This window comes from Garra rufa, chromosome 16, assembly GCF_049309525.1.
Source record: "Garra rufa chromosome 16, GarRuf1.0, whole genome shotgun sequence".
NCBI lineage: Eukaryota > Metazoa > Chordata > Actinopteri > Cypriniformes > Cyprinidae > Garra > Garra rufa.
In genome coordinates, this window is record NC_133376.1 from 39,583,921 (window position 1) to 39,656,009 (window position 72,089).

The 72,089-nt window shown below is 36.8% G+C and overlaps 1 protein-coding gene across 1 annotated transcript; it reads right to left on the bottom strand.

Annotated features, from left to right (window-relative positions):
- Positions 1-16,344: 16,344 nt before the first annotated feature.
- On the bottom strand, positions 16,345-22,417 carry stc2a (stanniocalcin 2a). Its single transcript, XM_073820899.1, has 4 exons — positions 22,170-22,417; positions 20,111-20,253; positions 19,644-19,855; positions 16,345-18,019 (listed from the first exon to the last, which is right to left on the bottom strand). Exons 1-4 carry the CDS (start codon positions 22,306-22,308, stop codon positions 17,662-17,664), a joined length of 852 nt encoding a protein of 283 aa, XP_073677000.1. The 5' UTR covers positions 22,309-22,417; the 3' UTR covers positions 16,345-17,661.
- Between the last annotated feature and the right edge of the window lie 49,672 nt (positions 22,418-72,089).

The following is a 72,089-nucleotide window of genomic DNA, read 5'->3' on the forward strand; positions in this document are numbered from 1 at the left end:
CTTTGGAGATTTAAAATATGAAATTTAATCGTAAGCTTGGTGAACAGTTTTGGAGAATTTGATGTTTCCTCATTCAAACAGATAGGAGCTGCACTTGTATGCCCGAGAGGCGTTTCAAAGATGGCCGCCGAGTGACATGACTTGGGGACTTTGGTGTTTTTCCTGAGTAAACGATGAGCGCTGCCATTACGAATTCTAACGTCAGATTGAATGCTTTTCTGTTCCGGTTTCCATAGGAACCCATTCAAATAGCGTCCATCTGTTTTTAATGTAGCTAATGTCCGCTGCTTCCTGTCGTCTACACACTCATTAAAGTGAGGCACTGACAAATGACGATCATTGCGACATTGCCAAGTGATGGCGCTATGGAGCCATGTGATTTTCAAAAACATTTTAATAGGTTTAACATTAGTTTATTAGCTCGGAATATACCCTAATTTGACTAGAAACAATGCAGACCGGAAATGCAAAGCATTCTTTCAGTTAAGAGTCGGACTTACTTCCGTGTTCAGGAAAAACGTGATCGGATTGCCCTGAACTTCCGGGTGGGGTCGTCACGTGAGGGTCTTTCTATTTACAGCTAAAACATTATTAATTAATTTTACTAACAGTTCGATTGTGCAGGCTGTCGCGAATTCGTTGTTTTTTTTTATACATTTTTTATTTTTATATTATTACAAAAAAAAATCTTAACAAAAGGGCACTTTGATCACTAGTAGGGATGGGTATCATTAAGGTTTTAACGGTATTACTACTTCTATCGATACCACTTATCGATTCGGTACTTTAACGGTACTCTTATCGGTACTTTTTGTTGTGTTTTTAATTAAAAAACTGAAACAAATTGAGAACAGAAATAACAACACTTTATTTTTTAAATGTAAAATAATTAGGCCAAACACCAATGTTTGAGCAAATATCTGTTACACAAACAAAACCAATGATTGTAAAACAAATAAATAAACACAATTTTCTTGTAAATGAATATACAATGATTTAACTACAAATTAATTTTTAGGTAAGCTCTGCTCTATAATTTCTTAGCACAGTTTATTATTATTTATCTATTTGTAAAAGCAGTACTATAAAGGCATTTTAATGTTTAATATTTATTTAGGCTACTGCATAAAAAAATCTAAATATTTATCCTATATGTAGGCTATATGTATCTGAATGTGTGTTTATTAAATTATTAACATTATAATACTGATTTAGAGAGACCTTATGTGATGTTTATGTCGTTATTTTAACATAGCATGCATACCTGAGGAGACGGATGATGAAGTAGAAGCTAGACAGTCGAAAACTTTGCATTTCTGCACATAATGCACTTTGGCATTAGATGTTTTGATAAATTGCTTGTGTTTCCGCCTTTACAAGCAAAAATCTTGTTGCACTTGTTGCTCTGTGTACTGCGGTGTTCCTGACTATTATATAGTGTTGTGACTATTTCGTGCGTGAGATAGCAAATAACGGCAGTGCAGGCGAATAACGAATATTATCGCAAATTACAAAAGGCTGGTCAGGTAAAATATACTAGGTAATATTTATTTAGCAATAATAAATAGAACTTTTTTTTATTTATTTCTCCAGTACCGACAGCAGAACCGTTAACGTCAGAGCTTATCGATACTTCGGTCTTTTATAATTTGGCACCGGGACCGATAAAGTACCGGGTTTCGGTACCCATCCCTAATCATAGTGGCCAAAGGGGCAGGTGCTCAAGCACCCTCCGCCCCCCCTGCACGTGCCTGTCGGTTAAATTATTATTACGACTGGACACAAATTTTAACTTGAAGGAAAGAAAAGGTAAATAACATTTCATATTAAGTGATTATGGTCATTCTTTATTATTAGAACGACTATTATTACAATGATTTAAATGTTTAACTAAAGCAAATACTGTCATTTCATGCCTAAAATTTAAGTGCACATTATTAATTCATGCACTGAAACTAAAATGACAAAGCTAAAGTCGCTAAACAAAACAAAACGCGAGGATTGTAAAATCAGAGGTAGATAATCTGTAATGCTGCATGTAGAACAGTAGAAGAAAATGATTATACGGCGATGTGGAGCTGTGCGTTTTGTCATCACGTCATTTGTCTTGCATGTCTCTGGGAATAACAATTTTCTTTATAAACTCATGTTCACAGCTTTGGCAGTGGATTAGTCGGGCAGACAGTAACATGATTGCTCCCGATGGGAGTCCGATGACCTCCTCTGCTTTGGATGGCTCAGCATAGTTTTGACTACTCGCTCACACTGAACCATGTTCATATGCTCATATTTCAAAAAGGCTTTGTCACCATATTAATCATAATTAAAGAGGGCTTTTGCAGCTGGTTCCTCCCGTATGATTTCACACACCATCCGGCAGCTGAGTTCATGAATGCCACTCGATGTCTTTTGGACAAGTGACTGTCTTCCAAACAAAATTCCCTGCTTAGAAGATGGACTCCGTACATTTTTCCCATAACACTTTATTTTACAATATGACTAATGCATAACACTTACTATAATTTTTGTGTGTGAAATTAAACTAGAGTGTTGCACATTTGCTAATCTAAACTCCTTTCTGTTTTAAGTTTTTGTGTATGCGCCTCCTGGTGGCGGATTTTAACATAGCAGTGATATCGCTGTCACTGTTTTATTCATTGCGTTGGGGAAAGTTACTTTTAAAAGTAATGCATTACTATATTGAGTTACTCGCTAAAAAAAGTAACTACTTACGTTACGTTTATGGAACGTAATGCGTTACGTTACTTTTGCGTTACTTTTTAAATCTGGGCAGGGCTTGCTTGTTTGTTTTTAATATAAAAAGTTTTTTTTTGGCAAATGTAAACACTTTTTTACACCAAAAGCCACAAAAAGGAAAGTAAATTCACATCTATACAGTAGACCGCAGAAGAAAAAATGGTAACTCTTCAGCAATAAAAAAAGGAATGCAAATGTTAGATTATCTTGAGTAATTTTTGCTTATTAGTATGGATGAATTTGATCATTGAAGGTTGGCAGCAAATACATTGATTAATAAAATGGGATTACATACATAAAGGATATTTGTATTATTTAACATATTTCATAATTTTTCAAAAAAGTTTTCATTCATTTTGAGGAATACTGTATCTGTTTTTCAGCCAAGTCCTAATCCCAGATGAACACCTCTGGTGTGATTCTAAATGCAGACCTTGAGCCAAAAACCCATCACCAAACACCAACAACTTGAACATAGGGGTACAGTCATTTTAAACACTTCCAAAACTGCTGCAATAGAGATGAACATACAATTTTTAAATACATGAATTGTTTCCATCTTAGTTGCCACAGTTTTGGAAGTGCCCTTTTCTGTTCTAAAGAAGGGGGTTTCGCAATTTTCTTGTCCATACACTGTAAAATCCAATATTTTACCTTACTTAGATATAGTTAGTTATCTTTACTTAGTTACTATACTTACTAGGTTTTATTACGTTACAGCTACTTTCAAGGCAAGTGAAACTATTTACTTTGAGTAAGGCTTACTTAAAATATTCAAGTAGCCACAGAGGAACCAACAACATTAATAAACCAATGAGAGGCAGCAGTGCACTAATATGTTGGTTGTTGTGCAAAATAACAGAAGAAGAAAATAAACATTTTTTAAGGTGGGGCAATTCTTAATAGACCATTCACTCATTTCCTCCATGTCTGAAGTTATCTAGCTTCCCAAAGTCATCTTGAATGTTGAACTTTCATTACAACTGAAATAGTACCATTAATATTATAGTGATTAGTGCTCCTTTTGGTTGGGCACTTGGAACTTTCTTCCTATTGATGCAGCAATGCATCATGAAATCAGAGTTATTTGATTTCAAGGGAAGAAAAGTAATAGGTAGGTTGGTTTTAGAAAGTGATCTATTTTCTAATTCAATCATTATATATATATATATATATATATATATATATATATATATATATATATATATATATATAGGCTATATATATATCTGTCACCAACGCGGTCTCTGTGGCTCCCTCTGACCGCCGCCAGCGGGAACCCTCCCCGGAATATTAAACTACATTTCCCATGACCCCGTACCTGAGACTCACGCCTGTGTTTCCGGTTCACCGGTTCACTTCCTTTTGGCGGCCATTTATAGACTCGCTTCGCGGGGTGTTCCTCGCGAAGTTTTGCTAGTCTCACTACAATCCTAGCGTTATTCCATTGCATTGATTCTTGTTGCCGACTGGACTGTTTATTCTCCCTGTGATTGCTTGCTTGTTTCCCTCGACCCCCCGCCTGGATTTGACTACGCTATTGGATTATCTGCATTGCTCTGTTTACTGGTGATAGACCTTGCTTGTTTGACTACGCTAATAAAGTTGTTTGCACATGGATCCTCTGCCTCCGACTCAGTCCATGGTGGGCTTACAGAAAACTTCGCCGCCTCTGGATCCAGCAACAACTTCGGCTCTCGATGGCGCTACAGCCGAGGCGGCCACGAGGCAACAGCTCACCACTGAGTTATCAGCTCAAGCCACGGCTCTCCGTAACCAGCAGCAACAACTGGATCGCCTAACGGAGGTCACCAGCCAGCTGGTAAGAGCTCTTCAAGGGCTTCAATTGACGGCGCCGCCCGCCACACCTCCACATGTTCAACCACCGCCTGTTGTACCACCTGTCTCAGCCAGCCCGCGACTGGCATTTCCTGAGAAGTTTGATGGCAACCCGTCTAAATGCAAGGGCTTCCTTCTACAATGCTCGTTGTTTACCAGCCAACAACCGCATCTGTATCCCACTGATGAAGGAAGGATCGCATTTGTTTGTTCACTACTCTCAGGAAGGGCCTTGGACTGGGCCACGGCGGTATGGCGGTTGGATCGACCTACCTTTCCCTCTTTCACCAACTTTTTGCAGAGGTTTAAGGAAGTGTTTCAGCCCAGTCAGGAGAGTGGCGATGCTGGAGAACAGATCATGGTGCTTCGTCAGGGAAAGAGAACCGCGGCGGATTATGCTTTGACTTTCCGCACTCTTGCAGCTCAGAGCGGATGGGATGAAGGACCGCTTAAACTCCACTACCGTCGAGGTCTTCAGTCTGATCTTCAAGTGGAACTAGCCTGTCGGGATGAGAATATCAACTTGGAACAGTACATTGAACTCTCCATCCGGGTGGACAACATCATGAGAGCACGTAAGCCAGCCCGTTCATTCACCTCCACACCTCTTACGACGCACCCCACTGAGGCCGCCCCCGAACCCATGCAACTTGGGGCCACCAAACTGACTTTGGAGGAAAGGGAGAGACGATTCAGGGGGAATCTTTGTCTATACTGTGGACTGTCTGGACACATTCGGGCTAACTGTCCCACTCGTCCACCACGCCAATTCACCTCGGTGAGTAACTCAGCTACCTCTACCAGTTGCTGTCACATTCCCGTTAGACTGAGTTATTTGAACTGTGTCCTTGAAACTACTGCTTTGATTGACTCTGGTGCAGCTGGTAACTTCATAGACTCTGAATTTGTTACCGCTAATCACCTACCCACTCTTTCTTGTGCTTCACATGTATCAGTGGCCGCCGTCGACGGGCGACCATTAGGATCTGGAAAGATACTGCACACCACCAAGGACATCACTCTATCCATTGAACCAGGACACCAGGAGACTATCCGCTTCTTCCTCATTGCATCACCTCAGTCACCCGTCATTCTCGGATATCCCTGGCTGAACCAACACGGGCCTACCGTCGCCTGGGCCGAACGCACCATCACAAGCTGGTCACCTCACTGCCAGCGTCGCTGTCTCCAAGTCCCAACCCAGCCAGCTACCAACCAGGATAATCAACCAAGACTCTCATCCATCCCATCCGAATATCAGGACCTGCTGAAGGCCTTCAGTCACATCCAGGCTACCCAGTTACCTCCCCATCGCCCAGGAGACTGTGCTGTCGACCTCATTCCTGGAGCTTCTCCTCCTCGGGGTCGAGTCTTCCCCCTGTCACAAGCTGAGTCTCAGGCCATGAACATCTACATCCAGGAGGAGTTGGCCAAAGGCTTCATTGTACCATCCACGTCACCAGCTTCAGCAGGCTTCTTCTTCGTCAAAAAGAAGGATGGGGGCTTGCGTCCCTGTATCGATTATCGTGGACTCAATGAGGTGACCATTAAATTCCGCTACCCACTCCCACTTGTCCCATCCGCTCTAGAACAACTACGCTCTGCTAAGGTTTTCACAAAACTGGACTTACGTTCGGCCTACAACCTCATCAGAATCAGAGCGGGTGACGAGTGGAAGACGGCCTTCTCCACGACATCGGGGCACTATGAATACCGGGTTATGCCCTTCGGCCTGGCCAACAGTCCCTCGTGTTTCCAAGCCTTCATCAACGAGGTCTTCAGGGATATGTTAAACCGGTGGGTCATCGTCTACATTGACGATATACTCATTTATTCAGATTCCCTCACTCAACATGTTCAACACGTTCGGGCAGTACTGCAACGGCTCATCTCACATCAGCTGTACGCCAAGGAGGAGAAATGTGAATTCCACGTGAGCAAGATCTCCTTCCTTGGGTACATCATCAGCTCGGAGGGAGTTGCTATGGATGAGAGGAAGGTGAGCGCAGTACTTGAATGGCCACGCCCCAACACTTTGAAGGAACTCCAACGTTTCCTCGGATTTGCAAACTTCTACCGCCGATTCATTCGGCTCTTCAGCACCGTGGCAGGTCCCCTCACTGCCATGGTAAAGAAAGGGACCACACGTCTCTCCTGGTCCAGCTCTGCTCTACAGGCTTTTGAAGATCTCCGTCAGAGATTCACCACGGCTCCTATTCTTCACCACCCAGATCCTGACAAGCCCTTCATAGTAGAGGTGGATGCCTCTAGCTCGGGGGTCGGAGCAGTGCTATCCCAACGGCAGGGAGAACCACCCAAAATGTTCCCCTGCGCCTACTACTCACACAAACTCACACCCCCCGAGAGGAACTACGACGTGGGTAACCGTGAACTGTTAGCCATCAAACTAGCTTTGGAGGAATGGCGCCACTGGCTGGAGGGCGCTAAACATCCATTCACAGTGCTCACGGACCACAAGAACCTAGAATACCTACGTACAGCCAAGGTTCTAAATCATCGTCAGGCTCGATGGGCCTTATTCTTCACCCGCTTCCAATTCCAAGTTTCATATCGCCCAGGCACCCAGAACACAAAGGCAGATGCTCTATCACGAATTCACGAACAATTTCAACATCATACTGCCACTGAACCCATTCTACCCACCATGGTTATGGTGGCACCAGTATCATGGGACATCATGACTGAGATCTCGGAAGCCCAGTCCCAGGACCCTGCACCCCCTGACTGCCCAGCCAACCTTACGTACGTTCCTCTCACCCTTCGATCTCGTGTCCTTGCCCAGGTCCACTCCACTCCCAGCTCAGGTCACCCAGGCATCGAGGGTACTCTAAACCTTCTCAACAATAAGTTTTGGTGGTCAACCATACGTCAGGACACCATTCAATTCATCCAGAAATGTACCACTTGCAATATCACCAAGGTACCACGCCGCTTGCCAGCTGGCTTGCTTCAACCTCTGCCCATTCCCCAACGTCCATGGTCTCACATAGCCATGGACTTCATCACAGACTTACCTCCCTCCAAGGGCTTCACAACCATTCTGACCATCATCGACCGCTTCTCCAAGGGATGTCGCTTTATTCCCCTTCAGAAACTCCCTTCGGCCATGGAAACTGCTGACCTCCTCTGCAACTGGGTATTCAGGATCTACGGTCTTCCAGAGGACATAGTCACCGATCGTGGTCCCCAATTCACCTCACGTCTCTGGGCCAGCTTCTGTCGTCTCCTCAACATCAACGTGAGTCTCACCTCAGGCTACCACCCAGAATCCAACGGGCAGGCCGAACGTTTGAATCAGGAACTGATTCGCTTCCTCCGCTCATACTGTCACAACCATCAGGAGAACTGGAGCAACTATCTATTCTGGGCCGAATATGCCCAGAACTCCCTCCGCAAACCTACCACCAACCTCACCCCCTTCCAATGCACCCTAGGACACCAACCTCCCTTGTTCCCCTGGACCGGAGAACCCTCTGATCTCCCAGCAATCAATTCCTGGTTTCAGCAGAGCGAGGAGACATGGAATCAGGCTCACGTACATCTTCAGGGGGCTGTTCGTCGTACACAGATCCAGGCCAATAGGAGACGTCGTCCAAACCCGCCGTATGAGCCAGGCCAGTGGGTCTGGCTTTCCACCCGGGACATACGACTCCGTCTACCTAGCAAGAAACTCAGTCCCAGGTACGTGGGTCCATTCAAAATCATTAGACAAATCACACCAGTTTCATTTCGTCTAGACTTACCTGCTCAATATCGTATCTCACCCACCTTTCATGTCTCTCTGTTAAAGCCCGCTGGCGCTCCGGAAGGAGTGGAGAACCTAGACGAGACCGCAAACCAGGGACCCCCTCCCATCATCGAGGGCGAGGAGGTGTATCGGGTTAACACCATCTTGGACTCCCGACGCCGGAGGGGTCAACTCCAATATCTGGTCGACTGGGAAGGCTATGGTCCCGAGGAGAGATCCTGGGTCTCCGCAGGAGATATCCTGGATCCATCACTTACCACCGACTTCCACAACAGCCACCCAGATCGACCAGCACCCCGCAGAAGAGGTAGACCCCGGCGTCGGCCGCCTCCTCGCTCCAGGAGTAGCTCGCAGGGAGGGGGCTCTGTCACCAACGCGGTCTCTGTGGCTCCCTCTGACCGCCGCCAGCGGGAACCCTCCCCGGAATATTAAACTACATTTCCCATGACCCCGTACCTGAGACTCACGCCTGTGTTTCCGGTTCACCGGTTCACTTCCTTTTGGCGGCCATTTATAGACTCGCTTCGCGGGGTGTTCCTCGCGAAGTTTTGCTAGTCTCACTACAATCCTAGCGTTATTCCATTGCATTGATTCTTGTTGCCGACTGGACTGTTTATTCTCCCTGTGATTGCTTGCTTGTTTCCCTCGACCCCCCGCCTGGATTTGACTACGCTATTGGATTATCTGCATTGCTCTGTTTACTGGTGATAGACCTTGCTTGTTTGACTACGCTAATAAAGTTGTTTGCACATGGATCCTCTGCCTCCGACTCAGTCCATGGAGGGCTTACAATATCAGATGTACTTCACATGTTTATTAATGATCCTTTACTATTTTATTGTTCTTTATAAACACCTTGAGAAGCGTTTAATACAATCCTTTAATATTTGCATTAATACGCTTGATTCACACAGACTTTAACATTCAGCACCTGAATCACAACAATGGTAACAATTCAATTTAGTTTATTTTTATAAATTGTAACAATAACCATTTTATTTGCGCGTTTTGTTGTGCTGCTACTACTGACACAAAACCACAACAGTAAAACAAAGCAACTGCATAATTTATTCATGCCGCAATGTACTCTGGGTCAAGGGCAAACCTAAAGTAAAGAATCAAGTACCCCCTACAGTTCTTTTTTAGTTACTAGAGCTCTTGCGCAAGTAATTCTAGCAAAGCATTTGTCAGTACAACATACTATTCATATTACTTTACTTCGTTTTTTCAGTGCAATCGGTTTCCTCACTTTTTCTAATTTTCTATTTAAAGTCAACTTCTTACATTTTATAGCAGTGTATGCATAAGTCATTGGTGTTTGGGGATGAGATTTTGGCTCAAGGTCTGCATTTAAAGTCACAATAGAGGAGTTTATTTTAGATTAGGACTTTGCTTACTGCAGATCAGTCAAGTTCTTCCACACTGACTGAATCAATCATTTCTATTTGAACCGTTGCCTTATACATAGATGCACTGTCATGTTAGAATAATCCAAACTGTTACTATGAAATTAGAAGCACATAATTCCATAGAATATCTTTGTATGCTTAAACACTAAGTTTTGTACTCATGGAAATGACTAAAGTAGTCATACCTGCTCATTAGAAGGGGTGTCCCAATACTTTTGGCACTATAGTGTATTACCACAATCAACAGAGCTGGCAAGGTAAAACTTTTCCTTTCTTCTTCTTCTTCTTCACACAAACACAAGTCTGTCTGGTAGTTATACTGGCAGAAATGTTTATTAAAGATCACATACTATAGCTTTAAACAGAGAGAAGCTAAATAATCATAGCTTAAAATGATAGTTCACCCAAAAAATTCTTTCATCATTTACTCGACCTTGTGTCATTCCAAACCTGTACTATTTTTTTATGCAGAACAAAAATGAAGAAAATTTAAAGAATATATGTAACCAAACAGTTTTGATTACCACTGCCTTCTTATAGAGAATATACATTTTTCTGGGTTCAGTAAAAGTGAATATCTACATAGATTTTGCCAGAATACTAAAAACATAGTGTGTTAAGGTATTTTACAACACAAATTTTATATTTTAGGCTTCCTTCTACATTATAGAATAAAATCGTCTTCTAGTAACTTTTTAAATGCTATATTTTTTTGGGGGGGAAATTCATTATATATATGATACACACACACACACACACACACACACACACACACACACACACACACACACACACACACACACACACACACACACACACACACACACACACAGCATTGATATGTTTGTAGAAATATATTGTATGGGACAAAATTATCAATTTTTCTTTTATGCCAAAAATCATTAGGATATTAAGTAAGATCATGAAAATATTATGTAAGTTTCCCACTGTAAATATATAAAAAAAATAATTATTGATAAGTAATATACATTGCCAAGAACTTTATTTGGACAACTTTAAAGGCGATTTTCTCAATATCTCAGATTTTATCTCGGCCAAATATTGTCCTATCCTAACAAACCATACATCAATGGAAAGTTTGTTTATTCAGCTTTAATTGTGGCCATTAGGACTGATCCTCTGTATGTGTTCATACTTATCTTTTTCCCCTTTTATATGTATATTTTTTTCTTTCATTTTGTTAACAAAACTTTACATGCAGATTTGATGTAATTTTATACAGTACTTGCAGAGTTTTTATCTGTTCTGTCTTTGTGTATATTTATTATTTGCTGCATAAAAAAGTGCAAACACATTTAAGCAATCAATGCAAATGGAAATATGAATGTTTTAAAATTCAGTTTAGGCTTAGTCACAAGGGTCACTGTTTTGAAATTGAGATTTATACATAATCTAAATGAACAAATAAACTTTCTATGTATGGTTTGTTAGGACAATATTTGGCCAAGATACAACTATTTGAAAATCAGGAATCTGAGGGTGATCAAAATATTGAGAAAATCACTTTTAAAGTTGTCCAAATGAAGTCCTTAGCAATGCATATTACTAATCAAAAATTAAGTTGTGTTACATTTACGGTAGGAAATTCACAAAATATCTTCATGGAACATAATTTTGGCATAAAAGAAAATTTGATAATTTTGACCCATACAATGTATTGTTGGCTATTGCTAGAAATGCCCTGCCTGTGCTACTTATGACTGGTTCTGTGGTCCAAGGTCACAAATATGCATAAAAAATATCCAAAAAACCCCAAAGTATTATATTTTCCTCACATTACATTACTCAAAGTGAAACGTTTTCAATTCAACCTCCAAATCTGTTGAGTTTCTCAGGCATCGTCTTTAAATGACCGCTAGAGGGCAATAACGCAGTGCTTTACATCAAAGGTTACCCCAAAACACTGACAAAATTATATTTTAATACATGTGACACACTCAATTTTTTTTTTACTGAGGAAACATACAAAATATCCCCAATACAATAACACCTGCAATAACAACTGAGCAGTACAGTACATCTTAATTCACAAATAAGTCCTGGTGCATAGTTTTTATTATTGATTGATTGACTTTTAAAGGCACAAGTTGGTTATGCAAGATGTCTCAGCATTGATGCACCCATTCCAACCGTCTCTAAAAACGTGGTTCTTTGAAAGCCTGACGACGCGTTTCTGACCGCATGAGCAGATCACCCACACCTCCAGCTCAGTAAATTCATCAGCATTCAGAATGGCCACTTTGTTGTGGTGTTGGCCTGTCATATATTAGGCGCAGCGGCCCAGCCTGAGAACCGGTTCGCCTGCTGCTCGACCACAGCCACCAGAGCCTCATAAAGCCTGTTTATAGATCTTCATCCATATGACAGGAGAGCCCGAGCCAAAACGTAGGGGAGCTTGTTTGCGGTGCGGTGGTCTCATTCTACTCAGACGAGGGAGAAAGAGCGTTTTTCCCACTGCTGCGATGAGCTGAGCGTTTCTGCAGGAGGCTGATGGAGATGCCCGCTGCAGCTCAGCCTGGCGCCAACCCCATGCCACACGCCCTGACAGCTTTATGTGCCAGTCAAGAGGAACGCTCTTCACATCATCGGCTAGCTTTTTTCTTTTAAAGAAAGCAGATTCTTAGACATTCAGGCCTGTTTGAATTGAGTTTTACTATGATTAGGTCTGTGGGGACTGAAGTTTACTATCATCGTTTGCACTTACATCATGATTTGGTCAGTTACCTGGGGGGTGTTCCATAAAACAAATTTACCAAATAAGCCAGGCTTATTTTAGTTAGTCTGACTTATTGTCACTTGATTTGGCTCAAAATAAGTCAGACTAACTGAAATAAGCCTGACTTATTTGGTAAACTTGTTTTATGGAACATCCCCCAAGATGCACTGCAATATTGGCGATACTCGCATGAAAACAAAAGCATGGATTGCATGGTTAATGTACTACTGAATACGTTGTTCTGCTAATTTATGCTGTCTAAACCATGGAAAAAATGTGGTGATTCAACTCTTCTTGTTGATTTGTTATAATTTTTGGCAGTCAATAGCAGTGTTGGGGCTAACGCATTACAGGTAATGCAAGTTATGTAATATTACTTTTTCCAAGTAACTAGTTAAGTAACGCATTACTTTTTAATTGACAAGAAAATATCTGAGTTACACTCCCCCCCCCCATTTATTGATTAAAAGCTCTCCTGTCCCCATGTTGAGAGAAATTGTGAGTAAGATGTTACTTTAGTTCTAGAATGAATGTAAACGTGCATTAATTCATCTCACTCACTAAAAAACAGATACAGCATTCCTCAAAATGAATAAAAACAGTGAAATTCAACGCAAACCTGCAATAATTAAATGTTAAATAATACAAATATACTTTATGTATTCAATCCCATTTTATTAACCAATGTCTTTGCTGCAGATCTTCAATGATCCAATTCATCCATACTAATAAGCAAAAATTACTCAAGATAATCTAACATTTCTTTTCCTTTTTTTTTTTTTTATTGCTGAAGAGTTGACATTTTTTCTTCTGCGGTCTACTGTACAGATGTGAATTTACTTTTCCCTAAGCCTAAGGCTCTTGGGGTAAAAACACTTTTACATTTGCCAAAAATAGCACTTTTTATATTAAAAACAAAAGCCCTGCCCAGATTTAAAAAGTAACGCAAAAGTAACATAATGCATTACTTTCCATAAAAAGTAACTAAGTAACGTAATTAGTTACTTTTTTTAGGGAGTAACTCAATATTGTAATGCATTACTTTTAAAAGTAACTTTCCCCTACACTGGTCTATAGGTCTCCAATCCCAGGTTTCACAGACATGGCTTAAGCCTAGTCCTAGACTAAAATGTAAGTCTGAGCTGTTTCAACTGAAAGAAACTTGCACTGACTGGTTTTAAAAATATATCGGTGCCCTTTTTTGTCTCAAGATGCACTCCAGTAATGTTTTTACTTATATGTCTTAATTAAACTATGACCTAATCCTGGTTTAGGCTAAAACCTGCCTATAAAACCAGGCCCAAATGTTTTGTCCAGTCTGACCGATTAGTACAGCCCAAGACATGACAATAATTGAACATTTTTACCAGAAGTAATCAGCAAAATATGTAAGTTTTGTGGCATTGTTTATACTCAGTGCCGCCAATATGGCCGATTGATGATACATTATGAAAGCACTTGATTGCTTATACAACGCAAGTGTGTAAATATATTAGAAACAACAACTGAGTGTCTTAAAAAAAAAACTTACATGTGTGGAACTATTTCCTTCTTCCAAAATACACATCTCAAGTTAACAGTTCGAAAACAAAAACGTCTGAAAACATCACTTAAGAACTAAGAACAAATGAACATTGAGTTACTTCACTAAAAGCTTACAGAGGGTATGCACTTACGTCATTGTTTGTTTAGGTACCCAGATGTGGTGCCAGAAGATACTTGGATGTAATGCTAATTTCTGCTGAAAAAAACATGTGGAAGCTGCTAAATCATATAGAGAAGGACTTGCAAAGGGTGCAATATTTTGACAAACTAAAGTTAATATGTGGTGAAGATACACACCAGCAGTATCAATTAAAATATTAGCCTAACATTTCACCTACCTGACTGGAAATGATGAGTACAAACACAAATTGTCAAGATTCCTGCCCTGGAAATCCTGGTTCAGTTTGGCCAACCGCAAATGCCTTTTGTTCCTCAAGACAGTTTGTTTGCACTCTTCTACTTGATTTGTTATAGCTTTTGTCAGTCTATAGTACTCCAACCCCTGGTTTTACAGACAGGGCTTAAGCCTAGTCCTAGACTAAAATATAAATCTGAGCTGTTCCAACTGAAAGAAACTTGCACTGATTGATTTTAAAATATATAAGTGCCTTTGTTTTGTCTCAAGATGCACACCAGTAATGTTTTGTCTAAGGCACGTTTATAAAAATGACTTATAGCCTATGTCTTAGTTGAACTATGGCCTAATCCTGGTTTAGGCTAAGCCCCGTCTATAAAGCCAGGCCCAAATGTTTTTCCCGGTCTGACCGATTAGTACAGCCCAAAACAATAATTGATCATTTTCAGCAGCAATAATTACCAAAATATGTGAGTTTCCTTTGGTTCAGTGGCATTCTTTAGGTCCAGTGTAGCCAATATGGCCAATTGATGATGCGTCGTCAAAAACTTTGTTGTTATACAAGACAAGTGTGTAAATATATAAGAAGAAACCAGAGAGAGTCTTAAAAAAACTTGTGTAAGGATCTACTTTTTTCCACCAAAATTCACATCTCGAGTTAACAGTTCGAAAACAAAAACGTCGAAAACATCACTTAAGAACTAGTAACGAATGAACATTGAGTTACTTCACTAACTTACTTTTGACATACTTTTATGCTGTCTAAACCATGGAAAAAAAAAACATGTGGAAGCTGCTAAATCATATAGAGGACTTAGTAAGCAGGAAAGGGTGCAATATTTTGACAAACTAAAGTTAATAGGTGGTAAAGATACACACCAGCAGTATTAATTAAAATATTAGCCTAATATTTCACCTACCTGACTGGAAACGAAAAGAACAAACACAAATGTTGTCAAGATTCCTGCCCTGAAAATCCTGGTTCAGTTTGGCCGACCACAAACGCATTTTGTTTTTCAAGACAGTTTTTTGCACTCTTTGCCTTGATTTGTTATAACTTTTGACAGTCTATAGTAGTCTAAATGTTTTCCCCAGTCCAACCAATTAGTACAGCCCAAAACATGACAATAAGTGACCGTTTTCAGCAGCAACGATCAGCAAAATACTCGAGTTTCCTTCAGATCAGTGGCATTGTTTACATTCACTGCCGCCAAAAAATGGCCGACTGATGACGCTTCGTGAAAACACTCCATTACGAGAGAGATGGACTGATTACCTGCATCTGAAAAAGCATTCAATCTTCAACTCAATCCCATCTTCAGAATACATCACTTGTTTGAATGTATGATATCTTCGTCGTATATTTTGCTGGTTTCATCATTACAAGGTGTTGTTTAAAATAACGCCTTTATTTCCGTCTCTTTTAAAATAAAGGTCTTTACTGCCGATTCACTTATAACGTCTTTTGTTGCCATCTAATGGTGGAACAATATAACTAAAATCACCATCACTAAAAGTTTTTCAATACCAAATCCTACTATTAAATAACACTGTTTAATGTCATAATGGTCAATTTATGGTCAATGGTTATTGAATGGTTGGTTTGAATAGGGCAAAATTTGGCTGAGATACAACTATTTGAAAATCTGGAACCTGAGGGTGCAAAAAAACATATTGAGAAAATCACCTTTAAAGTTGTCCAAATTTAGTTCTTAGCAATGCATATTACTAATCAAAAATAAGTTTTGATATATTTACGGTAGAAACATGATCTTCACTTAATATCCAAATGATATTTGGCATAAATGAACAATCAATGTATTGTTGGCTATTTCTACAAATATGCTACTGTCCACGGATAGATGTTTCCAATTCATGACTATTCTTGTGTGATAAAATGTGTGAAAAAATGATCCACAAAGACACATTCGAGTAAGAAATGAGCTTTAGTATTTATTTCTCTAAAACAATTGGAACACATGCTATCTGTACCGATATGGAATCTATCATTCAATGTAATAGTTGTACACAGATTTTCTCATTCCTCGTAACAATCTGAAAATGTTTTCCAGGTTTGAACCCAAAGTTGATCACATTTTGCCCACGTTCATTGGAATACCTGAGAGAATTAAGATTATGATTGGTCAAAGTAACTACTGTTGCCTTTAGGCTGATGAATAGCAGAACTGTACAGGCCGTCGCTTATTCCTAAACCAACAATCAGCTCCGAACATTTTATTAACCAATCACGTGGCAAGGACCCAAAACAATTATTTTCGCAGCTATAGTAAACAATAATTCACCCATTTCAATATTATTGTCAGTGATACCCTGAGCGTCTTATGTAGACTTAACCCAGTTCCTGGGTCTAAGGCCAGCCGACTACAATTCCAGCTTTTGGCTCTGGGAGAAAACTGCTATTTTTTACTTGGAAACACCAGTGGCTGGCTGTGGACTTGGCTGGAGCACAGGCAGGCCTGCTTTCCATGAGACACCGAGCGCTGAAGTTGTTCTCAAATGCAGCATTAGAATTAAGCGATACTATCAGGGCGCTTTATAATATAACGTGGTACTGTAATACATCTGCTCGGGTTCCACAGTTCTTTTGGGGGCAAAGCCTCTACGTAATATTCTCAAGGCACAATAAGCTTGTTTCTGGACGTTTTGTTTTCCTTCTAAGAAGCACAGAGCGTCGTATATGCTAGACCTGGACTTCAATCCTGTACAGCTTGTACTTAATCAAGTATTTCGACTAACAATTACACACACAAACAAACATATCTTACATATCTACAGTCAGATGCGTAACCGGTGCAATAATTGAACTAATACGACAGCTTTGCACTATATTACATGTAGTATTACTGAGTACGGAGGCTATATTTCAGACGTGTTTATATAAATATAGATATACATAGATTTATATGTACATGTTTTATATTCAAATGTTGCATCAAGCATAAAATAATAAATAAACAAGGTGAGTGAATCTCAAGGAGGATATGATTCGCAAAATAGAGCTGCTGTATTAGAACTAAAAGAAAAGCACACTGGTCTTAATTCTACAAAATTAACAATCTGTCCTATAATCTGGAGGAGTATCAAAAAAGCTGCACCACATTTACCCTGCAAAATGTACAGTTTGGGAGTGCTGGAATGACTGTGTGGAGATGTGAGGGTGGATGGGTGAAAAGAGGAGGTCTGCTGAGTCTGTTGGGGTGTCATGGTCAATTGAGGCGCTTTTGCCGTTTCACCTCCGAATGTCGCCGATCTTCGAGTCTTCCTGCTCCGCAGGGCCTGCGTCTAAACTGGCGCGGCGCGGCCCTTGGCTCCGACTTCTCGAGTGGGAACTGAACCCGCCCTTGCCGGGCTTGTCCTTGTCTCCTTGCCGAGCGCCCTTGTGGTGCTCTCCGTCCGAATGCGAGGAAAGTGGCGGACGTCGCTCGAGGCCGCCTGGCGCTGGAGCGACGGTGATGGAGGCGCAGAAGCTCAGGCTGTCGCACAGAGCGCCCCAGTTCTGCTCACACTGCAGACGCACGCTCCGCGTAATGGCTTCCTTCACCTCCTCTCCACAGCTGAGCAAGATGTTCACCAGCTCAACGTACGGCCTAAGAAAGCGGGATGATAGCGGTCAGTCACAGAGCAAAAGCTTGCCAGCGCTGCTGCTCTACTTCAAAAAGCTGACTGAAAGGTCTCGTGTTTGTAACGCTGGTCCCCACATACGTTCATAATAGAGCAGTGCTGGAAAAGACACTGGAAGGACAGTTTATGTCACTGCACTGTGACACACGGACCTTTCATGAGACGCAGCTGCTCCTCAGACTCGACACTGTGCGCGAATAAATAAATTAACTTACTCGAATTAGCTTTACGTAGCTCCACATGTATTTTAAAATGGAAAAAAAACATCAGTTGCATGGAAACATGCAGCTAACAGGAAATAACACACTTTATTCATTCAATTTGAATGAATATTCATTATGTCATCACATTGCATTTATTTCATAAACAACCTTACTTGAAAACAGGCTTGACGTGACTACTGATTAATTGTCTGTTTGTGTTTTTTTGATCTAACCACAATTATATGAGATAATTGATCATTATTAGAAGTGATTTTTCCAAACTGTTTTGGTTCTCACTGACTTAAGTCAATGGGAATCGAAACTGTTTTGATGATTTATCTGTTCTTTAAGTGCTTAAAGAAATGCCATCAAATGCACAATATTGTGTCCTCTTTTCTGAGAAGTAAATAAAGATAGTCGAAGGTCTGCCTATAAATGAAATGAGTTCTTGTGGGTTTGGTCAGAATGCATTATATTATGTGTGACCCTGGACCACAAAAGCTCGAGTAGCACGGATTTATTTATAGCAATAGCCAAAAATACATTGTATGGGTCAAAATTAGGGATGCACGATATGTATCGGTCGATAACTTGCGCGTTTTGTCAGTAAAGCCGGTTCTGTAATCAGCGGTAAATGCCATCAGGTGCGTGATTTCACGTTGAGCCGTATATACTACACACAGCCGTTGTTTACAGACGAGCTGCGCACATTCACACTGATAATGAACATTGCTATGCTCAGCTCGTCGGTAAACAACGGCTGTGTGTAGTATATACGGCTGAACGTGAAATCACGCACCTGATGGCATTTACCGCTGATTACAGAACCGGCTTTACTGACAAAACGCGCAAGCTTTATCGACCGATTGGTATCGGTGCATCCCTAGTCAAAATTATTGATTTTTCTTCAAAAAATCATTAGGATATTAAGTTCATGTTTCTTTAAAATATATTTTGTACATTTCCTGCTGCAAATAAATCAAAACTTAAGTTGATTAGTGATATGCATTGCCAAGAACTTCATTTGGACAACTTTAAAGTTGATTTTCTCAATATTTCATTTTTTTGCACCCTCAGATTCTAGATTTTCAAATAGTTGTATTTATAATATAACATCATACATTAATGCAAAGCTCATTTATTCAGCTTTCAGATGCTGTATAAATCTCAATTTCAAAAATTTTACCCTTATGACTGGTTTTGTGGTCCAGGGTCTCATTATTAAATTTATTCCATAAATACACAGTCATGCAAGTAAAACGTAGGCATTATATTTACATTAAAATGGTTTATCTCCATTATTTGCTCAAAATTCGTGATCAGTCTATATCACAAAAACACAAGCAATACTGAAGCACACAAAACAGGAGCAGGGAAGGAAACCTACCCTTTAGGAAACAAGTCTTGGAAATGAATCATCTCCACCATGACATTGACGTTGTCTTTAGCAGCTGAGCAGAGGTTGTGTTTCATGTAGCATTCCCGCTGAAGCTGGAAGACCATCTCCTTTATGGCCAGGCATTTTCGGCTGATGCAGCTGAACTTGTGCCGTAAGCCGTGAGCCATGCACTTCAGTGCATCCTTGATGAAGGACTTGCCCTGCGAGGGTTAAAAACAGTCTCGTCAGAGTCATAAACAGCCTTTCTTTCTCTGCTGGGACTAATAGTACAACTGTTTTTGCTACAGAAGACTAGTTACAAGCTTGAAAGCCTCTGCTTCAAATCCACCTGCACCTTGTGAAACATGAGCCAGCTCAGAGGCAGTGCCAGCTGGCCGTGCCGGTTGCAGGGTCATCCTCTGGACGCGACTGAGGGACATGAACCCCGTGAGAGAATGGGGCAACCATGTGCTTACCTGCGAGTCGAACTTGCCAGCATTGTGCAGGAAGGTCATGCAGATCTCCTGAAGGCCCCGGATTTCACAGGAGTTGTTCTCGAAACACTCGAAGACACCGCAGCCCACGTCTCCTGCGCTCACGAGACAGTGCTGGATCTCCGCTGTAGAGCATAGAAAGATAAATAAGAGTTTGCAACAGATTACAACCTGATTTGGGCTGACGTCTTCCAAAACAATCTCTACAACAAGTCTGTTTTTCTATAAGAAATAAAGCCGCTTTAGAAATATACTTGGCGCATCCTTTTACACATGAATGCGGAGGCCTATTTTCCAGCTTTGTTTCTCCTGTGAAAATTGAAGAACTGTATTTAGGGGACAAATTTAGCAGAGAGCGCGCTGTGGTAATTAAGGTATGCTATTAAAGTCCATCAAACTGGGAGGCATCTTGCAGTAACTTCCTGAGATGTGGAAAAGCAAGGTTAACTGTATATAGGACAGGACGAGATTGCTTTTACCTTGCTGTGGAGATTAACAATGACTACTGAGTTTTAGAAAATAATCAGGGACATAAAGACTAGAAAACAGCATATGGAAACAAGAATATGAATCTTTCTGACTTTTATTTGGGAAACAAAAGCAATTCTGATTGATTAAACATACTAATGCACAAAGAATATTCACTTATTCAGAGAGTGAATCAATGATAAAGATATAGACATTAAGTTGTATTTTCATGACCACATTGGCCTTATATAGTTTGTTAGTTGTATCCTACATTAAATATTTTACCTAAAGGGGAAATGCACACATTTAAGGACTTTTATTTTAAAATGAACAAATCCCATGCTGTAAAAAAAATGATTAATTTATCATGGCATTTACTCTAATGCAATACAGACATTTAATACAATTTACAGTGATATTTAAACCCCATTGTGACAATAAAAAGCCAAAGCAAAGCATAAAACAGTTCATGGAAAGTATTTAGCTCTGCTACTATCACATTACAAACTGCACCACATTTTTAAAAGTTATTTCTAGGGATCTCACAACATCGACTTCAATCCTCATGCTTCTGTAAAGAGATTAAATCAAAATACAGACTTATAGTGACATTATGTGAGGCAACATGACGGTCAAACACATTAACACAGGGTCTGTCTTCACAAAAAGGAGACAGAAGATGATTTAATGAAAACAAACATACTACTTTGTTAATGCATCTGCCTGAGATGAGTGGTTATTCTAAGTAAAATAGTATATAACGGAGCAATCCTAAACATTCCAATTTAGGAATTCCAAAAATGTTAGTTTTCCTAAAGCATTTCAGCTTAACAGAAAACACTAGACAAGAGGTTTCTAAGCTCTTGCATATGAATGCCATCAAATATGAGTGTAAATGCATTGCAATAGACCTCAGCTGATGGAGGTGCCCAGGTAAAGTCAGCTGTGTGAGCGTGAATGGACGTGTGGATCGTGCGTGGAATCACACAGCACTGACACCCACTGAGCTATTCTGCTACTCTGGGCCAGTCCCGTGCAAAAGTTGTCCAATACACGGCACATACCTGATATTTCATTGTCGCAATGCACGGGATTAAACTGCCTTTCTGTCGTGAGAAAGGTTAAGTTTGATCCACCTAGTGCAACATGTAGAGCCATTGCATCACTCCACATTACAGGTTTAACTTGCTCGCCCGCACAATGCAACAAAAGTTGCGTTCGTTTATATTTGATGCTCTTTGTAATGATCACATTTGCATGGCAGTTATCTGCACTTCATAGGGAAGTGGATGTCGCACGTAAACACAAACCCACTCTGCGCTCGAAAATAAGACAGCAATGTCACCGTATACCTTTGCCTACCTTGTGCCACGCTATTAATAGTTTACGAAGATATTGGGTTTCTCTACGTGTGCTCCGTATTTACGAGATATCGTCTTCCTGCGTATTCGGAAAACGCGTGATAAGATGGTTTTGCGCTGAATCGCGTTGTGACCGCGCGGCTCACACGTGCCCGCACGCACAAGTCTCCGCTCGGGCTCCAGTCTCGAGCGCGATCCTAGCATTCTCTTACCTGTGTTCTGTAAGGAGAGACGTCCCTTCTGACTGGCCGGTTTCTCGGGGTGACCCTCGTGAACGTCCACGTTATCCGTTCCCACCACCTTCCCCAAGACGGAGAGTAGCAGCAAGGCTAGTGCGCATTTGATCAACATTTCTACACTCAGCTTGCGCGATAAATAATGGCAGGCTGTCAGCCCCGGGATCTGATCGAGATGACACAGAGAGCGTGTGAGAGTGGAGACGGGATGGATGCTGGATATATTTCCCAGAGTCCGGGTGTCAATTTGGATGAAGGAGTTAAGCAGGTGTTGTCAGTCGGGCTTCCCGACCAATCAGAAACGCAGACCACCACGTCCAAGTTTTAGGGGTGTGTCTGGCGAAAGTTGTCTCTACTTGACATAAACTAAGCTTGTAAAATGTGTAAGGGTGGGTGGGTATTTATTTACTCTACAAATGCTTATGAGGCATCAGGACAAGAGCATGCGAGTCTTCAGCCTGTGATTAGGTGTTGCTCTTAATACTGTAATTGATGCATTTTTACAGGAGCGGATATGACTCAAGTTTAAAAGGAAATGTTTATGAAATGCTGCATTTGCAATACATGAATCCTAGAAATCAAGTCATAAAGAATTTTGGAATAGGTAATACTAATGCTATTCTTTCTCTATAAACACTGCTGGATCTGTTTACAACTTTATTTTTAATATTCAATATGTGACCCTGGACCACAAAACCAGTCATAAGGGTAAGCTGAGAAGAAACTGAGATTTATGTGTCATCTGAAAGCTGAACAATATTTGGCCGAGATACAACTATGAAAATCTGGAATCTGAGTGTGCAAACAAATCAAAATACTGAGAAAATTTGCATTTAAAGTTGTCCAAATTAAGCAAGGCATATTACATGAATACTAAAAAGTAAGTTTTGATATATTTATGAGAGGAAATGTCTTAATGGAACATGATCTTTACTTAACATCCTTATGATTTTTGATATAAAAGAAAACTTGATCATTTTGACCCATACAGTGTGTTTTTGGCTATTGCTACAAATATACCCGTTATACTTAAGAGTTTTGTGGTCCTGTTTTTTTGGTTTTATGGTATTTCTAGTCAAAAATTAAGTTTTGATATACTACGGTAGGAAATTTACAAAATATCTTCATGGATCATAATCTTTACTTAACATCCTCATAATTTTTGATATAAAAGAAAAATCAATCATTTTGATCCATTTTTGGCTATTGCTACAAATATACCCGTGCTATTTACGATATGAGCATTAAAGAGATCATCTTTAATCTTTATAAAAACATACCATGTAAAGCATAAACATAAGACAAACGCTCAGGGATCTGAAGTATGAAGAAGAAGTATAAAGGCTTTCATGATTCCCAAAACTCGTCTAAATATAAAAATATGACAGAACATTGACGGGGAATAGCACATTCTGTTCTGCTCACTGCTGGTGTATTGGTGACCCAGCAGATGCACATGAAAAAAGCATAATGATAATGTGAGTTTTAACTTTGCAGTTTTTGAAAACTCACCAGAGCTAATTATACAGTCCCGCTGTCAAAATGTGCTCCGCACAGTGCAGAAAACGGGACAAATTTGCTAATGGATGGCAGGGATTGCATCATTCAAACCACCCCCTCTAGGCAGCTGCTATATACAGACAAAGCAACACAAAAGGCATATAGACATGCGTGTACATCTGACTCTGACACACACATCTATTGGCACATTAGGGCGTTGTTGTTATTAAACTTCATTTTACATTGATGGCAATGAATTCGTACAAGAGGTCCGTGCACCAAATCAATCCCATAACTGCGGTTCAATCACCCATTTTCTAATTATGAAATTTTGAGAATTGCACAGAACACATCTATCTTGATTTACTCTTTGGTGACTTTGGTTTATGACAATACTCTAATGGGATCCAATTCAAGCATGCAAGTCTATTGCAAATGAGAGATATGCCTCAAATGGGTTGCAGGCCATCATCATGGATGTGGGACTACTAAGAAACTGTCAGTATGGCAAGCCATGTTAACACTCACAGAATCACACTCAAGATTTTATTTTACTAATATGTTATTTTTAAATAGTTGTACGTAATTCAGTAGTGACTTAAATATATTTCAATTTCACTATAACTATTTATTAGATACAACAGTTAAGCTTAAGCACTTAATTTTTCAGCGATCTCGTCAATTTGATACTATTTGAACTGAATTGAGCTGGACGATGGCATAAATGAATCAATGATGAACAAACTTTAACTGAAAATTGATATATATTCCAGATATTCAAATAGTTGTCCTATCCTAACAAACCGTACATCAATGGAAAGCTTATTTATTCAGCTTATTTATTCAGATGTATAAATCTCAATTTTAAAAAATGTACCCTTATGACTGGTTTTGTGGTCCAGGGTCATATTTTAAACAGGTTTATTTCACTTTATATGTTATGTTATGATGTGTTGATTTGATTGTTATTTATTGGTAATACTAATAGCATACTAACATTTTTCTAGAAATGATCCCCTTAATAGGAAATCATATTTTTATGACGCTAGTAAGTAACATTTCTTATCTCAAAAGTTACACTTGCTTTTCGCTTATTATATGTAATTACTAGTGGAACAGCTACACAATATTTCACTTCCAATTAATTACTATTGTAATTTAAATTTTAATACCAACAACTGAAATGCACACTAGTTTTTATAAATAGGTGCATTAATTACTACTATCAGGATAGTGACTAGTAGCAACACTTAAAAAAAAGGGCACACAAATAGAGCACAATGTTAATATTATTTATTTTTTTACAGGTGTTTATGTAAGGAATAATGCGTTGCTATTGCAGAAAAAATCCTGACAAGCTTATCAGCTGTTGTATAAGACTGAAGGACTTTATTTTGCGATAACAAACCGCTGCATATACAGTCGTGGCCAAAAGTTTTGAGAATTACATAAATATTGGAAATTGGAAAAGTTGCTGCTTAAGTGTTTATAATAGCAATTTGCATATACTCCAGAATGTTATGAAGAGTGATCAGATGAATTGCATAGTCCTCCTTTGCCATGAAAATTAACTTTATCCCGAAAAAAACTTTCCACTGCATTGTTAAGAAGGCTTCAGGGCGGCCAAGAAAGTCCAGCAAGTGCCAGGATCATCTCCTAAAGAGGATTCAGCTGCGGGATCCACCAGTGCCACCAGTGCAGAGCTTGGTGGACTCAGGAATGGCAGCAGGCAGGTGTGAGTGCATCTGAACACACAGTGAGGCCAAGACTTTTGGAAGATGGCCTGGTGTCAAGAAGGGCAGTAAAGAAACCACTTCTCTCCAAAAAAAAAAAACATCAGGGACAGATTGATCTTCTGCAAAAAGTATGGCGAATGGACTGCTGAGGACTGGGGCGAAGTCATATTCTCCGATGAAGCCTCTTTCCGATTGTTTGGGGCATCTGGAAAAAGGCTTGTCCAGAGAAGAAAAGATGAGCGCTACCATCAGTCCTGTGTCATGCCAACAGTAAAGCATCCTGAGACCATTCATGTGTGGGGTTGCTTCTCATCCAAGGGAGTGGGCTCACTCACAATTTTGCCCAAAAACACAGCCATGAATAAAGAATGGTACCAAAACACCCTCCAACAGCAACTTCTTCCAACAATCCAACAACAGTTTGGTGAAAAACAATGCATTTTCCAGCACGATGGAGCACCGTGCCATAAGGCAAAAGTGATAACTAAGTGGCTTGGGACCAAAACGTTGACATTTTGGGTCCATGGCCTGGAAACTCCCCAGATCTTAAAACTTGTGGTCAATCCTCAAGAGGCGGGTGGACAAACAAAAACCCACTAATTCTGACAAACTCCAAGAAGTGATTATGAAAGAATGGGTTGCTATCAGTCAGGATTTGGCCCAGAAGTTGATTGAGAGCATGCCCAGTCGAATTGCAGAGGTCCTGAAAAAGAAGGGCCAACACTGCAAATACTGACTCTTTGCATAAATGTCATGTAATTGTTGATAAAAGCCTTTGAAATGTATAAAGTGCTTGTAATTATATTTCAGTACATCACAGAAACAACTGAAACAAAGATCTTAAAGCAGTTTAGCAGCAAACTTTGTGAAAACTAATGTGTCATTCTCAAAACTTTTGGCCACGACTGTACATTATCCCATTGATTATACGGCTGCTTTCCACAAAAGTAAATAATTAGACATAAACCATTAATCTGAGTTAAAATATTTAAACACAATGCATCTGTGAAGAAAGCAGTTGCTAGTAGTTCAAACTAGACAGACATTTAAGGGATACGGTGCACAACATTTCACCACTTAATTATGGTGATAAAAGATATTGATTTAAAATGAAAATGTTTCAAAATTTTACCAGTTTGTTAGTTATCTTATAATCAATTACAGTGTTCAAAACAGTCATAGTGATACCAGCATTGAATAATTAAACAATTGTACTTGAATTGAGTTTTAATATTTTATTAGCCAACCATACGCAAAGCTTCCACAAGAAAAAAAAGTTCTTTGAATCGTGTAATAAACTGGAGTTAATCTCCATAAAAATACTGGATTATTTTTTTTTTTTTACATTTAAAGGGATAATTCATCCAAAAATGAAAATTTGATGTTTATCTGTTTACCCCCAGGGCATCCAAAATGTAGGTGACTTGCGCAGGTCTCCTGAGCACGAGCTCAGCATCCGGCACGTTACATGGGTACGCGCTCTGGCAGTACCGCCGCTCCCTATACACAGAGTACGCAGTCTGCGTAGGGCACCAACTCCCGGGGGGCACCATCCCAGCTGCTCAAAAAAAAAATCGTTTTTATATATTATAATAATAAATTAATATTAATAATATACATACACAAATAAACCAAAATATAAAAATATAAATGTATATATTGCATTTTACGGTGAACGCAGACTAGGCTAGTAAGCACACGTGATGACGCGCAGCATCTGTGCCACGACGCGCCCCCTCACCTCTGTTTACGGCTGCCTATTTGGCCAAAAATGATAATAATAATTGATGAAAATATGCCTGGTCCTGGAAAGAGACATCAACAGTCCGGCGTCGAGAAACGAAAGAAAAAAAAAAAAGCTCAAGATGAAGCCCGTGCATCACTTTCAGGTACTTTCATAATCCTGAGAAACTTTATATTATTCTGTCGACGTTAATAATGTGTTTTAATGTCAGTAATAATTTCACGACTAACGCATCTTTCTTAATATGAATACAGGCAGATCTAAGTAAACAAAATGACTTAAAATGCATTATATTAAAACAATTATGGTAATTATGATTATTGATTAATAATGACCATATAGTGTAATTAAATAACAGTGTTAAAATACATAATCTAATACAAAATTAACAGTTTACATTACAATTTTAATAGAAATGCCTGAAAAGGGCACCAAAGGCCTGGTAAATGCAGTTGTTACACTTACATGATGATCGAATTCCTTGTTTAATATTGACCAAACATTTAATTAAAATATCCACATAATCTTTCCTATCATTTCCTCAACAAAAATATGTGGACATCATAATCCTTGTCTGCTTTATTGTCAAATAGCAAAGGCTTTATCATATGAACAGCTCATTTACGACTTTGCCTCAAGAAAAAGCAGAAGTGTGCCTTTGTAAATTTTGAACTTTGGAAAGCTCCAGCAGATGACAGTGTTGATTTTATTTCAGTTTATTATTGTTTATTTTATTAAGATTTCACATTTTTAAATGTTTTATTTAAAGTGTAATTTTAGTTTGTATTTTTTGCTGTAGAGCTGCAATTGTAATTTATAAATTATACAATTTATTTATGTATTTACTATTTACTTTTATTTGAATAAAGTTCTGTTTTGGCCCCTATAGTAGGTGTTTTTTTTATTATTTTATTTTTACTTCTGTAATATTTGGGGGAGGGGGCACAAAAGTAAATTTCTGCTTAGGGCACCCATTTGGCCAGCAGCGGCCCTGCGCTCTGGCGTAATATACGCAAACGGCGAAAGGGAAAATCGGTGAACAGTCAACAGTCCGGGAGTGAGTTCGCGCAAGCAAACGTAATCTTTTAACTTTAAATCGGTTTGAACAATCCGGATAAGCGTAAGTAATTATCATTTTGAATAGCCGCTATACCCACAATCTCTGTGCACTGTGTAAACAATGAGTGTCATACACATGCGACAGATCGCTTCCGGAGTTTGCGTATACTACGCCAGAGCGCGTACACATGTAATGTGCCGGATGCTGAGCTCGCGCTCAGAAGAGATGGACATTGCTGTGTATCAAATACTGTTCAGTTTCACACAAAAAACGATCATTTTGTGTCTTAGGACATCAATGTATCATCACGAGCCGCAGGGTGTAATTTGTATTTGTATGTGCATGTTTTTTTTTTACTTTTAAAGGTTTGGTGCCCATCCACTGCCATTATATGCCTAACAGACTGCAACAGTTTAAGTTAAAAATCTTTGTTTGTGTTCTCCTAAAGAAACATCTTGGATGCCCTGGGGGTAAGCACATAAACATCAAATTTAAATTTTGGGGTGAACTATCCCTTTAAGGAATAGCCTAGATATCAATTTTCTAATGAATTAGTTACTTAGCTCATTCATAGGCACTAATAACCTAAAATTATGTTCGCTCGTTTTATAACGATAAATGTTACAGCGGCTTGCCATACTGAGAATTGAGAATTTCATGTGCGGCCACCCGTAGGCGAAAAATAGATGAACAGCGTTGAAGCTGCAGACAAATATTTGGTCAACACACTCTCGCGCTGAGAGGAGAATAAAACATGGTTAGAGTGTCAAAGCTTTTTATAGTCTATTAAGAACTTCAATAGCTATTGGCAGGATTATTCAGAACAGAAAGCCTATAAATTAAAATCTGGTATTTGAGTTCTCTAAGCTTTGCTTTCCAGGAAATGAAAGAACGAATGCCTCTGCTCTGTGGCTTCAAGGGATGCACAACGTGCCCGTATACTCCGCGAAACGGGGGGATATATGGCATTTTGGCGAGACTCCGCATGTTGTTTTACCTTTTTGGTGCGGTGGTTTAGGTTGCGCCTACCTCACAGCATAGACTGAATCGGGGTCTGTAAGAACGCCAGTCCATGATGCGCGCACACCCTCGATATCCACCAATCAGCGCGCGTTCACAGACCGCAACCTCGTAATGACGCGTGTCACCACAGACGACTGGAGCGCCGAAAAGAGTACTGATGGTTTACCCGTATATTTTGTACTTCTGAGATGCCCAAAAGCGTGTCTCAAAGAAAGAGAGAGAGAGAGAGAGAGAGAGAGAGCGCGCACCGCGGCAGCCCGAAATGTGCTATTACCGAACGAAAAGATAGCCTATATTTATTTTAATGCAGTTTCAACGTGATGTCCACATCATAATTTAAAAGAAGAGGTGCAGTCATCTGGCATTATCAGATGCTTCTCAATAATTAAAGGCAATCACATCCGCATAAACGCGGATGAAGCAGACCAAAACCATGCATAAAATACATAAACATCTCTCAGGAGGGTCTTTAATCATGCTGTAATTTATGTCTTGCGTTCAGTCACTGTGTTGCTGGAAAATGCCAGCCTTGCTCACAGATTGCATGAGGCTGTCAACAAGAGTGCTTATTAATTCCCTCTTGGCAGTGACGGTCTGTTAAAATGTGAGCTATCCTATTGAAATGCATCAATTTCTGTTTTGCTTAGCTTGCTAATCCCATCAGTCCATCATCATTTTGGACTAGTAGACCTTCTACAAAATGAAAGCCTGCATCCAGCCCAGGTGGCTAATTTTCAATTAGCTATTTCTATAATCTGCTTTCTAATGTGTTATTGATAAGAGGACGTGCTGTGTGAAGCTGGAAACGTCTCGGGTATCCCGTCGCAAAGGGTCCTTAATCCCACATTCCAGGGGGCTCAGAGTGATCCCGGGTGAAATGGAGAGGGCCCAGGAAGCTCGGTGACTTGGAAGCAGAGAAGGGTGCTCGGCCTGAAGGAGACCAGGAATGTCCAAGCTTCTTCCAGGAACAGTGACGGTGGAGAAAAAAGATATGCGAGTATCAGCAGGTCGTAAAACACTCCCTACTATGCTGGAAAGACATGAAAGTGCGCTTCACTCACCTGACTCGTGAAAAGAGCGTTTTTTACAAGCTGCGCAAAAATGCGCCAAAATGCACTTTCATTCCAAACGTGTGAAAATAGTGCCTTGGACCTGAGCTTTTACTGGCTTTGAACAATGTGCTATTATAGAGTGTTTTTTATGCTGTGATTTATATTGCAGCAGCGTTGGCCGATTATAGCCAAGCCCTCCAGCTCATTACAGTCCGTGTGGCTTTCCCACCGCAGCACAATAGGCTCAGTGATTCTGCCATGTGACCCTTTACCTTGCTTGCACTGCCGATCAGGAGAGGGGTTGATGTCATCTGCTTTGAGACGGACACACTCTCGGTGTAAGAGATGCATTCGGACACAATGGGAACCGGGAAAACCAGAGGGAGCGTTTCGGGTTGGTGTCATGAATTACGGAAAGGCCTCTGTTATGTAAGGCAAGACTTGGATTTCAGTGGGTTATGCTGTTTTGAACCCGTAACACAGGAGACTAAATTTATCTCCGTGGAGGGCCAAAGACAACAAGCCAACGCACTGTGACACACTTACTCCTCATTAGAGATGAATAGCACATTGTGGTGGGTCTGAGATCTCAGATGATCATTAAAACCTCTCCTCAATGCTGTATTTACTCGTTGTCAATCAAGAGAAGATTGTGTGCCTCGTGACCCACATTCGCTGATGTGTATAGCCACCGGATGGGGAAAGAATTGAACATAAAACTGAGAGCTTCTTTTTGTCGTGAGAGTTGCTTTGTTCGCATAGATAATTCACATAGTTCCAATAGAAATCCACACAAGTTTGCATTGTTCACAGGTAAACATATGCTATTTTGGCTTTTTCTTTCTCTAACAAACATGGTTTACAAATCACTACAACTTCATTTTTCACTGTACTTTTCAACACGATTAATACAAACCAGTGTGTTTACAACCAGCTTGTTTTATACAGCCAAAATAACTGTAAGCGAATGAAAGTGGAAGCCTCGCTCATTCAAGTTACTAATGACTGGACCTGCTCTTATGTTAAAGATATATGCGTTTTCAAAAATATATTTTTTGCAGTTTGTAACTTCAATTTCACAGTCTGCAAAGTTAAGTGCATTATGCATAAAGATTCAAGACGTCATGTTTACATCATGTCAGGAAGACGCAGTGTTCTGCGCCGTGAAAGCAAGTTTCCTTTGTTTTCATTGCCGAAAGATAATGTGAAGAATCAGTGATTAAACGTAATTTTGCCACGATACCTTTTGTTGTGTGCTTGTCATTTTACCGAGGACTGCTTCTCTAATCTTGGTTTTTATCTTCTTTGGCTTCTAATATTCTTTATTTGGACTAACAAGCGTCTCCGAACCACAACCTGTAAGTACGATTGATACGTTCTCTGAAGATTTTCAAGTTGAGTGCTCAAAACATCTAATTTTTTGTGCTAATATGCATTGCAGCTTATGCTTACAGGTAAACCACAATATTACTGTCTTACTGAAATAATTCGCTGTGAACCCACTATTTCCTAAGAATGTGTCAATTAATGTACAATGTCAATGTTCTAATTACTTCATTTAATAATAAAGAATATAACTTAGACATATTTTGGTTTACATACTGTTGTTTCATCAGTTAGTCACATTAGCAGTCGACTGACATATCCACCATTATTGTTTTGTTATGAGTTTACATTTTAGCAACTAAACTTTAGCTTTGGGCATGATTCGCTTGCATAAGTGTTAAAATGTTTTATGTCATTAATTTAAGAACGGATTGGAGCACTATTATAGTTTTTTTTAAAAGATGCATCAGGGTTGCCAGGTTTTCAAAAAAAAAAAACTCCCAATTGCAACTCAAAACTAGTCCTATTGCATTTTGAGGGGCGTCCCCCATTAAAAATCACATTCCGGGGTGTAAAATACATGCTTTTTGTCGGGTTTCCCCTGGTAAATTTACATTCCAGTGTCTAAATATGATGCTATTGGAGTCGCTTCAACCCGTGCACCAAAAACAACCGCAGACTTGGCAATACAGATAGTAGCGCTTGCTAACTTGCTCAAGTACTCCTCTCTGTGCCAATCACAACAGGCTTGTCCAGCTGACCAATCAGAGCAGAGTAGGCTTATGGAAGGGAGGGGTTTACAGACATTGCACTCAAAGCTGATTTAAACAAACCGTTTCGAATATAAATGTTTAAAAATACGGTGGATAAAGCAAAGACATATATCCAGTTCAGTCGTAAACCTCAAGATGCTAATAGCTAATAAACCCTCCACCTCCCCCAGCTCCACCTATCTACTAGGGATGGACGATAACTTATCGTTTGCGATGTACGGGTAAAAATTCTCCCCACAAAAAGAATTAGCCTTCCCGTGATAATGACGATAAAGTCTAGTTGTTAGACCAAGATGTCACAGTTATGTCACTTGCAGCTGCACATGCATAGCAAATAATTTTTTATAGAATACTGTCGTCAAAGACGCCATTTGAAGCTAAACGTAAAAGTTTAAACGGACATACCATGGATGAAAACTGCTATGATTACTCTACTTTTAAAACATAAATTTGATTTAAACAATAGGTCTACATAATATTCACATATGTGACCCTGGACCACAAAACCAGTCATAAGGTAAAATTTTACAAAACTGAGATATATACATCATATGAAAGCCCAATAAATAAGCTTTCTATTGATATATGGTTTGTTAGGATAGGACAATATTTGGCCGAGATACATCTATTCGAAAATCTGAAATCTAAGAGTACAAAAAAATCTAAATACTGAGAAAATCACCTTTAAAGTTGTCCAAATTAAAGGTTGTATCAGCGATTTCTAGCCTAAAACATAAAGTGTCAATTTCAGCTGACCTTTCATCACGATCCGCTCGCTGCCTGACCCATAAATTGTCTGTGAAAAAACCGCGTCTCTCTGGTCAGCCTAGGGTCCGAGATATGCCAAAAAAAACAATCGGCGCTATAAACACACCACAGATAACCAAACAGTGCTCCAACCAATCAGCGTCAGGGGTTTGGTGTTGTGGACTTTCCTACTGGTGCTGGGATGTGAGGGAGGCGGGGCGAAAATCCACAACACCAAATCCCTGACGCTGATTGGTTGGAGCACTGTTTGGTTATCTGTGGTGTGTTTATAGCGCCGATTGTTTTTTTTGGCATATCTCGGACCCTAGGCTGACCAGAGAGACGCGGTTTTTTCACAGACAATTTATGGGGCAGGTAGCGAGTGGATCGTGATGAAAGGTCAGCTGAATTTGACACTTTATGTTTTAGGCTAGAAATCGCTGATACAACCTTTAAGTTCTTAACAATGCATATTACTAATCAAAAATTACATTTGGATAGGTTTACAGTAGGAATTTTACAAAAAATCTTCATGGAACATGATCTTTACTTAATTTCCTAATGATTTTTGACATAAAAGAAAAATCAATAATTTTGACCCATACTATGTATTTTTGGCTATTGCTACAAATATACCCCAGCGACTTAAGACTGGTTTTGTGGTCCAGGGTCACATATGTTGTTCATAGGGGACGTATTGTATTAGCCCTACAGTTACAGCATGAAATATTATTTAAACCTATTACTGTTAACATTTTTACATAACATTTATTTTATCTCACAATTCAGACTTTTTTCCTTGCAAATACAAGTTTATATTTCCTAATTTGAACTTTATAACTTGATTTAACTCAAAAATTGTGAATTGTTTTGCCACCAGATAGGCTTTGCTCATAAAAACATTATCCCTGTTTTGAATCTGTAAGACTATCCCACTATCTAACATCAATTTCATTGAAAAACAGTACTTATCACTAACGGAGAACATTTTGAAAATGACATCTAATCAATATAATCTATAATCTTTTTCAAATCTAACTATTTTGTACCATATCCGTGTAATTCTCTAACCGTAAAGGCTATCTCTCCCGGGTTTTCTGCAACCATGACGCATTTGCATTCCAAATGTTTGCACACCTATAATCGGTCTATTCTGGGTAAAAATAGCAAAGATAATACTTTTCTTTAAAGAAACAGGATACTTGATTTCGGTATCGCAATAAATACAAGAAATTATTGTGATAGATTTTTAAGCCCATATCACCCATCCCTACTGTCTACCTGCTACAGGATTTTATGTTTGCCTATTCATGCAGCAGTCCACCTAGATCAAGTCCACCAATGGCAAATGCTAAAACCATTCCCAGAGTTGTCAACATTGAGTTGCAGTTTCACAAAATGACTATATGGAGCTCATTCCAGAGGTTGCTTTAAATGAAATGATTGCACCCTTGACTTGCGGCAATGGTGTTCGTCATGCATTTACTCATTTGAGTATGTATGGATGCCTCATCGTCCTCCATTGCCTATGTGACTGGGAGCATGCGATCGCCTGAGGCCTGAGGGAGGGGGGTTTCTCTGACCCTGCCTGAGGCACAGGAAGGGCAACTTAGGATCCATGGGAAGAAGGCAATCAGCTTACGGGCCTTTTGTTGAGCGGTAACACTCTCTCCCATACCTTCCCCCTCTCACAAATCTTCTGTAAACACCAACGATTGATCTGCCATGTCTTATCGGAGGGCTTACACTATTAAAAATAAAGGTGCTTCACGATGCCATAGAAGAACCTTTTTTGTCTAAATGGTTCCATAAAGAACCTTTAACATCTGAAGAACCTTTCTTTTTCACAAATGGTTCTTTGTGGCAAAAGAAGGTTCTTCAGATTATAAAAAGGTAAGAAAGAGATGGTTCTTTAAAGAACCTTTGACTGAATGGTTCTTTGTGGAACCTAAAATGGTTCTTCTATGGCACCGCTGTGAAGAACCTTTTAAAGCACCTTTATTTTTAAGAGTGTATGTTAATCTGATACGCAAACATGCACAAACATGGCTTTCTATGACATTTTTGGTGCAAGTAAAGATAAATACTCTGCTGTCATTTACTCGTCCATGTCACTTCAAACCCTGTATGAATTTCTGTGAAACATAAAAAAAGACGTCTAATTTAGGTGAGTAAATGATAACAGTCCTTTAATTTTTGAGTGAACTATCCCTTTAACTGTAAGGATCTACAGACAATAGGAGGTTTGTGTTAAAGTAAAATGGCAATTGCAGACATTGTCCATGCAGCCAGGCCATTAAAGATGAAAATACGCCTCGTGCAATTTAATTCTAATCAAGGTGAGCGAGTACTGTTCAAGTCTATTTTTGTCTCTGTGAAGTAACTCAAAAACTCATAAATTCAAAACCTGACTTCAGATTTTTTTCTTCACCCTCAGAACAAACATTCCCTTGTTTGCCTCCTTGTTAAAAATATGTTGTTTCTCATTTGCCTGGCTTTATCATCTGAAAACTGTCAAAGCAGGCCTGCAACCAAAGAAAACTACTGAAACATTGCTTATTGAAGATTAGCAATAAATTCTGCGAAACCATAAATCTTACTGCGAGCCAATTCTACAGTGCCTCTGACATTTCCAATGAAATTTATCACACATTTAACACATTTAGATTTAATAAAGTTGTGTTATTATACAAAAGCCTGAACTGTGTGTATTGCTTCTCCCCACTTATACGCTGGCACAATCCTTACATTTCACATCGGCCCTCAGACTCGAAGGTTTTCAAAAATGTTTTCCACACAGACTTGCAATTTCATAATGGACAGGAATGCATCAAATGTGCCAATTTGTGACGGATGAAATGTCCTGATAAGAGTCCAGACTGGCTCTGTATAATGATAGGTCAGTCATATCAACCTGATTCAGAAATGCATCGCAAGACACCCTAATAATATAACAGCTCCATAAAAGCTGTGGCATCTTTGCTTCAGTGGTGGCGATACGGAAAGTTTACTGAGTGTTTTGCCAAGGCTCAAAGGAATTGACTCTATAATCTTGATCTCCCAGACCTTTGTTTATCTTTTCTCCCTTTGTCTGTTGGCACAAGCTGAATTTTTCCTAAAGCAACGAGCTCGGACACTGTGACAGATATAAAGATCCCGGAGAGATGAGCCTCCAGAGGAATTCCAAAAGCTACCTCATAATTATGGCATCCGAGGTGCTTCTGACACTTCTGTCTTCTGCATTTTTTCCCAGTAGTGTCCAGTCTTCACTGATCACAGAATATGCCAGTAGGAGCAAAAGTTGTCTATGTGTGGAATCTTCTATGCGGTTCATACATGGTAGTTATGAATAAATCAAGCCAGGCTCCTCTTTCGCTATGCAGCGTGCAGTAGTTTCTAGCAACTGCCCTACTACTAAGAGAAGTCAAGATGAAGGGCAACTTTGATATCAGATCTGAGGAAGTACCTACATGTCAGAGTCACTTGGCTTCCTGACCTAGAGGTGAAAGTTCATCATCTGTCATCGCTTCCTGAGGAACCTGCCATGAGCGGACACTGCTAAGAATCTAATGATTTCAATTCTTCAAATTCCTTTGGTTCTTTAACATTTCCATTAATTCTTTTAGCACTTTTATGGAATAAATATCGGTGGAGAAGATGCAATTGAAGAGATTTCCAATAATATCAATAAAATGCATCATTTAAAAATATACAAAATTAAATACTTCCAATAATAAATGTAATTTTTTTTTTTGCAAAAGGTATATTTACATGTTAAACTGACTTTTTAATGACTTTCACCAAATATCTGTAAGCTGAGGCACACATACATTTATTTCTTTTTTCATTTTTTATCCTAACTAAATAAATTCTAGAAGATTTCCCATTTATGCTTTACTAAACGTCCTTTAGAGAACTTTCTGAATAAGTCCATTGTCTGATGACATTAAAGAAATCATTTACTCAAAAGATGAACATTCTACAGGTGATCAGTGGTAGAACAGATACCTGTGGGCTGAATCGATGGCCATCACCATCTCAGCGAGGAAGAACTCTGGGATACAATCACCAAACTTTTTCATCAACGTAAGCAGATCTTCGCCTGCATAGTAATCCATGAGCAGATACTGCAGAGCAGAAGAGGAGAGACACTCATAAACTCAATCATGTGTGAATGAATCATTTTGAATGAATCTTCTTAAAACATTTCACCTGTTTTGTGTGCATCTGATTCTCCAATTTGCTCTTTTAACACTGACTATTACTCTCTATAGACTAATACAGATACAATAATAATTTCTCAAATATTTATTACAGTATATAGGCTACTGATCAATTTAACTTTCACTTAAATGGTATAGGGTGGCTTGATGGTTTCAATTGATTTCTGTTACCAGCTGGATTAAACAATTTTAAATTTAGTCAATTAAGCTACAGACTCGATAATAATGCACAATGTTTTCATCGGACGTGCATTTTGAGACGCAGCTCGTCATGTTAATGGAGTGTTTACACTAGTTAGCTCACCTGAAAATGTTCGTAGATTTCTGTTGGATGTCTTCGACGTTGAAAGCAGGTATCTTCCAAATGAAAATATGTATATTTTGTTTGTAAACGTTATATTTCAGTTAATTGTATAAAAGCAGCGAGCTAAGCCTGTAGTAGTACTGACAGCTTTGTGTAAACATGGCTGAAGACGCGATAAGCGGAAGAACAGACAAACTGATTCAATTGAGTGAGCCATTTACGCTGAGAACCGCTCGGATTGAGTCACATTCAAACTCGTGACTTTGATCATTCAGTTCAAGCGATTCACTAGCAAAAACAAAAGCGCCAATCTTTTTCGAATTTCGTTGCTTGTAATACTTTTTAAAAAGAATGTAGTGACGGATGAAACTGAACTTTTTGAAACTCCTAATCAGTCAAACAATTGTGGCGCAAAACGATTCACTGTTTCAACTCCAATTGACCTTATGCACGGAGCGTTCTTTAGAACTTCCGCATAAAGATAAGCCAGCTCTTAAACTTCCGCTGAGGCTCATTTTATATGTGCTATATATTAGGTGGACACTCTTGAGGCTGATCTCGTTCTTATTAGAAACTGAGAAAAATTATAATTGCAACATTATAAACAATGTTAGCGGCATGAACATTCAGTTTCATATTATTTAACAACATATATAATTTAAATGCGGAGCCTGGTAATCCCGTACTGTCCGTATCTGCATAGTTGTACATTTAAATGCTGACAGCTAAACACTATCATAACGTGTTTAGGCTAACGTTAGCAAGCTAGCGATATTTCTCTTCCAGGACATTTTAATCGTATTGTTGATAATCACTAACTTGCCTTTATAGTCATGAACACATTTTTAAAATCTTGCAATATTTCAAAGCCTTTATTATTTTCTAACTCTACAGCTGTGAAATAAAATGTACTTCAAGGACTCACTTTTCATTCATAAAAAAGGCATCGGAAAAAATGACTTTTCACAGAAAACGTCTATTTTTGGCTAAAATAATATGGAATTACCCATATAACCAATAGATGGCAGCAGAGGATTATTTATTATGCAGCTGCCTCTCCCTATATTTTTCAAGACGTCTTGCTTTTCGATTTATTATAAAATTACTAGTAATAAATTGTAGTAATAAATACCGCCCTTAAGTAACATTATATAGTATAGCAAGTGCAGAAATTCATAGCTCACACACAAACAGCCTATAAGGGTGAATTATTTAAATACTAATATATAGTTCACTACAAATACGTTAAATATTTATGGTATAATAATTAAATAATGCACTCAATATGAATCGATAGAAATTTGAAATATTTTATAAAATTGAATAACTACTTTTAAGTTTTATCTTGAACTGTAAAATCTATTAAATAGCCTATATTTAACCAACACATACTTGTTACTGCTGTAATTTTGTTACTCAGAATTTAGTTTGAATCATTTAAGCTCTTTTTTTTTTTTACATCAGCTTGTCATTTGTTTGGTCCCGTTATTACTGTCAATCACAGCAATGACTCGCGCATATTTAGCCGATTTACAGGCGAATTTTTTTAAACTGGCATTTATCATTCTTGAAACGGTATACATGGACGTTTGGTCCTCTTAGATAAACAACACTTTTCTTCGATTGTGAATGGATTATGTAGAGAAAACGAACAAAGTACGCTCATATTACGGCACAGTACAGTTGACCGGAAATTACTTAGCTGGCTTGTCTAAACAAGGAAGTATTTCGTGCATATGGTCAATTGGATCGCGAATCATTGATTCAGATCGGAAGTTCAAAGCGCGGATAGTTTGATTTAGTTCGGAACGTCGGAGCGGGTTTGCGAATCATTTGATTTAAATCGGAACTTTTTTATCGCGAATCTTTACATTCAGATCGGAACTATCACAAATAATTTGAATTAGATGGGGACTTCAGAGCGGGTTCTTAATTCATTATTCAGATTGAGAGTGCATTTAGCGAATGGAGCGTGTATAGTGAATCATTTGTTTTAGATCAGAACTTTGGAGTGACTTGTGAATCTTATTTTAGATCAGAGCGTTTTTTTCTTTCTTTGGAGTGTGTGTAGCAAATCATTTGATAAAGAATGGGACCTCGGAGTGGGTTCGCAAATCCTTTAATTTAGATCTGAACTTTGGAGCGTGAATCACAAATCATTTAATTCGGATTTCGGACTTTGGTGTGCCCAGATCGAGACTTTGGAGTGGGTTCGTGAATATTTTGATTCAGATCGGGATTTCGGCGCACGTATAGGGAATCATTCAGATCAGAACTACAGAGCAGGTTCATGAATCATTATTTAGATCAGGACTTCGGAGAGCGTATCGTGAATCATTTCATTTCGCTTGACTCATTTTAAATCAGGACGCGCTCCGAAGTCCTGCGTTCGTGAATCATTAGATTGAGATTTTGGAGCATGTATAGCAAATCATTTGATTTAGATCAGAAATTCAGAGCGAGTTCATACATTTTTTAATTCAGATCAGAATTGCGGAGTGCGTATAGCGAATCTTTTGATTCAGATTGGGACCTCAGAGCGGGTTCATGCATTTTTTGATTCAGAAAGGACAAATATAGAGATACAGGCTGAAAACAACAAAATATCAGCATCAGCTGATGTCGGTATTGGACATCAAAATAACGCTGACATTAGTAATTGAATTGACGTTGAATTTCGGTCACCTGTCGTCGCAACCGAAATTGAACCAAATATGACGATGTGTGCCTGCTGGGTATAACGAAAAACATAAGTGAACATTATTGAGGTCCGGTACATTTTAAACTGGTTTCCCAACCCTATTTTAAACTGTGAAATAGCCTCTAAATGATCTAGTTTTATTCAGATAAAATCTTATATATATATTATGTTTTTTGTTGTTGTTGTTGTTGTCTCATCCTGTGTTCATGCATCTATCAGTGCATATCTCTCTCTCTCTTTCTCTCTTTTCTCATTCTCTGTGGGAGTCCATTGTGCTGTGAAGGGGGACGCGTCAGAGTCATGCATAGCAGTGAGAAATATGTGGTAATTATTATCTTCAGGATGGCCATCTGCCATCTCTTCCCTTCCAGTTATGTGCTGCTCCCACATTCTTGGTGCTGTGAAGCTGGCCGAGAGCGGACAGTTGTTGGGGTTCAAGGCGGCTGGAGGTCGGTGGTGTGGGCAAAAGCAACTGACCCGAAGCTGGCGGCTGTGCGGGCGTTGAGTTTGATGGTGAACAGACCTCGGCTTTGACCGTAATTGTCTTCTGACTTGCTTCTTATTTTACTATCACTGTTTTTACTCTCCCCCCTTTGTAGCTCGGAATGATTTTCCATCGTTTAATTCATTTACATGTGCTGCAACAAATTATCCTCACACAACACGAATGACAGGACACCTTCAAAATCAGCACGCAACACTCAAGCGAGTCTTGTTTAAACAATGTGGCTTGGTTGACTATCAAAAGCTTATGGTGAGTGACACGGTATCCATATGGATTCTGGAAGAAACTGAAGGATTAATGAGGGTCTTTAAAGTTCAGATTGAGCACAGACGTGAATGTGAGCTTGTGCATTCATGCACTGTTTCTGGAGAAGTTCGATGCAGGACAAGTTTTTAGCTGGAGGAAATATGACGCCATCAAACTGGATTTGCATAAATGCACTCTTGTTTTATTAGGGTTGCTCTGTAGTTGTGCTCTCGGAGACTGATGCTTATCATGGCAGTTCTCGGAAATAACTAACATCTTTTTTGTTTTTTGTGACATGTAGTAAAACAAGATTTACGGCATGATATAAGGTGTATTATTCACATCATCAAATTTACAAATTATGTGTGATACCAGGAAAGCAGAGAAGACATACGCTGCTTTGCGTAAGCAAATTATATGCATTAAACTGATCAAAAGTGACAGCAAAGGCTTTTCAATTTTACATAAATACTGTTCTTGTGAAGTTTTCTTTCAGAATCCTGGATCATAAAAAAAGGAATCTCAGTTTCTACCAAAATATTAAGCAGCACAGCTGTTTTCAACATTTATAATAAGAAGTGTTTCTTGACCCAGGACCACAAAACCAGTCATAAGGGTCAATTTTTTAAATTAAGACTTATGCACCATATGAAACAATAATAAATAAGCTTTCCATTTGCAAGGATAGGACAATATTTGGCCAAAATACAACTATTTGAAAATCTGAGGGTGCAAAAATATCAGAATACTGAGAAAACGCCTTTAAAGTTGTCCAAATGAAGTTATAATCAAAAATTAAGTTCTGATATATTTATGGTAGGAAATTTATAAAATATCTTTATAGAACATGATCTTTACTTAATTTCCTAATGATTTTTGGCATAAAAGAAAAAGCAATAATTTTGACCCATACAGTGTATTTTTGGCTATTGCTACAAATATACCCCAGCGACTTAAGACTGGTTTTGTGGTCCAGGGTCACAAATGTGTATATATTCAAATAGAAAACAGCTATTTTAAATAGTAAAAATATTTTACAATATTACTGCTTTTTCTGTATTCTGGATCAAATAAATGCAGGCTTGGTGAGCAAAAGAAAATTCTTTAAAAAACTTAAAAATCTTACTGTTCAAAAACCTTTGTCTGGTAGTGTATAGTTACTGTGGTAGTTTTTTTTGGATTAAAATCTGTGATCTATAAGATTTTTTCATGTTTTTGAAGGACGTATGGATAACATTTTACAATAAAGTTTCATTAGTTAACATTCATGCATAACATTCAACAGTGAGCAAGACATTTAGTACTGTATTTATTCATTAATGTTCACTGATGACTGGAGTAACGATGCTGAAAATTTAGCAAATGTGACCCAGGACCACAAAACCAGTCATAAGGTTAAATTTGACAAAACTGAGATGTATAGATCATATGAAAGCTCAATAAATAAGCTTTCTATTGATGTATGGTTTGTTAGGATAGGACAATATTTGGCCGAGTTACATCTATTTGAAATCTGGAATCTGAGGGTGCAAAAAAATCAAAATACTGAGAAAATCACCTTTAAAGTTGTCCAAATTAAGTTCTTAACAATGCATACTACTAATCAAAAATTACATTTTGATATATTTATAGTAGGAATTTTAAAAAATCTTCATGGAACATGATCTTTACTTAATTTCCTAATGATTTTTGGCATAAAAGAAAAAGCAATAATTTTGACCCATACTATGTGTTTTTGGCTATTGCTACAAATATACCCCAGCAACTTAAGACTGGTTTTGTGGTCCAGGGTCACAAATGTGTATATATTCAAATAGAAAACAGTTATTTTAATTTGCAATAATATTTCACGATATTACAGTTTTTATACAGTATTTTTGATCAAATAAATGCAGCATTGGTAAGTTATTTACATTTTTTTTTACATATTATTTATTTCTATAAATCAACCCAAACTTTTGAAACATAGCGTGAAAGGTAGTGCATAAAAAACTCTCTGTACACATGAAACTTTGATGCATTTGCCTAAATGTACTTCATATGCAGTGTTATCTTCTTTTTGCGGTTGCATATGATCAACATCAGCAGCCATTTACGAGAGTACAGTACAGACATACTGCTGTAGTGTGTCATTTTCCTTTCCCCGAACACCAGACTCCTGAACCAGAATAAGCATGGCTACTCTCAAACCTCAGCTGTGTTTGAGTAACAGAGGGTTTAATTAGACAAGGCAGATTTCTCAGATGTAAGTTACGGGGGTCTGTGCGGCCCGTAGTATTTGAACCTATTCCCTACGGCCTCATACGAGAGATCAACGCTCCACAGATGTGGCTTTTCAAGTTATACAAGAGCCCAGTGATTCTGAATGATATTTTATTGACTTATAAAACAGTCGTGTCAACAGAGTCCTCTCAGGCTGTAGAGAGGCTCTAGACCCATAAACCAAAGGCTCACAGATGCTACGGTGTGTTTGTATGCGTGCAAGTTTTTCCTTTTTTTCAGCAAAAGCACTGAGTCACCAGAGTTGAGCGTTGAGCTCATGTCACCCTTCGCAGTGTTAAATAAAGACGTGTGACAGTTCTTCTTCGAAACCAGGCCTGCTTTTCCAGGAATGTTTGGGAGTATCACTAGATATAAGTGCAATGGCTGCCAGGTTCTCATGCATAAAGAGTTCGCCAGGCGTAGCTACTCATCCAAATAGGCCAACTCAGAATGACTTATTTATGATATACCGCATAGTCATTAAGGTAAAATTAGCCTTTAGCACTTATTCATGCCATCACAGTGAGCAAAGTATTTTGATATGAAAAGTCGGCCAAGCCAAAGGCAGTTAAATGATCAACGCTGCGTGTGACACAGGAGAAAACCTCTTATTTTACGATTTCTGAGTCATTCGTAAAGCTTGACTCTTGTGACAGGAATCCATTGAGTCACATTAAGTCGTTACATTTTGAAATATAAAGAAAAGCATTCAGTCAAGCAATGAACTTAGTGACACTTTCAACTTTTTTCTTTGTATTCAATTTTTTTTTAAATAAGTATCTTCTGCTCACCAAGCCTGCATTTATTTGATCCGAAGGACTGCAAAAACTGTAAAATTAAGAAATATTTTTACTATTTAAAATAACAGTTTTCTATTTGAATATATTTGAAAATATAATTTATTCCTATGACTTCAAAGCCGAATTTTTAGCATCATAACTCCATTCACATGATCCTTCAGAAATCATTCCAATATTTTGATTTGCTGCTCAAAAACCTTTATTATTATTATTATGTTGAAAACAGCTGAGTAGAATTTTTTCACGTTTCTTTGATGAATAGAAAGTTCAGAAGAACAGCATTTATCTGAAATAAAAATCTTTTGTAACATTATAAATGTCTTTATCATCACTTTTGATCAGTTTAAAGCATCCTTGCTAAATAAAAGTAATAAAAGCTTTGGAATGTTAAAATGTTACAAAAGCAATTTATTTGAGATAAATGCTGATCTTTAGATCTTTCTATTGACCAAAAAATGTACTCAACTGTTTTAAATATTGATAATAATAAAAAATGTTTCTTGAACAGCAAATCAGCATATTAGAATGATTTCTGAAGAATCATGTGACACTGAAGACTGGAGTAATGATGCTGAAAAAATAGATTTGATCACAGGAATAAATTACATTTTAAAATATATTTAAATAGAAAGCAGTTATTTTAAACAGTATATTACTTTTTATAAATGCAGGTTTGGTGAGCAAAAGAGACTCTTTCTTCTAAACATTAAAAATCTTACAGTTCAAAAACTTTTGACTGGTAGTGTATAGTTACGGTGGTAGTTTTTGGGAATAAAATCCAACATAGGCTCTGGTGGTCAGTAAGATTTTTTAATGTTTTTGAAGGACGTATGGCTAACACTTCACAATAAGCTCCCATTAAATAATGCAGTAACTAACAGTAAGCAAGACATTTGTTACTGTATTCATTCATCTTTGTTAATGTTAATGAATAAAAATGCAACCATTCATTGTTTGTTTATGCTAAAGTCTATTAAATAATATTAACAGATACAACTTTTGATTATGCAATAGTAAATACTGAAATTAACATTATTAAGAAATGCTTTAGAAGTATTTTCATTGTTAGCTCATGTTCATAAGTTTATTGTAAAGTCTGTTAAGCTCAGAGAGGCTGCATTTATTTGCTCAAAAATAACAGTAATGTTGCAAAATAATAATGTATGCTGTATTTTTAATGCATTTTAAAATGTACACTCTTAAAAAATAAAGGTGCTTCAAAAGGTTCTTCACAGCGATGCCATAGAAGAACCATTTTTGGTTCCACAAAGAACCATTCAGTCAAAGGTTCCTTAATGAACCATCTCTTTCTTACCTTTTTATAATCTGAAGAACCTTCTTTTGCTACAAAGAACCTTTTGTGAAACAGAATGGTTCTTCAGATGTTAAAGGTTCTTTATGGAATCATTTAGACAAAAAGGTTCTTCTCTGGCATCGTGAAGCACCTTTATTTTTAAGAGTGTAATTCATTCCTGTGATCCAAGCTGAATTTTCAGCATCATTCTAATATGCTGATTTGCTTCTCAAGAGATATTTATTAGCAATATTAAATACAACTTTTGATTATGCAATAGAAAATACTGAAATTAACATTATTAAAAAAATGCTTTAGAAGTATTTTTCATTGTTAGCTCATGTTCATGAGTTTATCGTAAAGTCTGTTAAGCTCACCCAGGCTGCATTTATTTGCTGAAAAATAACCGTAATGTTGCAAAATAATATTTTCCTATTAGTATCATGTATGCTGTATTTTAATGCATTCTAAAATCTACACTCTTAAAAATAAAGGTGCTTCAAAAGGTTCTTCAAGCGATGCCATAGAAGAACCATTTTTGGTTCCACAAAGAACCATTCAGTCAAAGGTTCTTTAAAAAACCATTTCTTGCTTACTTATAATCTGAAGAACCTTCTTTGCCACAAAGAACCTTTTGTGAAACAGAAAGGTTCTTCATATGTTTAGGGTTCTTTATTGAACCATTTAAACAAAAGGTTCTTGGCATCGTAAAGCACCCTTTATTTTTAAGAGTGTAATTCATCACAGCTGAATTTTCAGCATCATACTCCAGAAATCATTCTAATATGCTGATTTGCTGCTCAAGAGACATTTCTTAGCAATCTGTTATGCACCTTAATGTTTTTGTGGAAACTGATTTTTTTTTTTTTTTTGAGGAACAGAACGTTCCAAAGAACATAATTAATTTGAAATAGAAATCTGTTGTAACGTTATGCATGCATTTCCTAACACATTTGGTCAATTTGATATGTTCTTGCTGAATAAACATACTCCCCCGGTTTCACAGACAAGGCTTAAGCCTAGTCCTAGACTAAAATGTAAGTCTGAGCTGTTTCAACTGAAAGAAACGTGCATTGACTAATCTTAAAATAGATCAGTGCCTTTATTTTGTCTAAAGATGCACACCAGTAATGTTTCTTTCTAAGGCACATTTATAAAAATTACGTAAATGTCCTAATTGGACTATGGCTTAATCCTGGTTTAGGCTAAGCCCTGTCTGTGAAACCGGGCCACTGTGTTTAATAAAAAACGAATAAACGGTGACCGCAAACTTTTTGAACAGCATGTGGTCTTCCCATTTTTAATAATTGTACTGAACATCCTAAAATTTGCCATTTTGTTCAGTGAACTCTATTGTACAAACAACAGACGTCATGCTCTGGTCGCAGATGTGGGTTAAACGCCGTCGTGTCACTTGCTGCGAAACCACCTGGAATGTAGGTGGTAGAGCTCTCACGTCTCTCTCTGTGCTCGGCGTTCCCATGCAAATCTGGAAGTCTGCACAGTCGATGCAGAACGAGAAGAGCCAGAACCATGGAAGCAAATACATGGAGTGCCTGAGGTTTCTTAAGTGGCCAGATTTTATGAGTAAATGATTAATTCCTCACATTTGGACACTTTTGCCTTTCCACAGCAACATATTTGCAGGCTAGACAGCTGGTACCAATTTTTGTACCCCAGTCGCTTCAAGGTCCAAGTGCATGTGTGTGTCTCGTGGCTCATTGTTGCAGTAATTCACTCCTTCCTCTCACGGCCCGAGTTATTAATAGTTCTTTTTTTCCTCACGGTATTTTTAGTCACGCTCGCATCTCTGGGTCATTGAAGTTTTGTGCGTGTCACAGCTGCTGATTGTTGCTCTCCAGGCTCCGGTGCCAGACCGTGACACCCTGCATCATCTTCTCCGTGCCATGCCTTCCTCCATCTGTTGTTCGAGGAACTCCTGCTCTTCCGAGCGCCTCCGCCGCAAAGCCATAATTGCATTAAAAGAAGAACGCCTGGCTTTCGGCCACCTTTTGAGTGTTAACTTAGGATTTAATTTCGCTTTGAGGACAGAGCTGGCAAAATCAAAACAAATGAAAATAAACTCTACATAATCAGCTGAACGCTCAATAAATCCTGATTTAACGGTCTCATCACCAAAGGCGTGTATTTTTGCACACTGCTCTGGAGCAGGTATTTATAGCGTTCTAACGGTGTGAGCTCAGGTGATTGAGGAGACTCATAGGCGATCACATAAATTCTGGGTTTTGCTCTGCCATTACCTGTCAAACCTTTGAGAATTCACATTTATCTCCATAAACACACTAGATCTGTTCCAAAACTTGGTGAGTCATTTACGGAGGCAGTATTTTAAGGCAGAAAAGATCACGAGTCTCATTCTACATTTGCTTATAATTTTCTATATGCTTGCACAATCAGATTCATTTTTTAAGCAACTAGTAAAGTAATGCATTACTTTTTAATTTGCAAGAAAATATCTGAGTTACTTTTCCCAATGCCAGTTTTTTTTCCCCATTTATTGATTGAAAGCTCTCGTGCCCTTATGTTAAGAGAAATCTGGAGTACTTTATTTCTAGAATAAATCTCACTCACAAAGAACAGATTCAGTATTCATCAAAATGAATGAAAACAGTGAAATGCAACTCAGAATATGATGCAAACCTGCAATAATTAAATATGTTAAATAACACAAATATCCTTTATGTGTTTAATCCCATTTTATTAACCAGTGTCTTTGCTGCTGACCTTCAATGGTCCTATTCAGCCATACTAATAAGCAAAGGTTACTTCAGATAAACCTTTTTTTATTGCTGAAAAGTGTTGAACTTCCTTCTTGTGTTCTACTCTACAGACATGAATTTATTTTTCCTTCAACATGAGGATTTTGCTGTGAATGGGCTTTTACATTACAAAAATAGAACTTTTCATATTAAAAAAAACAAACAAGCAAGCCCTGCCCAGATTAAAAAAGTAATGCAAAAGTAATGTAACACATTATTTTCCATAAAAAGTAACTTAGTAATGTAATTAGTTACTTTTTTAGAGAGTAACGCAATATTGTAATGCATTACTTTTAAAAAGTAACTTTTTCCAACACTGCTTTGCGAGTTTTTAATAATTCAGAACAAGTTTAATAGATTCCTACAAATGTATTATTTTGAGGAATCCCTTATTATTAAGTCACACTTATCTAAAAGAAACTGTTTGAAAATAAAAATAACAAGTTTGATTGTTATAAATCAGCAAAGGACCTAATTTCTTTTTACTTTACTGTAAACTTGAATAAATTAGCAGAAATCATTTACATCAACATTTTAAGTTAGGAAATTCAAAATTTAAGTAAGCAGAACTGTCCGTTTTTTATTTTGAATGTTAACTAAATATTTGAGTAACTTCTCATTTCTAACTTGTTGTTGAAAATGTTCATGCAATCCCAACTCTATTTTTAGTAGTGGAAACTACTAAATGTTAACATGTTAATTGGTAACATAATGCAACAATTACTGAATGATTAAAGCAATGTCGAATATTGTTCTGGAATGCAGTTCGCAATCTAATCTTATGTTCCACTTGTCGCTATAATGATAACTCTCCCAAAAAAACAAAGTAAATCTAAATTGTGACCCTGGACCACAAAACCTGTCAAGTAGCACGGGTATATTTGTAGCAATTGCCAAAAATACATTGTATGGGTCAAAATAATAGATTTTTCTTTTATGCCAAAAATCATTAAAATATTAAGTAAAGATCATGTTCCATGAACATCTTTTGTAAATATCAAAACTTAATTTTTGATTAGTAATATGCATTGCTAAGAACTTCATTTGCACAACTTTAAAGGTGATTTTCTCAATATTGAAATTTTTTTGCACCCTCAGATTTCAGATTTCTAATTGTTGTATCGCGGCCAAATATTGTCCTATCCTAACAAACCATAAATCAATGGAAAATTAATTAATTAATAAAAAATAACACTTATGACTGGTTTTGTGGTCCAGGGTCACAATTAGCATAATAAAATCTCCCACTTAACTCAATCTTGCACCAATTCATAAATAAATATTATAATTACAAATAAATAACACTTAATTTTAGCATTTACTCTCCCTTTCAAGTGTCATAGCAAAGCATGCTGTGAAATAGATGTCCCAAGCTCAGTTTCAGTTTAATTAAAAGAAATAATTTCACAACAGAATTTTTATTTTGGAGTGAACTATCCCTTTAAACTCAAAACTTAAAATGTGTCAGTTCCTTGAACTCAAAAGAAAAAGTAAATTTTTGAGCTAATTTAAGTTTGCCCAACTCAAACCATTTAATAATTTTTAGCATTTACAATGTTAAAGGCAGTTTGCTTTTTTCTTTCAGTAAATTCCAATTTAACCGGTAGTTTGTCTATTTTTTTTTTCAATGTGATTATCAATGTGAAAAATAAATATACTACAAATCATTCAAAATACATTTATGTCATGCTAAGTATACTACAAATACATTTACATATTATGTACTTAATAAAAATACCCTGCAATTGTACTTGAACTGAAATATTTAAAGTCTGCTAAATTGGAAAAATACTGCTTAATTTTAACTGTGCAGAAGTAGTGCTGAAGTCCAACTAAGATATACTTAAGCATATTTGATTGCGCTGAAGTGGAACTATTGCAAGTATACTTTAGGTACACTTTAAATATTTAGCATTTAAGGACCGATATTATTTGAAGATCATAAAATCCTCATCAATAGTGACATTAAAACATATTTTAGTTTTAATATTAACTATGTGCATTATGCACAAGTTGTACTCCAAATTTGGTTTAATTAAAATTTTTAATTTTAAAATCAGTAAGTCTCAAAATATGTCAATAGTCTTGAACTATACTTAATATAAAATAAATGCATTTGAAATCTCTTACTTTTTTACTATGGTAGCTACATTTCAAAAACCCATTTGACCTGCTCTTTAAAAAATATAGATTCAAAACAGGTAACAGTGTATTTAAAAATAAATTGGGCAATGGATTCAATATTTGCTAACGTCAAACTCTGTATGGTTTGGAACAACGCTAAGAAAAGCCATAGATGGGCTGCAAACATTGTACCGGGAGACGATTAAGTTAACTTGTTAAAACGCTTCTTAGCTCTTTAGTTTTGCCCTCAACAAACGTTTGAGAGCTCGTGGCTTCTTCCAGCGCTCTCCAGAGGCTCGACTACGGGGTAATGAAAGAGTGTTTAAAAACCTGGGAGTGACAATGGAGAGGAGTAGAAACCAAATCCTTGTGGAATTTGGTTTTTGCTGTCAAAATGTTTTTGCATGAATGGCATTTAAGGATGTTAGGCCAAGTGTAATCCTTTTGCGGTGAGTCTTTTCATTCCATCAGGTTTCTGCATACATAGACAGACTACATTTTTCACTTTACGTTGAGACCAAAGTTGATATTAATGGCTTTCTTTTGCCAACCGCAGGACCGGCCCGAGGCTCCAGAAATCAGCTTATGTGCAGCAAAGTAGAGGCTCGGATGGCTCACGTTCAGTCACGAGCGAGCCCGTGCCAGAAGATAGTGGCAAAGAGGAGCCCGACTCCGCATACTAAGCAGGCATTTTCTGGGTAGCATTCATTACCTCAGCTACCCCAAATCAGAGGATCAGAGGTAAGGAGAGCGTGAAACTAAAATGAAGGAATTACTGAGATTATGGAGAACTCGCAGTTAAAATAAAGACATCATTCCAGCACTAAACTTATCCAGTGACTCAGTTTTATGTGATGTAACTCAAAGCTCCTGCGCTGTTGATGTCTGCTAAACCTGGCTGTCACGGAAAAAATAATAATTCATCAGCGGCCATAAAGGTGCTCGTCGACGCGCTTGCCAAGAACAGCTTCAAAATACTTGTTTTTTGCAGCGTCTCGCCCACATTTAAGCCTCAAATTCTTGTACTGTGTTTCAGCTCACCACATTGGTCTGGTACCACTGGCCTTAGTCCTGTGACCACTAACAACACCAGAACCACAACAACCGCTGCTGCTATTTATACCGCCACAACTACTACTTTTGATACTACTCCTTCTACTTTTACTACCATTACTAATACTATTACTACAACCACCGTGTTTATTTTCACTACTGCTAGTTTGATCCTTTCCCGTGCTAGTGCTGTAACAACTCCTAGTATTACTCTCTAACCAGTGCAACCTGTAATACCTCTGCCTGATAAAAAATACTATAAAAACTACATGCGGGGACGTGAAGTAATGAAATACATGTAACTTAGTTGCATATTTAAAATACACTTGTGATTACTTTGAATTTTAAATTTAAACTGTAAACAGCAATTGGTGACTCTCCAACTCTTATAAAAATTGCATTCAAAAATGACTAGTTTGTTCTTACTTGAATGACCCACAACTGTGTTTTTTTGTGATAGTTGTTCATGAGTCCCTTGTTTGTCCTGAACAGTTAAACTGCCTGCTGTTCTTCAGAAAAATCATTCAGGTCTCACAAATCTATGGTTTTCCAGCAATTTTGTGTATTTGAACCCCCAACAATGACTGTATGATTTTAAGATCCATCTTTCCACACTGAGGACAACTGAGGGACTCATATGCAGCTATTACAGAAGAAACACAATGTATTAAGAGCCTTTTTGAATTTGAAGATCAGGGTAAATTTAACTTATTTTGTATTCTAGGAAACATCTAACTATCTCCTTTAGCCTCTGAAGGGCAGTACTAAATGAAAACATATGATATTTGAGCAAAATAAGAAAAATGTACACATCTCTATTCTGTTCAAAAGTTTTCACCCCCTGGCTTCTAATGCATGTTTTTTCCTTCTGGAGCATCAGTGAGTGTTGAACCTTCTGTAATAGTGGCATATGAGTCCCTCAGTTGTCCTCAGTGTGAAAAGATGGATCTCAAAATCATACAGTCATTGTTGGAAAGGGTTCAAATACACAAAAATGCTGGAAAACCAAAGAATTTGTGGGACTTGAAGGGTTTGACTGCTCAGGACAAACAAGGGACTCATAAACAACTAAACAAATGAAATCACTAAACAAAAAAACACAGCTGTGGATCATTTAGGTAACAACACAGTATTAAAACATCAAGGCGATGTAAACTTTTGAACTGGGTCATTTTTATAAATTCAACTATTATTTTCTCTTGTGAACTGTGTGTAAACATCTTTTCTGTGAAATACCTTATTCAGATCAGTAACATGCATTTTATATTATACCTCTTATTTTGGTAAAATAATTAACATTTTGCATTTTGATTACTTTGAATTTTAATGTTGTTTATTTTCATTTAAACTGAAGGCAATTCATGTAAAGAGCAATCGGTGATTTTCCAACTGTGCGTAATGTTAACAAAATAAAAGCGATAATACAAATTGTGTTATTTGTAATTAGTATTGTCCTGAAGCTATTTCACATAACAGATGTCTACATATGCTCCACAAGACAAAATAACTGAATTTATAAAAACTGCCCTATTCAAAAATGTACATGACCCACATCTGTTTTCATGTTTTGTGACAGTTGTTTGTGAGTCCCTTGTTTGTCCTGAGCAGTTAAACTTAGCATCAGTCAAATTTTTTTCTGCACAAAACTATTGTGGAAAACTGATGTTGTTAAAAATAATATGCAGATGAAAGTCCTGTTTGGAGAATGTGATTTTTCTACAGAGGACCCTTTGTGTTACACACTTTTTTAGAAAGTATTACAAAGTTCCAAATCTAACTAAATATGTTAGAAATTACAAAGTATTATGTTACAAAGTTCCAAATCTAACGAAATATGTTACAAATTACAAAGTATTCCAAAGTATTCTAAAGTATTAAGTTACAAAGTTACAAATCTATTGAAATATGTTAAAAATTACAAAGTTACAGAGTATTCCAAAGTATTCAAAAGTACTAAGTTACAAAGTTACAAATCTAACGAAATATGTTACAAATGACAAAGTATTGTTACAAAGTTACAAATCTAACGAAATATGTTACAAATGACAAAGTACTAAGTTACAAAGTTAAAAATCTAACGAAATATGTTACAAATGACAAAGTATTAAGTTACAAAGTTATAAATCTAAAGAAATATGTTACAAATGACAAAATATTGTTACAAAGTTACAAATGTAATGAAATATGTTACAAATTACAAAGTATTCCAAAGTATTCTAAAGTATTAAGTTCCAAATCTAATGAAATATGTTACAAATTGCAAAGTTCCAAAGTATTCCAAAGTATTAAGTTACAAAGTTACAAATGTAATGAAATATGTTACAAATTACAAATTATTTTTACAAAGTTCCAAAAGAAATATGTTACAAATGACAAAGTTACAAAGTATTCCAAAGTATTCTAAAGTATTAAGTTCCAAAGTTCCAGATCTAAAGAAATATGTTACAAATGACAAAGTTACAAAGTATTCCAAAGTATTCTAAAGTATTAAGTTCCAAATCTAATGAAATGCTACAAATTGCAAAGTTACAAGGTATTCCAAAGTATTCAAAAGTACTAAGTTACAAAGTTACAAATCTAATGAAATATGTTACAAATTACAAAGTTACAAAGTATTCCAAAGTGTTCCAAAGTATTAAGTTACAAAGTTACAAATGTAAAGAAATATGTTACAAATGACAAAGTTACAAAGTATTCCAAAGTATTCAAAAGTACTAAGTTACAAAGTTACAAATCTAATGAAATATGTTACAAATTACAAAGTTACAAAGTATTCCAAAGTGTTCCAAAGTATTAAGTTACAAAGTTACAAATGTAATGAAATATGTTACAAATTACAAATCATTTTTACAAAGTTCCAAAAGAAATATGTTACAAATGACAAAGTTACAAAATATTCCAAAGTATTGTAAAGTATTAAGTTCCAAATCTAATGAAATATGTTAAAAATTACAAAGTTACAGAGTATTCCAAAGTATTCAAAAGTACTAAGTTACAAAGTTACAAATCTAACAAAATATGTTACAAATGACAAAGTATTAAGTTACAAAGTTACAAATGTAATGAAATATGTTACAAATTACAAAGTATTCCAAAGTATTCTAAAGTATTAAGTTCCAAATCTAATGAAATATGTTACAAATTGCAAAGTTCCAAAGTATTCCAAAGTATTAAGTTACAAAGTTACAAATGTAATGAAATATGTTACAAATTACAAATTATTTTTACAAAGTTCCAAAAGAAATATGTTACAAATGACAAAGTTACAAAGTATTCCAAAGTATTCTAAAGTATTAAGTTCCAAAGTTCCAGATCTAAAGAAATATGTTACAAATGACAAAGTTACAAAGTATTCCAAAGTATTCTAAAGTATTAAGTTCCAAATCTAATGAAATGCTACAAATTGCAAAGTTACAAAGTATTCCAAAGTATTCAAAAGTACTAAGTTACAAAGTTACAAATCTAACGAAATATGTTACAAATGACAAAGTTACAGAGTATTCCAAAGTGTTCCAAAGTATTAAGTTACAAAGTTACAAATCTAACGAAATATGTTACAAATGACAAAGTTACAAAGTATTCCAAAGTATTCTAAAGTATTAAGTTCCAAAGTTCCAGATCTAAAGAAATATGTTACAAATGACAAAGTTACAAAGTATTCCAAAGTATTCTAAAGTATTAAGTTCCAAATCTAATGAAATGCTACAAATTGCAAAGTTACAAAGTATTCCAAAGTATTCAAAAGTACTAAGTTACAAAGTTACAAATCTAACGAAATATGTTACAAATGACAAAGTTACAGAGTATTCCAAAGTGTTCCAAAGTATTAAGTTACAAAGTTACAAATCTAACGAAATATGTTACAAATGACAAAGTTACAAAGTATTCCAAAGTATTCTAAAGTATTAAGTTCCAAAGTTCCAGATCTAAAGAAATATGTTACAAATGACAAAGTTACAAAGTATTCCAAAGTATTCTAAAGTATTAAGTTCCAAATCTAATGAAATGCTACAAATTGCAAAGTTACAAAGTATTCCAAAGTATTCAAAAGTACTAAGTTACAAAGTTACAAATCTAACGAAATATGTTACAAATGACAAAGTTACAGAGTATTCCAAAGTGTTCCAAAGTATTAAGTTACAAAGTTACAAATCTAACGAAATATGTTACAAATGACAAAGTATTGTTACAAAGTTACAAATCTAATGAAATATGTTACAAATTACAAAGTTACAGAGTATTCCAAAGTGTTCCAAAGTATTCCAAAGTGTTCCAAAGTATTAAGTTACAAAGTTACAAATGTAATGAAATGTTACAAATTACAAATCATTTTTACAAAGTTCCAAAAGAAATATGTTACAAATGACAAAGTTACAAAGTATTCCAAAGTATTCTAAAGTATTAAGTTCCAAAGTTCCAGATCTAAAGAAATATGTTACAAATGACAAAGTTACAAAGTATTCCAAAGTATTCTAAAGTATTAAGTTCCAAATCTAATGAAATGCTACAAATTGCAAAGTTACAAAGTATTCCAAAGTATTCAAAAGTACTAAGTTACAAAGTTACAAATCTAACGAAATATGTTACAAATGACAAAGTTACAGAGTATTCCAAAGTGTTCCAAAGTATTAAGTTACAAAGTTACAAATCTAACGAAATATGTTACAAATGACAAAGTATTGTTACAAAGTTACAAATCTAATGAAATATGTTACAAATTACAAAGTTACAGAGTATTCCAAAGTGTTCCAAAGTATTCCAAAGTGTTCCAAAGTATTAAGTTACAAAGTTACAAATGTAATGAAATGTTACAAATTACAAATCATTTTTACAAAGTTCCAAAAGAAATATGTTACAAATGACAAAGTTACAAAGTATTCCAAAGTATTCTAAAGTATTAAGTTCCAAAGTTCCAGATCTAAAGAAATATGTTACAAATGACAAAGTTACAAAGTATTCCAAAGTATTCTAAAGTATTAAGTTCCAAATCTAATGAAATGCTACAAATTGCAAAGTTACAAAATATTCCAAAGTATTGTAAAGTATTAAGTTCCAAATCTAATGAAATATGTTAAAAATTACAAAGTTACAGAGTATTCCAAAGTATTCAAAAGTACTAAGTTACAAAGTTACAAATCTAACAAAATATGTTACAAATGACAAAGTATTAAGTTACAAAGTTACAAATGTAATGAAATATGTTACAAATTACAAAGTATTCCAAAGTATTCCAAAGTATTAAGTTACAAAGTTACAAATGTAATGAAATGTTACAAATTGCAAATTATTTTTACAAAGTTCCAAAAGAAATATGTTACAAATGACAAAGTTACAAAGTATTCCAAAGTATTCTAAAGTATTAAGTTCCAAAGTTCCAGATCAAAAGAAATATGTTACAAATGACAAAGTTACAAAGTATTCCAAAGTATTCTAAAGTATTATGTTCCAAAGTTCCAAATCTAATGAAATGCTACAAATTGCAAAGTTACAAGGTATTCCAAAGTATTCTAAAGTATTAAAGTTTCAAAGTTACAAATCTAACTAAATATGTTACTAATTACTTTTTGAAAAGTGTGTTTTGTAATCTGTAGAGAAATGCATTTTACAAGTAACCTTCCAAACTACATGCACAATTGAAAAAGAAGTGCAAACATACTAAATAATGCAAGAAAAGAGCACCGAGAGAGAATAATACAACACCTGCTGCCAACAACGTCTATGATTACTACAAACACTTCATCTCTTGCTGAAGTTATTATTGCTAACTTTTCAATGTCAAGTGTTATGCACACAGGGTTTAATAGCGTTCTCATCGTACATTCCCATGCCACAACAATCTCCTTATCTTATATTACGCAACCGACACAGCAAGTGCACTGCGCTACAAAGTTTCATTTTCATTAGAAATTTAAAAGAGCCGAGAGCACAGAGGATTCGTTTAATATCTAATGATTCGCCTCGAGTGGAGATTGAGAAACAGTCGCTGGAACTCGGGAACCCTGCAGAGAGCCCGATCCCGCTGGCTTATGCAGATCAGTGTGAACTCATTAAAATATCTCCCCTAAAATGAACTTTGTCCAGTGCTGAGGAGGAAATCTGAGTCTGACTTTTATGTCAGTCTCCAGTATAACGTTTGAATAGGGGAGGGCGAGAGGAGAGGGGTTACCTGAGGTAGCGCCAGACGAGGTGGATCGGCTCAAGAAACGGATCCCTCACTTTGACTTTGGTGAGAATTTTACACAAGTCTGGAATTAAGTATTTGTTCTTGCAGAAGTACAGAATGTACTACGACTGCGTGTTAATCCCAAATATTTTTTATGTTAGATATAAAATTAATTAGGATGGAGGGAGGACGTGTTGTGTGCTTTAATTCTTTTGACGTGGAGCTCAAACCAGCTCTTTAAAGTTCCCAGATGTTTGCACCTACCCTCGAGTGATTGTAGGTGCAAACATCTGGGAATTTTAAACACTGGACTAAAAAGGTACAAAAGATATCACTGGGGCTGTAACTTTTTATGTATCCCTAAAAGGTACGTATTGGTGTATACATGTATTTATACATTTATATATACAATTGAGGTCAAAAGTTTACATACACCTTGCAGCATCTGCTAAATGTTAATTATTTTACCCAAATAACCACAGACCCTGCCGAAGTGGGAATGGTGTTTGCAAATCATCTATAAACACGGAGGAACAAACGAAGTACAGTGCAAAGCCTAATTTGGGCCCCTAAATCATTACCCCTCTGTGTGACAACCCTGGCAGATGCTTGCCAGTGCTCTTCAAAAAAGTGGGTGTTCTGCTAACCCGAGAGCATTCAATGCATCTGGCCAAACACAACACTGGCGGCGTGCCCACCCCGTTTGCTGTGCTGGCGCGAGCCCACATCCAGAGCAGCCTTGGCCATAGTGAGGGAACCTGGCCCTGTGGGTACACTGGGAAAGGTTGCAGGTACTTCAAACCCTCAGGCACTGTAAACCGATCACACAGACCGTATATTATATGCAACCGTTTGCTGAAATCATAGCAGGAATCAAGAGACTAAGATGTCTTGACAAGATTTGAATAAAGAAAGTAATAGCTTGTGTTGGTGACCTTTTGACATTGTTTGACTGAAAGGAATAGTTAATCAAAATGACAATTTGCTGGAAATTTCTATATTGGAACCAGTGTTGGGAAAAGTTACTTTTAAAAGTAATGCATTACAATATTGAGTTACTCCCTAAAAAAGTTACTTTTATGTAAATTAGTTACTTTTTATGGAAAGTAATGCATTACTTTTTAAATTTGGGCAGGACTTGTTTGTTTTTAATATAAAAAGTTCTATTTTTGGCAAATGTAAAACCCTTTTTACACCAAAAGCCTCAGGCTTAGAGAAAAGTAAATTCACGTCTGTACAGTAGACCGCAGAAGAAAAATGTCAACTCTTCAGCAATAAACAAATGTTAGATAATCTTGAGTCATTCTTGCTTATCAGTATCAGGCTTGTGCACAATTCAGAATTGAATTGAGAATGACTCCTAAATTCCAATTCAGTTCTTGAATTTGAATTGAATTTGAATTGATGTCAAAAACAGGATCTAGAATTACAATTCGAATTTGAATTAAAGGAAGCAGAATTGCAATTCAGTACAAATTCAAAGAAATTCATATACATAAGCGAAGTGTTTAACAATGAAGCTTTACAATATATGTCAAATATGATTTCATTACATATTCTATAAATTATATTAGTTTGAACTACTTGTACAGATTACACTGTGTTATTTGATTACTTTGAAATGAAAATAACATTTTGAACAAAACTAATCAAACATTGAGGGAGTCATTTATTTCAAGATTTTGATCATTATCTATATGTTGGAACAAAATGTCTGCAGGGTTGAGGAGTGACTAGTTATGTGTAATGAAATTATGCTATTAAATTACAAAAATAATGTAATTGTATGTGAGATTCAACACATTCTTTCTGTTGTATGACTGTGTGGAATGTCTTTGAATTGCCACAAATTTAATTCCACTTCCTGTCATTCCAACTCCAATTCAAATTCAACTTCCTGTGGGGCGGAGTCAATTCAATTCAAATTCCAACTCATGAATTGAATGGCGGCCAATTCTGAAATTCTGAATTGTGCACAAGCCTGATCAGTATGGATGAATTGGATCATCGAAGGTCGGCAGCAGAGACATCGGTTAATAAAATGGGATTAAATACATAAAGGATAACACATATTTAACATGTTTAATTATTGCAGGTTTGCGTTGAATTTAACTGTTCTTATTCATTTTGAGGAATACTGTATCTGTTTTTTTAGTGAGTGAGATGAATTAATGCACATTCACATTCATTCTAGAACTAAAGTAACATCTTACTCACAATTTCTCTCAACATGGGGACAGGAGAGCTTTTAATTAATAAAAAGGGGGGAAAAATGCACTGTACTTTGAAAAAGTAACTCAGATATTTTATTGTCAATTAAAAAGCAATGCATTACTTTACTAGTTGCTTGGGAAAAGTAATATTATTAATGCATGTAATGCATTACCCCCAACACTGATTGGAACATATTTAGAGAAATGTATCATTCCATTACTTGCTCACCAACAGATCCTCTGCAGTCAATGGGTGCCGTCAGAACGAGAGTCCAAACAGCTGACAAAACAATAACAATAATCCACAAGTAATCCACACCACACCAGTCCATCAGTTAACATTTTATAAAATGAAAAGCTGCATGTTTGTAAGAAACAAATGCATCATTAGGATGGTTTAAACTTCAAACCATCTCTTCCTGCTAAAAAAATAAATTATTATTATTTAGAGCCCATAATATTTACTTTCTCTAGTGGAAAAAGTCATCTGGTCTGAATCAGGATAGAAATATGCACAGGTCAAGCACTGTGTACAAGCAAAACTAATCTAAACTAATATGTGTGAGTGGATTTAGATGTGAGAGGACAAGCGTTGTTAAGGATTATGGACTTTTATCGTATTTTAGCCAGAAGTGATGGTTTAAAGTTAAAATGGCATGAAGGCATTTTTATTTAATACAAACAACCTTTCACTTCACAAGATGTTAACTGATACTGGATTTGTATGGTTTACTTGTGGATTATTGTGATGTTTCTATCAGCTGTTTGGGATCTCATTCTGACGGCACCCATTCACTGCAATGGATGTATTGGTGAGCAAGTAATGTAATGCTACATTTCTCCAAAACTTTGACATTTGTGACCTTAAAAAAGTAAAAAAGTAATAGATTTAAAATGCATTTATTTTATACTATATAAAGTTCAAATCTACATATTTACTGACATTTTGCTCAAGACTTATTGATATAAAAATTGTGATTAAACTTTATTTGGAGTACTACTTGTGCACAATGCACATTTATCAATATTAATCTTAAAATATGTTTTAATGTCACTACTGATGAGGATTGTATGATCTTTACATAATATCAGTCTTAAAATGCAAACTGTGTAAAGTGTACCTAAAGCACAATCAAATATACGTAAGTATATCTTTAGATGAACTACTTCCACACAATTAAAATGCATTAAGTACTTAATTAGTTGTTCCAATTTAGCAGACTTAAAATTTACTAGTTTAGTACAAAAAGTACTAAAAAAGGGTATACTTAGCATGAAATACATGTATTTTTCATTACATTATTTTTAACTAGGTAGCAAGGGTATGTTTGTAGCAATAGCCGGGAAATCATTGTATGGGTCAAAATTAACGATTTTTCTTTTATGCCAAAACTCATTAGGATATTAAATTAAGATCATGTTCCATGAAGATATTTTGTAAATTGCCTACCGTAAATGTATTAAAACTTATCCCATCTTAACAAATGGAAAACGTGTTTATTCAGCTTTCAGATGATGCATAAATCTCAATTTCAATAAATTGACCCTTATGACTGGTTTTGTGGTCCAGGGTCACATTTGTTTCACCATATTTTTTTTTTTTTTTTTTTTTGGCTGAATTATTCCTATTAAGAGTCATTCGACCCCCCTTTAATTGAAGGTTACTCAGTCTTGACCAGAATTTTCACATTTTTCATCCGTTACTGCTGCTGTACGATATCGGTTTTTAGAAGCTAATGTCAGTGCTGACACTAAATAAAGCAGACTACAAGTATGCTACTGAGCTCGTTCCAATGTCATGACAGCCTTGGAAAAATTTCATATTTATTTTGCATGCAATTAGACTGGGGCCTGTTTTCTTCAGTCTCTTGTGGTTGATATTTTTATCAGCCAGCTAGGATTATACTTTCTGCAAAGTGCCAATACTTTTTTTCTGTGTGTCTCTGAGAGTGTGTTTGCATTCATACAGTATGCATATTCAAAGCACACCTTTCTCCCAGTGCCCTTTACCACACTTGGACTAAGGAAAGACTTTTCTTGAGAAAAGTCACTGCTGGTCCCATTGCGCACTGCATATACGTAAACCAGCAGCTCTGCCAGGATGACGGCGATGGGTGGTGTGTGTCAGCAAAACGTTGAGGTTTTAGCGTACTTCGTGTGTAGATATGTATAGAGCATGCGACCTGAGATAACTTCAAAATTAAACTCTTGGCCTGTATTGCTTGGAAGCGAATGAATGGTGATAGCACGGGCCAGTTCTTTTTAGGGATAGTTCATCAGCGGTTGATTTATTAAGGACATCATTATATTTGGAATATTCAGGAATGAGTTGTGAAGGCCAAATTCAATGCATATATCTCTTGACTGGCTGAGCGTTTCAGACTCATATTCATTAAGGGCTGTGTGCTGATGAATGATTCAGGGAAGCTATGTTAGGCAGTAACTTGAGACGAACATGAAAACAGACTTGGCAAAAGCTTCACAAATACCACATCAGGACTTTGAAAACCATAATTGTGGGTTACATTTTTCGGCATTGTTTATTTCAGAGTCTGGGGTTACAATTAAGGGAATTTGCCTTGCAATTAGTATGTTAAAAATAATAAAACAATTTACCTAAAATACCTGCATTTTGTGTAATGATTTGGACCAGCAAATTGAAATTACAATGTTTCCACATTGCAGACTTCTGTTTAGATGTTTAAGTGATGGTACCGCATATTTGCAAATCAGAAGCAAATCGAGAATGACAAGCCAATGCCATCTGTTGGAATTTAATTTAACCACTCAAGAATCTGAGTTTGAGTGATGATGTAATTTTAAAGTGATAGCTTACTCTGAAAAATTCCACCATCATTTCTTCACTCTCATGTCGTCCCTAGTGAAAAATAAACATATAAAATGTATTTAAAATACATTTATTTCATGCTAAGTACACTACAAATTCTGTTACATATTATTCACTTATTAAAAATACCCTGCAATTCTTGAAGTTTGCAAAATTGGAACAACTAATTTGTACTTAATGCACTTTAATTGTGCCGAAGTAGTGCTGAAGTCCAACTAAAGATATACTAAAGTATATTTGATTGTGCTTAAGTGGAACTATTGCAAGTATACTTTAGGTACACCATAAATATTTTGCATTTAAAGATATTTAAATGCAAAATAAATGTAAAATTTTGCATTTAAAGATATTTAAATGCAATATTATTTAAAGATCATACAATCCTCATCAATAGTGACATTAAAACACATTTTAGAGTTAATATTAAGAAATGTGCATTGTGTGCAAGTAGTACTCCAAATAAAGTTAAATTACAATTTTTATATCAGTAAGTACAAAAGTCAGTAAATATGTTAATAGACTTACAGTATAGTATTATATATAGTATAAACAAAGCTGGGTAGATTACTTACAAATTGTAATCTGATTCTAAATTACACAACAAAAACAGTAGTTGGTACTTAGACATAATTCATTACATTAATATAATCAGACTACTTTTAGATTACTTTTAGATTACTCTCGACCTATTTTGTTTATCACATTGATTCAAATTGGATAATCTTGCATATTGGTATGAAAATACAAAGTTTAAGAAAATATTTTCCATTGTTATTAAAATCATGAAGTGCATCAAACATTACATTACGTTAGGTTTCCCAAACTAGGGTTTGCAAGTTTAATGAAAAGCTAATAATTAATTAAATCATAAAAAGTTCCAAATAAATAAATCCAATCCAAATAAAACACGTACTAAATAAATTAAATGTCTTATTTGTTCACCAAACATCATGTGAACATAACCAATGTCAGAAGACCATGAACATGCAAATGTGATAATAATTAAAATATGTTATTAAAAAAGTGAATTTGTGCATTTTAATGTGTTTGAAGGACAAAAGCCTTTCAAAAAATAAAAGGACATGCATGGTTGAAGAAATACTGTGATACTGGATGAAATGATTTTTTTGTAAATCCAGTGGTCAAATGCTGTCTTTCACAAAAACTAGAAGACTTTCTGAGTGTAAATAAGAAGTAGGCTGATTATGAGTATTTTAAAATGTAATTTTTTTGTAATCCTGATTACATGTAATCAGTTACGACCAAGCTCTGAGTATAAAATAAATGCATTTTAAATCTATTTCTTTTTTACTTCCAAAGCTGTCTTTCTTTCATATGCAAAAGACAAAAAATATATTTTTGTGAGTGTACTGTATGGACCAAAAAAACAAAAACAAAACAATGACACATTCTTCAAAATCACATTTTTGGGTTGTTAAATGACAGAATTTACATTTTTGGTTCATTTTGGATAATTAAATTTGATCTGGCATATATTAATATTTAAGAAGTACAGCTCTAGTTGAACATTTGTTTTTTGTCTCGCTTAGAGAAGTGCTTTAGTATGCGGAATGAGAATGCTTTCTGAAGATACCCAGAGGGTGAGACGTTTTAATGACAGACAGGTCCCCACTGCTGCAAACTATAATAGAGCTGAAGAAACTTTTGATATCACCATTAAACCATAAAAGAAAAGGCTTTTTACTTTCCAGCTTCGTTTTACCATAAAACAGATATGGATGAGAGCTTACGAGGCAGTAGTTTGCCACAAATTCAAATCTTCCATTGCATTTTCTAAACTGAATGTTCCTAAAGTTTTTTGACTGATATGCTTATATGAAACGACTGAACTAGATTTATGTTGAAGTTGTTTATGCCCTTATATCCCACCCTTGTGACTTTCTTCTATTGAAGAAAAGATATTGTTCTAATAAGAAAAATGGGTCCCACTTTACATTAGGTGGCCTTACCTACTATGTACTTACATTTAAATTAATCATTTGGTACAATGCACTTGTTGTGCAATGTTTTTGCATTGTAAATATTTTTAAAAACCTATATGTAATTGCACTTGTAATTAATTTCTGTAATTACCATTGTTAACCCATCCCTTACACCCTTAAACCTACCCATATCAACAAACCTGTCCCTAACCATACCCATATCACACCTTAATAGAAGCAAAAGTGTTTTGCAATGCAATATGACCACATTAAGTACATTGTACTTATTGTTTGACGTAAGTACATAATAGTTAAGGCCACCTAATATAAAGTGTGACTGAAAAATGACAAAAAAGCACCATTTAAGTATCATAAACAGCATCTTTCTGAAGCCTTACAACAGCCATGTATCATCTCTATTCACTTACACTAAGAAATATTCCACTACACTGCAAAAAATGCTTTTCTTACTTAGATTTTTTTGTCTTGTTTCCAGCCAAAATATCTAAAAATTCTTAAATCAAGAAGGATTTTCTAAATGAGTAAAAATGTTTTTCTTGTTTTCAGAAGGTTTTCAAAAAATGCTTTTCTTACTTAGATTTTTTGTCGTTTCCAGCCAAAATATCTAAAAATTCTTAAATCAAGAAGGATTTTCCAGATGAATAAAAATTATTTCCTCGTTTTCAGAAAAAAACAAGTCAAAATAAGTGTTTTTTTGCTTATAAAAAGCTAAATAATCTGCCAGTGGGGTAAGAAAAAAAATCTTATTTCAAACAGAAAACAAAATTATTTTTCTTACCCCACTGGCAGATTATTTTGCTTGTTTCAAGCAAAAATGCACTTAATTTTGACTTGTTTTTTTCTGAAAACAAGAGAATAATTTTTACTCGTCTAGAAAATCCTTCTTGATCAAAGAATTTTTAGATATTTTGGCTGGAAACAAGACAAAAAATCTAAGTAAGAAAAGCATTTTTTTTGCAGTGTATCAGTGACTGCTTATGTGAATAGGGCTTTCAAAGGACTTGTGGTGTTCAGATTAACTGTGATGGTCAAATTAGTTGACTAACAAACGCTGTGCCACAAAGTTCACAGCCGGTTTTATATCTTGTATATCTTGATATTTTTCCATGAGCTCTTAAGTTTATGCCTTTGGTTATTTCCTCTCAGTTGATTAGTTTAATATGGAGTACACAATTAAGACCCGAAATAGCCAGATAAACCCATTTTCTGTTCCATTAGCTACATGCCTTTGCTTTTTGAGGTTTGTAGCTATATTTGGCCCAAGCCAAGTGTCCAGTCATCTGTGTGTGTGTGTGTGTGTTGCTATAGAATCTGCTCTTTTTCCATTGAGCGTGACACATGTGCTTTGAGGAGAACAGAGTAAACCATAAACAACTGCTGCTCGTCCCACGCAAGCCACTCGTGCTGGGGGACCGACTGAGGTCTGGACCTGTCGTGCAGGACTGGAGCTCTCGGCTCACGGAAAGCTCTGTCTCTCATCGGGGCTTCTTCTGCTGAAGACTCGTCGGCCGTAATTAGATGTGATGTTTCGAGTCCAAAACGACGTAATTAGACACAGGCTTCAAACTTTCAGCGGCTACAGAGGCAGATGTGCACAGGCGAGATGGTTTTGGACGGAGCTAACCGGGACGCTTGCCGGTTCCACAGTCACCCGTGCATAAACACCCGAGCTCGGCCGGGAGCTTTAGCAATGACTGGCATTCAACAGGCATCGTGGCGGTGTGCCAAAGGAGCCAGGCGCTCCTTATCTCCCGCCGCGCAGGAATGTTTGCGCTGAATCCCCTGCGCGTGGAATGACAGCTCAAATGTCTGGTCTCGCGCGGTGTCTCTCTCCCTCTCTCTCTCCAGCAGCTCTGAATTGCTGTAATAACGTTTGATTTCCCACATGCATGCGGTTGGCTCGCCATGAGAAATGTGAAGGCAAATTCCAGCATATATTTAACCGGCCCTAAAAATAGCAGAGTAGAATTGAGATGACCTCGGAAATGAAATCACTTGTCACCTTTTGCTTAGAGTGTTTAACACGTTTTAGGATGTTCTAAGGTTACTTATTAAACAGAGAGTTACTCGGGGTCATGCTGAGACGTGCAAATGGGAAATAAACGCTGTCATTTGATTATATTCGAATGATAGAATGACTTTATAATAACAAACTATAAAACTTAAGATGGAAATGAAAACTGAAATTGTTTAGTCACCCTTGTTCCAAACTTGTATAACTTCAATAGTATCCGAAAGTGTTTAGTTACCAACATTCTTTAAATTATCTTTTTTCGTGTTCCACAGAAGAATGAACATCCTACAGGTTTGGAACGACATGAGGGTGAATAAATGATGACCGAATTTATGGTTTTGGCGGAACAGATTTGGAGAAATGTAGCATTACTTGTTCAGCAATGGATGGGTGAATGGGTGCCGTCAGAATGAAGTGATTTTTTTTTAACTTAACAAATTAATCCTCTAATCAGAATATTGCTTTGTATAGTGAAAAAGTGATCTTATCTTAATGGGGAGTGAAATATGCACAGATCCAGCAATGTTGAAATGGTAATAAAACATATATGTGGGTGGATTTAGATTTGCGAAGACAACAAGGAATGGAATTTTTCACTGGAGGATGGTTATTATGTATTTTGTCCAAAAGTGAAATGCCTTAATGGTAGATTTGTTTCTTACAAACATGTAGCTTCTGGCTTCACAAGATGTAAACTGATGGACTGGAGTTCTGTGGATTAATTGGGATTATTGGGATGTTTTTATGAGCTGTTTGGACTCTCATTCTGACGGCACCCATTCACTGCAAAGGATCCATTGCTAAATTTATCCAGATCTGAAATGAAAACGGACATTGTTTAGCTACCCTCTTTCCAAACCTGTATAAATTCCTTCTTTCAAAACATCTACACAAAAGTAGATATTTCGAAAAATGATAACAAAATTCTTGTTTGGGGGGTAACTGGCTATCGCTTTAAATAAATTGTTTAATAATTATTGAAAATGTCCTTAAAGTGTACTCACTCTCAGGCCATCCAAGATGTAAATGAATTTGTGTCTACATCAGAACAGATTTGGAGAAATTTAGCATTACATCACTTGCTTACCAAATGATCCTCTGTAGTGAATGGGTGCCGTCAGAATGAAGTGAATAGCTGGATTTTTATAAGAAACAAATCCATCATTTAGACATTTTTAACTTAACAAATAAATCCTATATCCAAAATATTGCTTTAAATAGTGAAACAGTCATCTTGTCTGAATCAGGAGTGAAATATGCACAGATCAAGCAGTGTTGAAATGGTTCTAAACAAATATGTGAGTGGATTTTGATTTGCGAAGACAACAAGGAATGGAATTTTTCACTGGAGGATGGTTATTACGTATTTTGTCCAAAAGTGAAACGACCTAATGATAGATTTGTTTACTTACAAACATGTAGCTTTTGGATTCACAAGATGTAAACTGATGGACTGGAGTTGTGTGGGTTAATTGTGGATTATTGTGATGTTTTTATCAGCTGTTTGGACTTTCATTCTGACGGCACCCATTCACCGAAGATGATCCATTGGTGAGCGAGTAATGTAATGCTAAATTTATCCAGATTTGAAATGAAAACTGACATTGTTTAACTACCCTCTTTCCAAACCTGTATAAATTCCTTCTTTCAAAACATCTACACAAAAGTAGATATTTAAAAAAAAATGTCTCAGCGATTTTGTCTGTACAATGGAAGTCAATGGTATCCAAAAAGTGTTAGTTACCAGCAGTCTTCAAAATAACCTCTTTTGTGTTCCACAGAAGAAAGAACGTCCTACAGGTTTGGAATGACATTATGGTGAGTATATGATGACAGAATTCTTGTTTTTGGGGAACTGTCTAAGGCTTTAAATGAATTGTTCAATAGTTAATGAAAATTTTCTTAAAATGTACTCACTCTCAGGTCATCCAAGATGTAGATGAGTTTGTGTCTTCATCAGAACAGATTTGGAGAAATTTAGCATTACATCATGGGGCCTCTGTAGTGAATGGGTGCCAGAATGAAACAAAAAGCTGCATGTTTGTGAGAACAAATCCATTATTTAGACATTTTTAACTTAGCAAATGAATCTTCTATCCAAAATATTGCTTTGACCCTAAAAAAGTCATTTTGTCTGAATCAGGAGTGAAATATGCACAGATTAGGCACCGTTGAAACAGTTCTAAACAAATATGTTGGTGAATTTTGATTATGGGTATTATAGATTTTGTTCAAAAGTGAAATGCCTTGATGGATTTACAAGATGTTAATTGATGGACCAGAGTGGTGTGGATTACTTGTGGATTATTGTGTTTTATCAGCTGTTTGGACTCTCATTCTTGCGGCACCCATTCACTGCAGAGGATCCATTGGTGAGCTAGTGATGTAATGCTACATTTCTACAATTCTGATTCTGCTTCTGTCCTTCACAGTCACATTTTCATTTGTGATAATTAAATTTTGTGCTCTGCAGAAGAAAGAAAGTCCTACCGATTTGGAACAACATGGGGTAAGTAAATGATTTCCTTAAAATTTACTTACTGTCAGGCCATCCAAGATGAGTTTGTGTCTTCATCAAAACAGTTCTGGAGAAATGTAATATTGAATTCAGTGAATGGGTGCCGTCAGAATGAAGCAAAAAGCTGTGTGTTTGTAAGAAACAAATTAATAATTTGGATTTTTTAACTTAACAAATCAATCCTCTATTCAAAATATTGCTTTGTCCCATGAAAAAGTCATTTTGCCTGAATCAGGAGTGAAATATCCACAGTTCAAGCACCTTTGAAACGTTTCGAAACAAATATGCTGGTGAATTTTGATTGCAGCTTTTTAAGATGTTAACTGATAGGCTGGAGTGGTGTGGATTACTTGTGGATTATTGTGGTGTTTTTATCAGCTGTTTGGACTCTCATTCTGATGGCACCCATTTACTGCAGAGGATCATTGGTGAGCAAGTGATGGAATGCTACATTTATCTAGATTTGTTCAGATGAAGAAACTAACTTATCAACATCTTAGATGGGCTGTGGGTAAATTTTTATTTTTGGGTGAACTATTCCTTTAAGATCTAACTTCTTGAAGGGATTTGTGACTACTTCGATCCCTCACAGCATTTTCATTTGTTAAAATTAAACATAGCATCACCCTTAGAAAATGTGCTTTATGTTTCACTTTATATTACCTTCGAATGGCTTGGAATACCAGATTGTTAAATTCACAGTGTTCTGTTCTGTTCCATTCTACATTTAGGAATAATTGTGTTAGAGTGCAGTTAGAGATGAGGACATTGGTGGCAATTATATGACGGTAACACAGTGTTATTAGTTTCCAGTGCTCAATTTGTGGTTTTCAGGACAGAACAAAATATAAAATCTAAGAATTTCCTCTCAAAGAGCATTAAATCATGTCGTGAACTGCCTTGCGAATCAACCACCTTTCGAAATCTAAAATTACAGTCTTTCACCCAGCAAAAACACAAATATCAGTTCATGTAATATGCTTTTCAGATATTTCTGCAGCTCTTTTCGCTCTGGATTTTCCTCAAGGACATTTCTTCTCATAGCACACTTCGGCACGCATAATTTGTCAGATATTTCCCATTTGGTTTTAGTTATTCGCTCCACATGCTAAGAATGACTGATGATAGTTACACAGGCAAGTTAATATTGTTTGTTCATGGTGACACTCTCACATTTATGACGTGCCGTTTATGTTTGTTTATCATCAGGTGCTTTATAGGTACAGATCTAATGTATCTGTTGAGCATTTGGGCATGTGCATGTGCATGTGTGTGATAATGAGGATATAAAATCTCAGCTTTAATGTATGTCAATACCATGCACGAGAAACATGCATTCTATTTGAAGTTCGGGCACTTGAATGCAAGGACGGGGATCAAAGCATTACGTAGAGCTTAATCAGAGGGTCTGTTTTTCGCTACAGTCGTCAGATGTGCCGATGTGCCTGCTAGTGTTGACAATCACAGCTGTATATTAATTCTTAGTGGTATGTGGCTCGTTTTGTCTTTGTTTTAAGTATTATTTAAACTATTATATATGTCAGGCTTAACAAAGGTGTTTTTGTTATAGTTTTACCATGCTAAAACAATCCAGAGAGTTGACTTTTTTTTAAAAGCCATTCCATCCGAGAAAAGCCAGACAAGATGTAATATTTCCATAAATATCACTCTATACACTCCCGGTTCTTGTGCGCATGTGAGTATGTGTACAGCCGCATGCACACGAGGAGCGTTACACCGATTTCTGCCACAAAACAGTCCCATGAGCCTCGAACACAGTAGCAGGCCTTGTGAAATCTGTCTCTCCTCACCATAGACAGAGGCACTTTGCTGAAAGAGAGACAGAATTTCTGAGCAAAAGGAAAAAGGGAGAGCAAATAACAGCTTTGAGAATGTTTGGATTTTAAAACCAGAACATTAGTACAAACCATAATAGCTGGCTCAGAGAGCGTCGGGTAACTCCAGAGTCTCTCTCACACAGGCAGTGATGTAATGCCAAACATTTCTGATGAAGCATTCGGTTGTTGTGCTCCGAGAGATCTATTTATACTTTGTTCATCCACTCCAGAAAGCGCTCCGTGTTTTGTTAATGGCTCGCCGTAATTCACTGCGACCAGCTTTTCTGATTTCTAATGGTTTGGCTCCGCTGTCGCTAATCTTCAGCGTCATTATCACACAGGATAACAAAATACTTCAAGGGATGAGAGGAATTCAAAATAGCTACAGTCAATGGAGTCAGTGAATCTCTAAGCGACTGGTTAACTCGTTGTTTTACGAGGGCAGACTAGCTGTTGGTATTTTTCAGCTGTGGATGAAGTACAAAAATCAAGTACTTGAGTAAAAGTACAGATACGTATAATAAAATATTACTCTAGTAAAAGTACTCCTTATTCAATTTTACTTGAGTGAAAGTACAAAAGTACAGATTTTTTTTAATATTCTTAAAGGGGTCATCGGATGCACATTTTCCACAAGTTCATATGATTCTTTAGGGTCTTAATGAAAAGTCTATAATATACTTTGGTTCAAAATTCTCAATAGTAGTGTAAAAAACACCCTTTTACCTTGTCAAAATCAGCTCTGCAAAAAATCAACTCATTTTATTGCATGGTCCTTTAAATGCAAATGAGCTCTGCTCGCCCCGCCCCTCTCTGCTGTGGAATTATGAGCCGTAATGTTTACTTTAGCCACATTTAGCCGTCTTTAGTGGCAAAACTTGCCAACAAGCACATTATTAAGAAAGGCCATTTGCAAAGATGCATACAAACCCTTATACTCACTTCTGCTGTGGGTGAACCTGCATCAGGAACGATTCGCACGAACATGGACGCATATCTAGATTGGGATCGGAGCTGTCCTTTCAAAAACGAAAGTCACGGTAATCCTCTGTATCTTCAGCGGCTCAGATGTCGCGAGTAAATGA

What these genes read in the sequence shown, in the direction of transcription:
- stc2a (XM_073820899.1), bottom strand. Translation starts at nt 22,308, where the DNA reads ATGTTGATCAAATGCGCACTAGCCTTGCTGCTACTCTCCGTCTTGGGG. An exon ending in TCTCTCCTTACAGAACACAG is followed by an intron (nt 20,254 to 22,169) that starts GTAAGAGAATGC and finishes TATGCTCTACAG; the next exon opens with CGGAGATCCAGCACTGTCTC. An exon ending in CAAGACTTGTTTCCTAAAGG is followed by an intron (nt 18,020 to 19,643) that starts GTAGGTTTCCTT and finishes CCGCTTTCTTAG; the next exon opens with GCCGTACGTTGAGCTGGTGA.